Source organism: Sceloporus occidentalis, unplaced genomic scaffold (genome assembly GCF_023333645.1).
Source record: "Sceloporus occidentalis isolate IW3139 unplaced genomic scaffold, rSceOcc1.0.p SCAF_279, whole genome shotgun sequence".
NCBI classification, from domain to species: domain Eukaryota; kingdom Metazoa; phylum Chordata; class Lepidosauria; order Squamata; family Phrynosomatidae; genus Sceloporus; species Sceloporus occidentalis.
In genome coordinates, this window is record NW_028317259.1 from 371,745 (window position 1) to 443,248 (window position 71,504).

Genomic DNA, 71,504 nt, shown 5'->3' on the forward strand with positions numbered 1-71,504 from the left:
CGTTGGGCTAGGTTAGTACCTAGATAGGAAACCGCCTGGGAATACCAGGTGTTGTAGGTGAAATGATAAAATTGTATAGAAGTATTTATATCTCGTCTTAAATAACATTTGTTTCATGTATACTGACTAATGTTAGTCTGTTTTTCAAAAGAACGCTTTAGTAAGGTTAAAGATTGCGGTAATATATCTTTCTATATTGGTATAATAATTCTCAGGCATTCTTATTTGAAGAGAGCCAGTTTATAAAACAATTTGAATGTAAAAATGAACATTTTTGTTCCAATGTGTTGACAGTTTTAACGAAAAATCCAGAAAATGTCAAATAAATGCATCATCTCAGAATCAAAGAGATATGTGCGATAGATACTCTTGCCAAATTCTTTTTAAATGTAGTTAACTGTTTCATTAATAAACTGTCAGCTCTATTTTTTAATTGGGCATTTCTTTGATTGAGGCATGTATATATATATATATAATTTATACCAGCATTCTACAAACTTTAATAAGTGGTTAGTTTCGCTACTACTGCTAAAATAGACATTTATCGTTAGATTTGCACAAAATGTACAACATTTTCATTAAAATACCAATGCTGTGGATGTTGATATATATGATCACCTTTTTATTTTTGCGAGTCATGTTAATAATTCTTATTCTTGTTTTGTTTTTGTTTTTTGTGATAAAGCCACAGATTAAAATGTTGTCAATGGAAAGTCTTATGTGTCTGATAGAAAACAGGGCGGGAGAGGGGCTGATAATAAACAATGAGGCGCTGCAGATTCTAACCAACGAAACTCAGCCTCTGGTTGTTGTGGCGATTATTGGAAGATATCGAACCGGAAAATCATACCTTATGAATAATTTAGCAGGACGTAGGAGAGGTGGGTAATAAAACTAATGCTTCAAAGCCTCAAACTTTGAGAAGATCATGTACACATCATACTTTAAGCAGAGATTTATGGGGATCCATGTTTATAACTTAACTAAAGAAGGGCATCCTTCCCAGTCAGGGCTGTAAAGCTCTGGAATGCGCTGCCGGTGGTGGTGGTGATGACAATCACCATGGAGTCTGTTAAGAAGGAACCTGGTTCTTTATGGTTCTGTTTGTAGTTGTAAGTAAAATAAAGATATCGCCACCATTGTGTGACTCCATCTGCTCCTTGAAAGAGATTTATTCGCTCACATTGAACTAGCAGCAGGGACCAGAGGTCAGTTTGTGACATAAATGCCCTTGCGACATTTCTAGACTCTATGATTATGTCCTCAGGATTCGAGTTGGGATCTACCATCCAGTCTAAGACAAAGGGCATCTGGATGTGGTGTCTTCCCCATCCACGTAAACCTGGATATACTTTGCTGCTATTGGATACAGAGGGACTAGGAGATGTGGAGAAGGTATGGGGATGCAAGGCTTTTCCAACAAGTTTCCACTTTACCAATTAAATCAATTCAACAATGTTAAAATCCCCCCAAAAATCAATGATTCACACGTGTCCCAGCACATCATTTAATTTATTAATTTCATGGATAAAAAAATCAGTGATTAATTACTGTCCCATAAAAGACCAAAAAATTATTTTACAATCAATGTCCTAAAAATAAATAAATCAGTAATTAATGAAAACTATGATAGATCCATTGAAATCATAGATAATCTCTATTTAACATTTTATTTTCAGGGAGACAGTACGAATGACGCCTGGATCTTCTGTCTGACTGTTTTGCTGAGCAGTAATCTTGTGGTGAATAGTATGGGGACTATAGACCAACAAGCTTTGGAACAACTACAGTATCCTTTTATGAAAAAAGATGTCTTCAAGGGATGACAGATAGATGAATTTGTTTCTAATTGTGAACTTTTGAAGGGTTGTCTTGGTAATCTGTTGGCTATTCTGCATCAGAATTTGTTTATACACTATAGGACAACTGCCAAAAAGTTTTAGTAAGTTAGATCATTCATACTTAGTGTTTGCTTCTTCCTTAGCTTGTCTCAGTTATGTAACAGAGCTAACGAAGCGTATTCGTTTGAAATCGTCCTCGTGTGAAGAGGGTTCTTTTGAGTCTTTTGTGGAGGAGTCTATCGAGGAGTCTTTTGAGTTCAAAAGGTTTTTCCCGTCTTTTACGTGGTGCGTCCGAGACTTCTGTCTGAGATTGGAGCACCATGGAAGGGAAATAACAGAAGACGAGTATTTAATGAACTCCTTGAAGTACAAAGAGGGTATGAATGGATTAACGCATGTCAAAAATGGAAGGGTTCCACGTTTTGTTTTTGAGCATGCTGGTAAATACAGTTAAAAAAAAAATATTAGCAGGGAGAAGAATCCGATGTACAGCACCTCGTGTTAGTGAAGGGTCCTGGATAGTTGGAGCAACCCAACAGTGGTTTGAGTAGGTTGAAGGAAAACCTGTTCAATGAGAGGGACGAGGAATATAAGAACATGACAGCAGTTAAAACACAAGATAATATGAGCGTAAACTAAGGTTTTCACACCAGACTGGGCGAACAAGGCTTTTTATGTGTTCAGTTTTCATGTAGGTGGTAGGATGAGGAATAATGAGGTAACGAGGTAATGGGCAACCCTCACACTACTGATGGGCTCGTTCCAACCCCGTCCGACTTTCCTGATGATATGCACATGCTAGGGGAAAACTTACACTGTGGCTGTTGAGAAAGAGCATGGGTAGCTGCTGTTGGTCCTTAATGTAAGTCGGGGCCTGTGGCAGCTGTACATTTTTGCCCTGCCTTAAAGATGGCCCTGGGCCACAGGTCATATACCTCTTGGGTACAATGACATCGGAAGAATGGTAATAGTTACTGCATCTTTCCTCTCCCTCCATTTTTTATCTTGCGCTTTTCTTTTCTTGCTCAACAAACCATTTATTTTTGTCATTTCTCTGAAGAAATATCTTTTTGATTTTAGGTGACACAAGAACTGATAAGACTGTCAAGGATTACAACCTTCCTCGACAGTGCATCATAGAATACTTTCACTCACATAAATGTTTTGTTTTTGACCGTCCGGCTTCTACAAGATACCTTCATTGTCTGGAAGAGTTGGAGGACCGTCAACTGAATGAAGACTTTGTGATACAGAGTAAAAGGTTCTGTGACTATATGTTAAATGAAGGCAGGGTTAAAACTCTTCCTGGAGGACGTCTGGTCAACGGACGTCGTGAGTAACACTGAAACATCACATAATGTATCTGTTTCATAATTATCACCATTGTTAAAACTATCTTAGTTTTAATCAAGCTTTGTACGGTATCCACTGTAAGCACAAGGGTTATCTTGGGGTCTCCTTTACCTTCAAATACCCCTTTGCCCTTTTTTAAAGATACCCTTTTATAGTCATACTTGAGAAGAACAGACCAATATTAAGACTCGCTTTTTAATTGTGTGATAGTTGGAATTGTGATTGTAACTTGTAGCTAGCCGTCAATTATAACATTCTTCATATATATCATGTATCAGTATTAGGGAATCTTGCAGTCTCGTATGTGGAGGCAATACGGAGTGGCTTGGTGCCATGCATGGAGAATGCGGTGTTCGCTCTGGCACAAATTGAAAATTCTGGAGCCGTGACGGATGCCATGTCCAAGTATGAAACTGAGATGAATAAACGAGTAAAAGAATTCCCAACAGAGACACTGGAACAGTTTCATACTCTTCACTGGGAGTGTGAGAGGAAGGCACTAGAGGTGTTTTTGAAACGTTCCTTTAATGACGAAGATCGGAAATACCAAAATGAGTTTAAGGTCAGTTTTCAGACATAGCTTCCCGCACCCACTATCCTGTTCCCAGTGGGTTGGGAAGTTCTTAGATAAAAAAAATGCCCCTTGGTAGACATCTTTGGGGTGAGGGATATGTGGGGACATGATGCCCCACTGTGGGGTGGGATTACTTAATTTTGAATCCTCTCGTGGCACATGGGATGGGGATGAGGGGAGGCACAGCTGGGGATCTCTGCCTCCCACAGGGTTACTTAGATAATCAAACCCCAATTCCCATTAGCAGGGGGTGAGGGAAAGTGGCTACAAAAAAGCATATACTTCCCTTAGGTTTATTTATTAGTGGAGTAAGAGAATCCCTCTGGGTTAATAGAATCCCTTTATTGTTTTGAATTATTTATTTATTTTCATTATGCTTTAAAAAAAAACATATATAGCAAGGAGTGGGTGTAATTTGTGAGTTATGGTTGAGAACGAGCAAATTTACATTGACCTCTCAGGCCCTCACCTGTAACTTTTGTAAACTTCATAAACCCTGGCAAACAACTTGTAGATTAGTGAGTTTTTGAGTTGATCTGCTACAGTTAACACGGGAGGGCATGCGACTGGAGCTGTGTCTGGTCTTAATTCGACTGACCACTAGAATTCTTAGCAAGTAGACCTAAAGGTCTACTTTAGCCATCCCTAGTAGTGCCTCTAACCCTGCCTCATAAAACATAAATGTTATTTTTGCCGTTTGGACTGTTGAGAGGTACGGACATTGCCTTGAGAATGTCCCCAAAACAGAAATGTTTTGGAGGTCAATATTTTCTGTAACATTGATCCTGGGTGAAGCCACCTCAGGGAATTATTATTATCATTTATTGGTTTATATAGCAACATCGTATTCTAATAACTAAGTACTTTCCCTTTACAGAACCTACTAGATGAGAAAGCCAAGTACTTTTATGAATGCAATGAAAAGGCGTCTGAAGATCTGTGCAAATCCCTGCTTAACCAACTGAGTGTCACTATGGAGAAAAAAATAAAAGACGGCGACTACTTAAAACCAGGTGGACACAAGCAATATATGGATGACAAAGTCAGCATAATGGAAGCATACACTAATAAACCAGGCAAAGGGATAAAGGTAACTCACATATCCTAAAAGTCGCAATGTCTCATAAAAAGCAGGTTTACCCCAAACATACTTTGTAGGCCCTCAACACAAGCAGAATATCACAACCGTGCCCTCAGTTTCTCCCAGTAACTGTACATAGACATCGAATAACATACAAAGTGCCTTCAATAGCTCATGTTGAATATTATGTCCTTGTGAAAAGGTTAGATTAGAGGTTATTAACAATGGCGCTAGTAAGAAGGAGGTTTGATGGAGGAAAGAAAATAATATACGTATTTGTTTTAAAACAAAGACCCTTGAGGTGCTGCAGAAATTTCTGATCGAGAGGGAAAATGTTGAAGCTGCGATATTGATGGCAGATCAAACACTGACCGCGAAAGAAAAGAAAATTGCAGGTAAGCTAAATGATGGAGATTTAAGTAAAGATCATTGAGTTTAATGGGATTCAAGTACTTTCATATGCATTCATTTAACCCTTACCATTAGGGAGGACATCTCCTCTGTGGCTGCTTGAATTGTTGGCAAGAACATGGCAGAGCTTCATGTCCATATGTCTATATATATAGTTTTGTAGAGCACAAAAATGTTGGAGTGCCATGAATACAGAAACTTTCATTATAATGCCAAAATGTCTCAATGTCTTCCTGTGACAGAGGAACAGGCCAGGTCTGAGGCAGCAGAGAGGGAGAGACGGATGCTGGAAGACAACAACAAGCGTCTTGAGGCACAGCTGGAAGATCAGAAAAATAGTCTAGAGCAGCACAAGCAAATGCTAATGCGGAAAATGGAAGAGGATACGGCCCGGATGACCAAGGAGCATGAGTGGATGATTCAACAGAAGCTGAAGGTCTGATCCTTTTTGTAGCTGGTCCATTGAGCAACAGTACCCCAAAATGACAATCTGTCCCCTTGTTTTGCGGCAGGGAGGAGGAAAGCCCCCTGTACCTGCTGGTCTAGGCCTAGGCCAGAATACGTCACTGACCTCTCACCATAGTCATTGTTTGTACCGTAGGCAAACATATACTCTGCTCCTTGTAGAACCCTCAACTCCTACTATTCATACTATTCTTTCTATACGCACTATACATTTCTTTGATATTTTTCAGGAAAAAGAAGATTTAATGAATACAGGATTCCATGTGAAAATTGCAGAACTAGAACAACGGATTGCAAATCTCCAAAGGTGGCGCAGACAAGCTGTACGATGGAGAGGAAGACGAGGAAGACGAGGAAGACGATAATAAAGTTGGAAAAAATTATCTTGAACCCTGTGTCAATTAAAAATAGCTCATAGTCACATGCTATACAGAGCCGTGGAATATGATGATGATATATAAATCAATAAATAAGAATATTCAAGAGAAGAGGAGTGTTTTCTGACATTATTTAGTAGACTATTATAGTTGGTGTTAACCACATATTTTTACATTTATTTGTGTTTTCCTAAAACATGGGAGTAAGAAAGGTGAAAGAGAGATGTATTAAGAGAAACTAACAAACAGTGATCATCCTCACCTCATCTAGTCTGCACGTTTTTCCTGCTGTAAAAAAGTAATCAGTCGGAACCAGACTGAACTAGACATTGACAATGGCACAACATAACTCCTATCTCTCTCACACATTTACTAATGTTTTCTCACGCACTCTTCCAATATCCCCTACCTTTCCTCTGTCACTGTCCCTGTTTCTGCTCCTTCTCCCTCAAGGCTCTTCTTATTCTGTCGTTTTGGTCAGTTTGAAGGCCTTCTGGTGGGGCTTCAGTGCTGAGCGCTGGGATATGACATCAACTCCCAATGCACAGCATCAGTTGCTGGTGTGTACCTGGGGGAGGCAGTCTACCCCAGGTGCCGCTCATCAGGGGATACCGCCAGGCAGGCATTGCGTGTGCACCCATCCAGAGGTGGACTATACCTCTAACCATCTAAATCTAAAATTAATCAAGGGAGTGGCAGGCTGCTTCTCTGGGTCACTATGAGGAAACTCTGGGTCATAGGAGAAGCATTGCTGCATGCCCCACTCCTCACTCACTTCCCCTCCAACAATCATACCTGGGAACTCTCCGGGTTTGACCTGGAGATCTCCGGGTGAAGCACCTCTTCTCCGTTTCTCCGGGTCAGCACCTAAAACCCCCAGGTCGCGGGAGCGGGGTCTTGACACGCCGCGCTCCCCCCCATTTCCCCTTTAAATGTGGGTGTTTCTCGCGATGTCAGCGGGAACGACCACCGACATCAGCGGGAACGCCCCCCATGTCAGCGGGACCGCCCTGGCCGAGTCCGCAAGGGAAGTCTCCGGGTAGCCAGAGCTCAGAAGTTCTCAGGTATGCCAACAATGTTGCGTGTCCGGAGACATCTGCAGAACAGCCCACCAACTTCAAGGAGACCTCCTACTCGCATTCTTGCTCTAGGATTTTGTTCCCTGGCTGAAGATGTGTAGCTTTTACTTACATAGTTGGTGACCTCTAAAATAAAACAACATAATCCCTGGAACAGGTATGATGTAAGGAGCTGGAATTTCCAGCTTAACCTCCTCACACTACCAATAATTGTATGCTTTTAAATCAGGGAAATCATTTTCAATTAATAAAATTTCCCAAAAGGCTGCATCTAGCATTCCAGTCTTGATTTACTCTTTATATGAGGTTATTTGTCAGTCTTCTACAAGCTACGAGGCCGCTAGCACAAGATAGACGGCTCCAGGTGTAAAAATGGCTTTATTTTATCCAACTCCGGAGGTAAGAATTTTTTCTTGTATCGTATGCAAGTATAAATGGATAAATAGAGAGGGAACCTACTCACCAACCCACAGGGATGATTGTTTGCAAGCAAAATCCTATATATCTAATGAAGTCCTTTCCTCCATAGACTTTCATGAGTCAGATGGTCACACTGGGTGATTGAAACCATGGCTTTCTATTGTTTACAACAGTGCAGTACGATAACTAAATGGTATTTTTGTCTAGCATATTAGGTTAAGATAATAGACCAAAAACACATCCGCACAAGAAACAGGCATCCGTCTAAAATGATTTCATGCGTTGCTAGTGATAAAAATAGTTTAAAATAAATTAATTTAAAAAATGATCCAAGCGCCCTTTTAAATTCGTGTTATATTGTTTCCAGATCCCAGGCGGGTTCCCTACAGCACACGTCTGCCACCCAGCATATCCACCCCCTCTCGGATTTGATAATGTGGTTTGTATATTTCTTTTTCCCCGATATGTTACTCTTGAATTAAGTTTGTATCTGTTAGACAATACACCACGTTTTATTTATATAGCACTAACAGATTCCGTAGCGTTGTAGTTGTAACAATAGTGAGAAAGTGAAATTTAGCGGTGCTATAAAGAGAGGATTTTATAAATTTTTCATGACTGATGTACCATTCCTTGGATTTGTTTTTATTTTCTTTTTGTAATATGCCCAGCTATACCAGCAACTGACCGGCAACCTATAAGATTGTTGCTTTCATGCTAGATGTCCAAAATAAATGAACGGGGGGCGGAGTTCGCGCTCGAAGAAGATGGCTGCTTGAGCCGATAGCTCTGCCAACCGTTCAACCTTTCTTAAACTTCTTTTCGCTCTACCCCACTCATGGGGAAAACTTCTCGTACTGGGGGCACCCCCAGAGCTCCGGGAGCCCGGGACAGGTCGTCAAACCCGTCTGTGCGGCCTTACTTTCGTGAAATGCCGGATCCTGATTCCCGGGATTCGGAGACCAAGATGGCGCCTTCCCCAGCCAGCCAGGCCAGCGATCTCTCTGAGGGCGGCCCACTTGACCAAGATTTGGACTTACCTTCTCAGCCACCCGCTGACTCAGCGTGGCGCGACGTCCTCAAATCTCTGCCGACCAAAGCGGATCTGGTGGCGGTCATTGATTCCTCGCTGGACCATGCTCTTCACGGCGTTCGGGCCGACCTCGTGGTCATCAAACATGACCTGAAGCAGATCGGAGACCGGGTGGTGACATTGGAGGAGGGCCACTCGGCTACATGTGAGCGCATCGATCACCTATCCACTACCATTCACACACACACGGACTCACTGAACCACCTGAAGCGGCAAGTGGAGGATCTCGACAATCGAGGCCGACGTAACAACCTCCGAGTTCGGGGGTTACCCGAAACGATCCCACCGGAGCAGCTCCGTTCGTCTTTGCAGGCCCTGTTCAACTCACTGCTCCAGCTGCCAGACGACTCACCCATCATCTTTGACCGAGCTCACCGTGCTCTGCGACCGCGGGGCCCTCCGTCCGCGCCGCCGAGAGACGTGATCTGTTGCCTACACGAATATGGGACCAAGGAGGCGATCCTTAAGGCCTGTCGTGCGGCCGGCAGTGTGGAGCATGAAGGGGATAAGGTCTCTATATTTCAGGACCTCTCCCCAATTACCCTCCAGAAGCGGAGGATACTCCGTCCAGTGACTTCAGCTCTCCGGGAGGCAGGGATCCCCTATCAGTGGGGTTTCCCATTCATGCTTCTAGCACGTCGTAACGGTGTGGCATCCACCTTGAAACAACCCTCCGACTTACCATCGTTCCTGGAGGAGCTGGACCTGCCACCTATTGCAGTCCCCGATTGGGATGTCGCTTCTCCGACGCTGCAACCACTCTCCAATCCGGCGGACTCCTGGATCCCTCGCACCATCAGACGGAAGAGACACCGCCGCGCTCCATCGGACGCTGCTGCTACCGGATGATACTCCTCGGGGCTCTCGACGGTGCCTTACAGCAGTGGTCGTTGGTGAAGGAGGCCTGCGACCGGACGCGCTCCTACTAGATTGCGGTACCTGGGACGTTGCCTGGACTTACCGTCTGCCCGCTGTCTGCCGGACTTGTGATCCGGGACTCCTACGCTTCCGACCGGGTATCCCGTTCCGTTTTGTTTTGTTTTTTTTTTTTTTCTCGCTCGCGTTCTATTATTTTGATCGGCGCTTTCGTTTATTATGTTTCTTTTCATACACGTTGCGCATAGATACTTATTTGATTAGTTCGTCAGGGTTCTTCCCTATTTGCACCCATTATACCACACTCATACACACACGTTACTCACTTGGGGTGCTCTTTCCTCCACTTTATTGGTATGTCCTTTGCCATGGTTACCCACCTGTGCCTCTATGTCATGGGCCCACGATTTCAGGTTTTGGGCTTGTGTTTTGCACTACACCACCCTCTGAGCCCCGATTGCCTTAGTGTGCCATATCCAGTCCCAAGGGGTATGTTCCTCCTTTTCGGTTGGACGGCGCAGTAGCTGTTTTCCTCCTTTTTCTCCTTTTCTATCTCCTTTTCCCTGTTCTTTTCCCCTCCTTCCCCTTTCCCTATCATACCCCTCTTCGAGCGTTCCCCCCCCCTGAGCTCCCCTGTCCTCTGTGGACAGTGACCTAGGGACTCTGTGCAGTCCTGCTGCTCAATTGTACTTGACACTCTGTGTCGCTGATTTAGGCGGGTTGTAGACCTGTCTGAGACCTACGCACACACACTACACATTTCTCTGTTCTGTTAGTTTTTTCTTTGTTTCTTTTGTTTTTCTTTGTTTTGGATTGTCTGGGCTGACGAGGTTTTTTGTTTTTTTTCCCATATTCGACTACACGGTAGTTATTATGTCTTCTGCTCATTTACGCCTCACTACTCTCAATATGAGGGGCCTCAATAAACCAGAACAACGCTCCAAATTGTGCTCCTTTCTCAGGTCCTCTAAAACTCATATCGCTTTCATTCAGGAGACCCACTTTAGGAGGGGTACCGAACGACGGCTGTTGGGGCAGTGCTTTGCTCATTATTACTTTTCCAGTTCGTCCTCCTCTAAGACGAAGGGGGTAGCCCTTTTTATCCATAAGCTGGCCCGGTTCCAACCTCTAGAGGATTGGAGTGATGAGGAAGGGAGATGTATTTTTGTGAAGGGTTATGTGGGGGCGCAGAAAATTACCCTGGCGAACATCTATGCACCCAATCGGTTGCAGGGTAGGTTTCTCATTTCTATCCTTACTAAGCTGGCAGACTTCCAGGAGGGAATCACTATTCTAGGTGGGGACTTTAACATGGTCTTTGATCCTGCGGGAGACACGTCTTCGGGCAGGTCCCATATCCCATACTCCATGATCCGTAGAGTTCTCAAACATCTCAAATTGAATCAACTCATTGATGCATGGCGGGTCTTACTATTATGCTGGGGTCAGGTGAGGAAACCAGTATGCAGGGATAGGGGCGAAGTGTATAGCCGAATGTAGGTAAAGTCCAGTAACACGTACCAGAACCAGAGCAGCCGGATAGCAAGCGAGGTCTGGCAACAGGTATTAAGTCCAGCGTATCCAGGTAACAGGTGAGAGTAGTCAGGTATCAAGCAAGGTCCGGCAACAGGTATCAGGTGAGAGTAGTCAGGTATCAAGCAAGGTTCGGCAACAGGTATCAGGAGAGAGTAGTCAGGTATCAAGCAGGGTCCGGCAACAGGTATCAGGTAAGAATGGTCAAGTATCAAGCGAGGTTCGGCAACAGGTATCAGGAGAGAGTAGTCAGGTATCAAGCAGGGTCCGGCAACAGGTATCAGGTAAGAATGGTCAAGTATCAAGCAAGGTTCGGCAACAGGTATCAGGAGAGAGTAGTCAGGTATCAAGCAAGGTTCGGCAACAGGTATCAGGTAAGTAGACATCCAGGACAAGGTAATAGGGAGCTCAACCGTTAAAACAACCGAGCACTGAATGAGTGTCAGTGCTCGGCTTTTAAATGTGCCGCTTCCCAAGACCCCGCCTCCTGTCTTGCCGGTGTCCAATGGACATTCCGGCGTCTCCACAGGGGTATGAGAGAGGAAGGGGGGCGTGGCGTGCAGTACCACGCACGTCCTTCTCTCTGTGGCGGTTCGTTGTTACGAACCGCCGAGCACCGGTACCATGAGGCATCGGTGCCGCGTCGTCCCGCTGTATCCGGGGGATCGTGGGTGTCGGAGGACCGAGGAGGTAAGTATCGAGTACCCGCTAGTGGCGGGTACTCGGGGGACATGCTCCGTACGGGGCCGTGACAGGCTCCCCCCCTGAGGAGAGGTCTCCGGCCTCTCAAGGGACCAGGCTTGCGAGGGTGACGTAAATGGAACGAACGGATTAGGTCGTCAGCGTGTACCCCTCGGGCATCCTCCCATGAATTTTCGTCGTCATCGTACCCTTTCCATTGGATGAGGTATTGGAGACGTCCTCTGTGGTGTCTGGAGTCCAGGATCTGGGCTATTTCATATTCTTCGGTATCATCACAGTGAACAGGAGCAGGGGGATCGGGACGTCTCCCAGGAAAAGGATTGGCGTGCCACTGCTTCAATAACGAGACGTGGAAAACCGGGTGGATCCTCATTGTCGGAGGCAGACGTAGTTCGACTGTCACAGGAGAGAGGACACGAGTCACAACAAAGGGGCCGATGAACCGAGGTCCCAGTTTCCTCGAGGGACAACATAATTTGAGATGGGCGGTGGAGAGCCATGCTTTGTCACCTGGTTTGTATATGGGAGCCTGGGTGCGATGCTTGTCTGCTTGGGACTTGGATCTCTCTTGTGCCTTGGTGAGGGTGCGGTGTAACGTTTTATGCATGTTGATCATTCGTGTGATTCGTTCTGTCACCGAAGGAACCATACCGGAGATCGGTGAACCGGGGAGCATGGAGGGATGGAATCCATAATTGGAGAAGAAGGGAGACATTCGCGTTGAAGAATGAATATGGTTATTATATGCGAATTCCGCTATGGGTACCAGGTGGTACCAGTTGTCTTGCAGGTGGGTGGTGAAACAACGGAGGTACTGTTCAAGCGTCTGGTTGGTTCGCTCCGTTTGTCCGTTGCTTTGGGGATGAAACGAGGTGGACAATGATCGATGGATGTGGAGTTCTTCACAAAACGCCTTCCATACCCTGGACGTAAACTGCGTTCCCCTATCCGATACGATAGTTTCCGGTAGGCCGTGTAGACGAAACACGTCCCGAAGAAAAAGAGAGGCCGTTTCGTCCGCCGTGGGTAGTCGTGTTGCGGGGATGAAGTGAGCCATTTTGGTGTACCTGTCAACCACCACCATGAGGGTGGTGTGGTGGTTTGAGGGTGGCAGGTCTGTGATGAAATCCATAGATAAGTCCGTCCATGGCTTTGTGGGTATGGGAAGCGGGCACAGGAGACCAGCAGGTCTGGTACGCGTGCTCTTTGCCTTGGCGCAAACGGAACAAGAACGGATAAATTCAAGGACGTCGTCATGGAGGGTAGGCCACCAGAAGGTTCTCTTTATCAAGTCCGTGGTTTGGGTGGTGCCCCCATGTCCCGCTGCTGGTGTATCATGGTGATGTTTCAGGATCTGTAACCGTGCTGGAGGAGGGACGTAGATCTGGTTGTCATGGTAGTAGAACCCGTCATTCAGTCGTAGGTTCGGTGCATCAGCCGGTTTTGGATCGGAGGTATCAGGACGTAGCGCGTTCCAAAAAGAAGGAGTGGTAGCCAGAAAATGTCCGGATCTCAGCACTGTGTTATCATCCTGCTGCTGGAGTGTAGGGATGTCATGCATGCGGGAAAGCGAGTCTGCTTTGGTGTTACAAGAACCAGGCCTGTAGGTTATGTGCAGTCGAAACCGTGAGAAGAATAGAGACCATCTGGCGAGTCTGGGTTGTAACCGTTTGGCTGTTCTGTAGTATTCCATGTTTTTGTGATCTGTGTATACGGTTATGGGATGGAGCGTTCCTTCTAGGAGGTGTCTCCATTCTTCCAAGGCTGACTTCATGGCGAGCATTTCTTTTTCACCCACTCCATAATTCCTTTCAGCAGGGGTTAATGTTCGGGAATAAAAGGCGACGGGATGGAGCTGATTGTCTGTGTCGTCTCTTTGGGATAGGACGGCACCAATTGCGGTATCAGAGGCATCGACCTCAAGTGTGTATGGTTTTTGAGGGTTCGGGTGGATCAATATGGGGGCCGTGGTGAATTTGTCTTTCAGGAACGTGAAGGCTCTTTGTGCAGCTTCGGACCAGCAGAACTTTCTTTTGACTGATGTCAATGCGGTGATCGGTTGTATGACCTTTGAAAAGTTCCTAATGAATCTGCGATAGAAATTCGCGAAACCGACGAATCTCTGGATGCCTTTTCTGTCTGTAGGGACAGGCCACTGTAGTATCGTGTTGACTTTTTTTGGATCCATCTCCACTTGGTTGGGGGTTAAGATGAAACCCAGGAATTCAACTGTTTGGGTTTCAAAAACACACTTTTCGGGTTTGGCATATAAATCATTGCTCCTTAAGCGTTCCAATACCTTGGACACGTGTTCCCTGTGTGAGGATAACGAAGGTGAGTAGATCAGGATGTCGTCCAGGTATACTACAACGAAATGATCCAACATATCCCGGAATACATCATTCATAAAATGTTGGAAGGTTGCTGGGGCGTTACACAACCCATAAGGCATGACCAGGTATTCGAAGTGTCCGTACCTGGATCTGAAGGCAGTCTTCCATTCGTGGTCCTTCTTTATCCTCACCAGGTTGTACGCTCCTCTGAGGTCTATCTTGGTGAAGTAGGAGGCAGACCTGACACGTTCCATTAACTCAGGGATCAGAGGCAGAGGATAGCGATTTTTTATCGTTACGTTGTTCAACTCCCTGTAGTCTACGCAAGGACGTAAGCCACCGTCTTTCTTGGACACGAAAAATATGCCTGCTCCAGCAGGGGAGGTGGACGGTCTTATGAAACCTTTGGCCAGATTTTCATCAATGTAGTCCTTTAGCGTAACAAGTTCGGGATCGGACATGGGGTATAAGCGGCCAAACGGAATAGGAGCCCCTGGAAACAAGTCTATCGGGCAGTCGTATACCCTATGGGGCGGTAGCCGACTTGCTCCTTTCTTCTCGAACACGTCGGAGAAGCACTTGTAATGGTCTGGTATGGTAGGTATCGGTAGAGAGCTATAATCGTGGGCAACATTAACGGACATAGGCGGCTTACAGTGAAGAACACATTTATTAGACATGAAGCGCACAACACTCGTCTCCCAATCAATGACAGGATTATGTGTCCTCAGCCAGGGGAGTCCCAATAACACAGGAAAAACGGGAGAGGGCACCACATCGAATATCAAGTCCTCTACATGGTTAGGGTTGATGTGTACACGCAAAGGAACGGTCTCTGTAGTGATGGGACCGGATTTCAGTGGACTCCCGTCCACCAACCGTAACGAGAGGGGTGTTGTTTTGTTTCGTACGAATATACCGTACCGTTGGATGACGTCAGCATCCAGGATGTTGCTACTGGCTCCAGAGTCAATCATCGCTGAGAGTACTATAGACTCTCCCTTCCACTGAAACGTAACGGAAAGGGATAGGTGAGAGGCATAATAAGTAGACGTCACATGGTTATTTGAGGCTGATAGCGAGGGTTGCTTACCCTTGGGTGATCGTCTTTTGTTTCGGCACTCGTTGGCATAATGTCCCTTGGTGCCGCAGTACAGACACAACTCCAGAGCCCTGCGCCGTTCTTTTTCAGCTACGGACAGTGGGCCTCTGATGAGTCCCAGTTGCATAGGCTCCTCAGGGTTGTCTTTGGGTGTGGTTCTGTTTTGGGGTCGCACGCTAGGCCAAGAGGATGTAGGTGATGATTGGCGTTCCGCCCTTCTTTCCCGTAATCTCCTGTCTATTTGAATGGACAGTCTGGTGAAGTCCTCCAAAGAGGATGGTATGGCGGTGCGGGCTAATTCATCCCTTATGGGGTCCGATAGCCCCAACCGGAATTGGTCGTGCAAGGCAGATTCGTTCCACGTTGTCTCCAGGGATACACGTCGGAATTCTGCTATGTATTCCTCCACGGGTCTTCTACCCTGTCGTAACGCCCTTATTGCGCTTGTAGCGGAGGTGGTACGAAATGGCTCGTCGTATAAGGCGTCCATGGCCTGACGAAACGAAGCCCATGTCTCAAGAACTGGGCTGTTGTTGTGGAGCAGGTGATGGGCCCAGAGTTGGGGTTCGTCCGACAGCAAGGAGATGACCGTTTGGATTTTTACATAGTCCGAAGGATAGGACCTGGGTTTCAGGTTGAATAATATCTGACATGAAGTTATGAAGGTCTTGTATTTTTTGCGGTCCCCGGAATATTTATCAGGCATGGCTACCTGTGGTTCTGGAGCGGTTGCCCCCTGTAATACCAAGGGACTTGGTGGTATTTGTTGTTGCAAAAGGTTCTGACCGGTTTGGACCTCTTGTAACGATTGGGTGAGCGCTGCCATCTGCTGTGAGAGAGCAGCAACAGTCTCCGCTAACCCCGCGGTTTCCATAAAGGCTCGGTTGTTATATTATGCTGGGGTCAGGTGAGGAAACCAGTATGCAGGGATAGGGGCGAAGTGTATAGCCGAATGTAGGTAAAGTCCAGTAACACGTACCAGAACCAGAGCAGCCGGATAGCAAGCGAGGTCTGGCAACAGGTATTAAGTCCAGCGTATCCAGGTAACAGGTGAGAGTAGTCAGGTATCAAGCAAGGTCCGGCAACAGGTATCAGGTGAGAGTAGTCAGGTATCAAGCAAGGTTCGGCAACAGGTATCAGGAGAGAGTAGTCAGGTATCAAGCAGGGTCCGGCAACAGGTATCAGGTAAGAATGGTCAAGTATCAAGCGAGGTTCGGCAACAGGTATCAGGAGAGAGTAGTCAGGTATCAAGCAGGGTCCGGCAACAGGTATCAGGTAAGAATGGTCAAGTATCAAGCAAGGTTCGGCAACAGGTATCAGGAGAGAGTAGTCAGGTATCAAGCAAGGTTCGGCAACAGGTATCAGGTAAGTAGACATCCAGGACAAGGTAATAGGGAGCTCAACCGTTAAAACAACCGAGCACTGAATGAGTGTCAGTGCTCGGCTTTTAAATGTGCCGCTTCCCAAGACCCCGCCTCCTGTCTTGCCGGTGTCCAATGGACATTCCGGCGTCTCCACAGGGGTATGAGAGAGGAAGGGGGGCGTGGCGTGCAGTACCACGCACGTCCTTCTCTCTGTGGCGGTTCGTTGTTACGAACCGCCGAGCACCGGTACCATGAGGCATCGGTGCCGCGTCGTCCCGCTGTATCCGGGGGATCGTGGGTGTCGGAGGACCGAGGAGGTAAGTATCGAGTACCCGCTAGTGGCGGGTACTCGGGGGACATGCTCCGTACGGGGCCGTGACACTTACATCCGGATGACAGGGACTATACTCATTTTTCATCGCCGCATGTTGTTTATTCCAGAATTGACACCAAAATAAATGAACATACTGATTATATTTCTTTTTTCTCCGAGATGTTATTCTTGAGTTAAGTTTGTATCTGTTAGACAATACACAATAAGAGGTTATTTTCAAGAAAACATTTTTTTTTCTGTTTTACGTCAACAAGTTAGTAGCTGGGCAACCCAACCCAATCTAGAATCAGTCTAGAATCATAAAGAAGTATATTTCCACACTAGAAACAGCCCCAGTCTGCTAAAAAATCGGGCCAGATTAACCGATGGGTATATGGCGCTATTGGTCGGGGCCCTCGGCCTGTAGAGCGGTAGGGAGGCCTGTCCTGTAGTAGACCTAGACCTTAATCTAGAGCTCACTGCCTATTTACCACACAGCGCTCTGCCATTTTCTCCCTGTGACCTGACAGGAGAAGTGGGAGGGCTTTAGGGCACACACTGTGCTCTGATTGGCTGTTCAGCCTATTTCCCTTTCCCAGGCTTCACTATCCTCTCTTTACTTTCCCTCCATTTTGTTTCTGTGCTTGTGTGCCCAGTCACACAAAGAAACTTTATTCTATTACCTCCAGGCTACCTCAGAACAGTTTTAGCCCCTTGTTTTCCCGCCCTGGTGCTGTAGAGTATATGTAATATTATGCTAGATATGCAGAGTCCCTCAGCACCAGGGTGACCACATCAGCCATGTTTTCCAGGACTTCCATAAGTCTACACATCATTAGTATTTATAGGAAAAAAGACCAAATACATGTATTTTATATTGTCTTCAATAAATGAAATTGTTTGCTTCAGTGATGCACTCACATTTGAGTAAAATAGAAGGCACTTTAGAACGATGCGTCAGCTCTGATATCTCAGGATGATGAGATTTATATTCCCCAAACCTTTTTTAAAATTTTAAGAATCTAAATCTCTTATATTATGCGATTGTCCTCAAATGAATAGGACAGGCTTGACCAGGCCTCATGTGCTAATAGTCCTTGTAATAATAGTAATAATAATAATAGTAAGACAAAATATTATTAAAAATAATAATAATATTCCGTTTTATTTGTAGCGTTCTTAAGATGAGCCTGTTCGCTATTTACTTCTTCCGTTTAGATGGGTTTCATTTAACCAACTACAGTCTAGCCTAAGCTCATCTTAAATTTAGACTTATCAATAATAAATAAAATAATCTGATAATTGAATATAGTTTAATTTGCTTTTTTGAATTTTTTTTTTTGTACCTCTTTGCCTCAAGCAGCTTGGCGATAATAATGCAAAAGACATCACGCTCATTGTCCTTAATCTTTAAAATTGACCGTCAAAACCAAGTTTATATTGTGTTTTTATTGTGTTTCAGCCACCACCGCTTTTACCTCAAAATGGTCCCACAAATTATCCTTTCAAGATGTCGGTGAGTGAGAAGAAGAAAACTGAACTGAACTCTTTCATGATTCGTTATTCATGAACGATTCTCGTTCTTATTTAGCGAATTCAAAGGTTCAATCATTTAAAAATATCAGACTTTTAACTAATTATACAATACTGTCACTGTCAACTAAAATGGGATTGTTGTTACTTTAACAGGTAAATTTTAACTTTGGAGAGGAAACTGATGGAAAATCACAAACAAAAGAAACGCAAACTACTTCATCCGGGACCGATCCGGAAAATGATACAAACAAGAGTAAAATGAAGCAAAGAGTCAAGAAGATTGTACAACGTGTTGCCATTGCGGGACTTTCGATGATTTTTTAATTAACACTAACTAGAAATGTCGCCTAATGTAGATTTATGTGCCAGGTTTTGGGCTTGGAATTCTAGATGTTCAGTGCCGTTTTGTTGGCTTAGACAATTGCCTCTTCTAGAGAACTATACACATCGTTTGTAGGTCCTTTTCTTTGAACAATAACGTTCCTTGTATCCAACAAGAAACAGAAGTCTATCCCGCCATTGGAAACTTCCGCCTCCGTCCCCTCTCTCAAAAAAACGGAAGTCGTAACGGAGAACAAAATCCTCTAAGACCTCACATTGAGACAGCTACGAAAAATGCTCTGAAAGCGCTATGTATAATATGTGGAATAGGCAAAAAAGATCTGAGAACCAACTTAGCTGGTCCTACCACATCTGGACTACAAATTGCCTTTAAGTGGGCATACCACCTGTCCCTCTAACTACATGGAATCCAGAATAAAGCAGTTGGAATCATCTCCGGCGCTGTATATATATATGTGAACCATTACATTTAATGGAGATGTCCACCTTCTGCGCTTCCATCCAGAGCTCATCTTAAGTCCTCAAAACGAGGAGGTCGAGATCACCCTCCCTCGACCTTTGACAAGTCATTCCCCTCCTGAACCCCTCTTACCTTATCAAGACATTCCACCCCACTACTCTATTTCTTATTTCGAGTTCCTTTAAGCATATGGAAGCTTGGCCTACCCTGTTTATACACTATATACCATTTATATATATGCTATGTTGTATAGATTGACAATGTTATTAGAGTCATCAGGAAGACCCTATACAATACTGGCTGTGCCTATTATGAATAGAAAGCAAAGGTAATGGATGGGACTCAGAATAACATTAATTTCTAATAAATAAATTGCAATCAATAGTTTCATGGTTTTGGTGTATTTTTTATATTTAGGCAAACATAGAACAGAGACTATTGACCCCCCAAAATATGTAAACTTTCAGTAGCCAAGTAGTAGTAGTAAATACAATATAAACACATTGACCATGCGGTTCTGCTACACAAAAAGTGTGAAAGACTCCAGAAGACATTTAAAACCAATATTTATTAATTATACATTTGAAAGGGCGCGCTACTGTTGCCAATAAAACAAGTGCGTTGAAAAGTAGGACGAAACTCACAAACTGACAAAAAAAGGATCATATGTGTGTTGTATATGAATGATTATATACATGTTAAAATCTCTTAAACCAAAAAATATGCTCTTGTCAAAACACTCAAAAGAAAATAAAACATGAAAATAATTCAGATATTTTGTATTTAATTGATTCTTGGAGCCGAGTTAGTTTAACTATTTGCTGTTTTATGATGTTTTAATATTTAAGGGAACTTTGACCCACTTCGTTTTTAGTAGACTTGTGCAATCGTATTCGGGAGAACATGAAAACGAACACGAACGTTGTGTTTTCCTTGTTTAAACCGAATAAAAAACAAATATGGCGGCGGAGAAAACTTACATGAAGCTGAAGAAGCACAACACGAAGAAACCAATATTCATATATATACTAGGCTAGCCTATTAGTTAAGACAAAATCAGTAAATATCTCCTAGCTAATCTCCCTGGTCCCTTCCTCCCCATAAAGTCACTGCCTTTAGCCTATTTTAAGTATTCCCTTAAGCAGCTGTCCTTCATTGGTTGATGTCAGAGGAGCCCCCTGCCGGCGACCAATAGAGTTGCTTTTACGGACCTTTAAATCCTGGCGCTAAAGCCATTGGTCTCCCCAGGCCAAGTTGTTCCGAGGTGTACCTTGCCCTGCCATTTGCCAGGGGGACTCACATGCCTGTTCCTCCGAGGGCAAGTTGCTCAGAGCGGTTGTCTCTATCTCCCCCCCCCCCGCAGGCCAACAGCAAGTTTAATTTTGTTTTGTCCCCCACTCCCTGCACAAGCCAAACTGCTCAGAACCCTACCTCCCTCCCTCTGCAGGCCGAGTTGCTCGGAAACGGTTGTTGTATCCCTACGAGACAATATCACATGTATGTTGAAGCAGAAAACATGACTATTGTGCCCCAATCACCTTGGTGTAATACAGCATTGTTATTATTATTATTAATATGATTAATATTATTATTATGTTATAGCAGCGATTCATTCCACAGAACAATGATGTATTCTAGAGTGAGACAAATGAGGAGCATTTGGAGAATTCAGAGAAATGACCTATAAACATGATCAACTGGATTAAAACCGGATCTACTGTCTACTTTTGCTTTCACTTTCCATTATAACTGGAAAGTATGGTATTACATGTCAGTGGACAGGGCGAACCCCGTATTACAGCATTAATGAAATCCTGAAACACCTACAGCTACTAATTACATTCATAAACAAATAGGAATCCCCTGTATCAAGAAGCAGATTACAGACGTACTGGCATAACCAAATGCTTCGTGGTTTATGGATACTTTTCATGGATTTAATAGGAGTGACACGACCTACGCATCATATGCAAAACATGTTTACAACACAAGATGATTATGTGACCCCAAAAAGTTGATACATCAAGGAATGGGTGGAAAGATGCCATGGGAAGATACCCCTGGAGCCAGAGGCCCAATGGACTTTGTGACCAGGAACTCGGTGCCCAGCTAGAAGAATATTTTATAGATACATTTAATATATATATATATATTGAGTTACGTCTAACTATGAATCAAGGTTGTGGGTTGAGTGTTTCCCAAATTTTTTAACAGCTTTCCAAATTGAATTGACAAATATACTCTATGTTTTGATTTTGGTAGTTGTTTTGGTATGGAAAGAAAAATATGGAATATTATCTTAGTTTATCCCCAAGACTGAACCTTTTTAGTACAAACTTTAGAAAGGAATTGCTATATCAATTCCACCATAAGCTTATCATACCATATCAACCATAAAATATCATAAATGGCTACACGGCACCCCCCCTATCGGGATACAGGTAGGAGGTCCCGCTCATGTAAGTGGGCGGTCCCGCTGATATAAAGTGTGCGTTACCGTAATATTTTTAATGGGGAGGTGGGCGGGGCGTGATGCAACAGCGCTCCCGCGCCCCTGAGTTTCCCCTTAGTGACCTGGAGAAGCGAGTCTCCCCGAAAACTACTACAATCAATGAACAAAACCCCAATAACAAAACCATAACATAAAAATGCAAGAGTATAACAATGAAAAAAAAGGGAAAAAAATAAAAATGTGAATTAAAAACATTAAATTTAGGATATTTAAACAAAAATGATACAAGAAAACCATAAAAATAATAAAACATAGTTTATTTTAACAAAAAAATAAAGTTAGTTTTCACATGATAAAAAATAAAAATGGACCTGTTCTAAAACCGGCATTTATTTATTTATAACGTTTCCACGAGGACTGGTACTTGAGGCATTTGGGTAACACGTTTGGCGAGTGACTATATAGAATCTTCACGATGGGCCGTTAAAGGGTTAATAATTCAACAGCAGCAGGGTCAGGTCATTTAGAAAGTTCCCGGGTACGCTGCTGTTAACCGTGAGCTCAAGCGATCAAATTATTACCTGCTTAAGTTAATTAGACGCTTGCTAAAGGTATTTTGAAAGTTGCCGGAATGTGAATTGATTATAAGGCTTGACAATCTACCAATTATCAGAATTTTATATAAATAGGGTACGGAGGAGCACCAGCGTTATTGGATGCATTATTATATACATCGTCCTCCTACCATGTTCTCTTACACCAATACTTCATATGCGGTAAGAACACCGGTCATCTTTTTTTTGCTCTTTTAGAAATGTTCCTAGACAGTTAAGGTAGACTTATGTTTCAAAATGTGTATTTTTTTTATTACTATTTGTTCTAAATATTTCAGTCCTACCCGTCTTGCCTGTATAAGCGATATGGGGAGTTTCTTGACGTACGTTAAAGGTGCTGTTCCCTCTTGCTCCTACTTCTAATCGTGCTTGCTGAAATTTTCTTTTTGGAAAGTAGAAAATGGCAAATTTGCTTAATATATTAATATTTAGTGAATTAGCACCTTTAATAGTCATATAGGAACCATGTTTAGTGCTGATAGGATCCTATGTGACGTTCAACTTGGAGGTCCACCAAATAGAGTTTCACAAATGTAATATATACAGATACTAATATTTTTAGACAGATTATTACCTCTTTTTGTCCTTTAATACGTCGGCCCCATCTAGTCTGCCGCTTCTCTCCTGATGTAGAGATGTTATTCTTAATTGCGTCTTCACAATTTACTTTCTAACAATACATATTTTATTTTGTTTTCAGATGCCGGGAGGTTATCCTGGTACATATTTCCAAAGTCAGGTTTCTCAACCAATTGCATTCGATATGGTTTGTATTTTTCTTATTCATAATTACATGTTTTCGGAACTTGCCCTCCAAATATTTGTTTTCAAAAAATCTTGAGTTCGAGTACTTTATGTACATAATATATTCATAAATAATATAATAAAATAAAATTATATATATATATATATATATATATATATATATATATGTTTAGTTTGGTTAAGATAAAATATGGAATCCTATAAATGTGGGAGACATAGAGTTTCTTAATTTCTCAAAAAAAAAAGCCTTCTTGGTTATAATTAGACTTAAAAAATGAGTAAAAATTTTAAATAAAGTAGATATAACATAATAAAATATTCATATTAATTTATGTTAAGATTATTTTACGTTTTATTTCTTTAAGATTTTCAACCCTACCTACTCACCGTATCCTTTGACATATGTACCCAGTGGATTGGTTACGGTTAGTATTTCTCCGTCCTACAAACAAAACGTGGCGTGATTGAGCGGGGTTATAATTAATACATGCCTACCTGCCTACTATAGTGAAAGTGTGCTTTCCGTTCAGTGTTCTGGCTTTTATATTATATTTTTTATTATATTATTTTATTATATTATAAAATATATATATAAATATACCAAATAAAAAAAAAAAAATATAAATTATAATAAAAAATAATAAAAAAAACACATATTTGCAGAAAATACAGAAAGTGCCCCTTTCTGGGCAAATACTATATAGAAACAGGATCGGCCCCATTCAGCCCCATCTAGTCACCCGTTTCTCCTGCTGTAAAGCCTTAAACCTCGTTGGTCTTAGAATCAGGAGCCATATGCCTATCCCATGCATGTTTAATCCCCTCAAAGTATCTATTATTTGATCGAAATTTGCAGTGTGCTAAATATGTACTGATTCATAAAAATGTAAGATGTTATATACTAATTTTTTCCCATTTATGTTCTCTATAATTCTGTAGCCCGAAACAATTTCCTATGTACAGTCAACAGGCTTCTCGTATCAGGTGAGTCTCAGAGATCATTCGGACTTTGTGTACAATATGAACAAAGAAGAAGAGATTATTACGACTGGAGCAATACTTTTAAAACAAGATCATATTTACATATTAGATTAACTACCTAAGGAAAAATTAAATTTAATATATATATTTTTTTTCTACAGCCACTTGATTATATTCCGAACCCTGACGCTCTTCCTGTCTATACCCCGGTGAGAAGACTAATTCCTTATGTTACGCGGTTGCTATAATAATTCGAAAACATTGTATATTAATCACAAATTAGCTAATTTCTACAAAATATATGCATCTTACTTTGTTACTATGAGGCTTTTAACCATCTCCTGATTGGAGGTAGTCATTGTAGAGCAGGAGAACCTACTCAACGACGAGGTCTTTTCACAGCTTTACACAACCTTGTAATACGCTACAATCTGATACCTCTTGTTTTCGAAGACTTGCCCACGTTTAGATCCCATTAAAATTAATTAATTCCTGATCTCCCGAACCTAATGTTCCTTCGATGCAAGGGACCGTATCTATAAAATGAAAACAGCCTGGGAGGTAATGCTCTTCCTGCACTTTGTCTTCAACTCTATTCTAGAATTAAATGCAATTGTGTTTAAATTCAGCATCAAGCTCCTTATCCTATGAATGGCTTCATCAATCCTGGAGCACTGCCCAGCGCTACTCAAGTAAGTAAAACATATAATAATATTATTATTATTTTGAGAATGAATAATTAAAAGGTGATTAAAAAATGGCAGACTGGATCAATATCCAGTCTGGAGTCAATATTATACTCTCCACTCCACACAATATTATACTCTCCACTCCACACAATATTATACTCTCCACTCCACACAATATTATACTCTCCACTCCATTTTATGGCCTTCCTATAACTTCCATACCTTCCCATGGACATGACAGATCCATACCTGGGAACTCTCTGGGTTTGACGCAGAGTCTCCGGGTGAGACAAAGCTTTACAGAGTCTTCGAGTCTCTTTCCTTTTTCTCCAAGCAGGATAGTGGAGTTTGGCTATGCCCACTATCACAGCCCATTTATCTGGGGCTCCAGGTAACCTCACCTGGGGAGTTCCAATGTATGGACAAAGCTCATCATTTTCTATATAGATCACCCTTATTCCAGTCATTAAATACCAAACAAACTAGAATTTCACAATTTCATTTTAAAACCTTATTCTTGATCTTCCAAACCCAACTTTCCTTCCATGCAATGGACCATATCTATAAAATGAAAAAGGGAAATGCTCTTCCTGCTCTTTGTCTTCAACTCTATTCTAGAATTAAAATGCAATTGTGTTTAAATTCAGCATCAAGCTCCTTACCCTGTGAATGGCTTCATCGATTCTGGTGCACTGCCCAGTGCTACTCCAGTAAGTAAAACTTATAATAATATTATTAAAAAGTGATTCGAAAAGAATAGATGAGCCAGTTGGTATGTTTGCATCCATGCAGTGTAGGTGAACCCTGTACAATTTGGTTGACCAAAAAAAGTAAATAATATACTCTCCACTCAACAAGAGTTCCCTGTAACATATATACCTCCCCATGGACATGAAGGAGCCTTACCTAGGGGATCTCTGGGGTTTCACCAGGAGTCTCCGGGTGAATCTCTGCTTCCCAGAGTCTCCAAGTTTTGGCCATGCCTTCTCTCACACTGACTCCTTTCCACTACTCCTAGCTGTATTTAAGGCTATCTGGGGGGCTATCCCTAACCCCACATCACTATGAAGCCCCTCCACCAGAGGACGAAGAGCTCCAGGCACCCTCTCCTGGACATATGGATGAGAGTCCCTAGCTCTCCCTTATACCAATTCTGGAAATGACTTAAAAGAGACCAACCAAACCGTCCAGAATGTTATCATTGACAACATAAAACTTTACTTTTAACGGGCTCAATGATTGGCCGATAAAAACTTCTAGAATGTTTGAACCCGTAACATTCTTAGAGATGGGAAGAAAGAGCGTTTTATTCGCTAGATGAGCTTACAGGTATTTCGAAGTAAAACGTATCATCCTACTTAACCAGAAGGTAACTTCATTTGCTTAAAATAAGTTTTGCATTCAAACCCTAAAAAGTATTTTTCCACAAAGATTTTACCTTTTTTAATTCACAGTTGACGTAACATTAATTAACTTTATTTTTATCTCTCTTTTTGGTTTTATTAAGCCCCAGACCCCACAAACAAGCAGGACGACGTCCGCAGGAAAACGATTTTTCAAATGTGCCAAGAAATACTTGCCAGATCTTGCGATATTTGCGACTCGACTCGTTGTAGTTGCCATTACTGGCGATGACTACATCCTCCAGTTCCTGTTTGGATAGAATAATTAAAAAATTATTTTATAACCAGATAGAATCTTTAAGAAATCATTATTATTATAATCAGAATATAATTTTTTAGCCACAATCATTACCTGTTGTAAGGTCTGATCATCTCATGGTACAAATCATTTTTCAGTAAATAAAATTTCTGAGGCATTTTAATTCCTCGTACATTCTCATAATGGGGGTTCGCAATGCATAAAATTCCACATAATCGTGGATAAGTGGAAAAGCCTCCTGGCAGAAGTGGTAGAGGGTAATACAGCGGGGGTATTAAACATGCATGGGATAGACATACAGCTCCTGAATCTAAGACGAAACCAACGACTGATCTTTACAGCAGGAGAAACGGGCGACTAGACGGGGGGGCCGAATGGGTGCCAATCTGCCGGCAGGTTCTATGTTTCTTGGTAAAAATAGCATTCTAGAGCAAGAACACTAGAAAGGGGTATTACGAGTATCCATTCGGATCAAGCGATGTGCTGTGTTGGGGCTAGAAATAGTTTGGCCAAGGTCCATGAGGGGGTCCAGCAAAGGGGTTGACAGAGATAACAATTCATAATAAGGTGATAACCCACCACCAACTCTTTGTCATGCTTTACCCCCCCACAGAGCTATAAAGAGCCATTATTTATAATTAAACAAGGAAAACGGATATAGCCATGGAGTGTTTAGTCCAAGGTGATACCTCTCATTGAGCCAACGTTAAAAAAAGATTGCACCATAAATGCTCTCACCCCCAGACCCCATGAACGAGGCAGACAATTCCTAACGCTTCTTCATCATCAACGTGGCGTTCATGGAGGGTCGCTTATTTAAAACAGACAGGGACGTGGGATGCCCAGTGTTGGTAAACCATGAATATCTACTGAAAAGGGGTTTAAATGAACTGGAACTGAATTGTCGTTAAATGGTTTCATCAATGTATGCAGAACAGGTATTGAGTTTTGAGTTTGTTGAATGATTGGCCACAACGTTTTAAACGGATTCAACTTTCCTGGACCGAAAGATTAATGGGCACATTCAGCAGCACCCTCTAGTGGCCGACTGGTGAATCGCGGCTACCTCAAAAATGTAAGTCCCTTGCTTCATAGACTTTCATTAGTCAGAGTGTCCAGCTGGGTGATTAAGACTGAGCCATTCTATTGTTGCCCATGGGCAGCATGATAAAAAGTCACTGTGTTTTTCTAATAGATAACTGAGCGAGAACTCATACAAATGGCAAGTATCCAAAATATTACGGGGTCAAAAGCGAAATCTACAACTGGTTTGAGGAAACACCTTGATGTTTCTGAAAACCTTTTTAATCTGATTTTTGTATTAAAGTCGGTTCTCATTCCTTATATATCTGTTTTGAATTTCAGTTTTTGGTTAAAATAAAAAATGCAACACGTGAAAAAAAACAAAGAAAAAATGGGGGTTTTTTAAAAAAAATAAAAAAGTGCCATTTTTTGGAAGTCAGTTTCTACTCATGGAATGCGATATTTAATATGAATTAAGAAAAATGTACAGTACAACCTATATGTTGTGTATTGTGCAATTAAAAAAGAGTTTCGAAATAAGAGATATTTTTAATGTTTAATGATTTAAAATTTGTTGTTTTCTTGCACCAATTCTAGAACGAGTTAACATGTCTTGCGTCTGTTGTTCTTGGTTAACAGGTCCCTTTGTCTATGGAAAAAAAAAAGAAAGCTTCTGAATAAAATAAAAAAGGTTATCTAAATCAAAATAAAATCTTGTAAAATTCCAGATAAATTTTAATGTCTTTTCCATATGACTTGGGGGTTGTTAGATTTTTTTAATTTTTTTTCTTAACTCCACACACCCCCACCCAAGAGTTAAGATAATGTCCATTATATAAATATTTATTTCTTAGGGTGATTTTTTTTTGCTTTTGTTACATTTAATAACTAGCAAAACAAAGTAATTAATGATAACCAAACACATCTTACGCTCCAGAAAGATGGTCTATGTATTCCAAAAATGGTTCAACAGAATGGCGGCCCCTTTGGCTACTTTTCCACATACTCCAGGTAACACAAGAGATGCTGCGTTTGCGAGAAGGCTGACTCCATTCATTACTATATCTATCATTCCCGTCTCGGCTTTCTTTTTTTCCAGATCCTCAATCTGCATGTCTAACATGCCCGCCTTGTCCTTGAAACCTTGACTCATCCAAATATCCTTTTCCTAGACACGTAATAGTAAAGAGTAAAGACAGAGATTAAAGGCGCCAACAAAGTCTTAAAGATCAGCGAAGAAAAATAACCGGTAGCCTGATAAAATGTTACAAAGTATTGTCCCATGGTTAGAGAATATGTATGGCTGGATATGTATAAGGTCAACGGGGCCACATTTATTTAACTGGCTCAGGCACAGCTCCACTTACTATAATTCAGACTCGACACTTGGTCAACTTTTGAAGGAACTTGGTGGGGATAACCTGGGATATCATAAAAGTCCCGTTTAGCCCCAGCCATCTTCCCAGTGAAACTCATTGAGTTCAGGGTTCCATAAAACATAATAATTATGGTTAAGAGTTTTCATTCACTTGAAAGTCTTGTTTCTTCTAGTATTGAGTGTCCTTGTTTCAATATACCTTCTGTTTCTGGTCAATCACCCACTCAAATTCTCTTTTCATTTCTGATCTCTCATTCTCCAGTTTTTTCATCAGCATCTGGATTTGAGCCTCAAGATTCTTCTTTTGCTCCTCTTGTATTTGTTGTAAACGCTCTCTTCCCTCAGTTTCCAACTGCAGTTTGTACACGAGAGCCTCATTCCTCATCTTTTCCACTGGAGAGAAAAAAAGACAAACACTCAAGACTGTTGTCACAAACCTTTTGAGGACCTTATGAACACTTGTTCCTCTCTATCACCCCCCCTGTGCATTTACCTTCAGGGGTAGAGCCCCTCACTTGTTCTATTACACATCTTGGAGACTTAAAGCCTTATGTTTTTGGCAAGTTCTCCAATTCTCCACCAAGTGCTTAAACTGATGGGGAACGAGAGCACGTAGACATCTAACCCTCTGGAACTTAGGAGAAGTGACACCTACATTGGAGGTGGAATTCATAGAGTTCCAGTTGACTTACACCTACATCATGTTAACCCGAGTATTATCTATCGGGTTTTGAAATGCAGCTTTACCCCTTGAGTATCTGCTATTGACTCATCAGCTGAATCACTTACTTTCTAATCTCACTTACATTCTCTTTCCTTGTCAATTTTAGACAAACAGCTGTCCGTACTCAGGATATATTTTTCAATGCTGTCCATGTTCTTCAGAAATTCTTCTAAGACCTCTTTGGCCTGCATTTTGGAACACAAAGAACATCTTCGATTCTTTGAAGGAGTCCTTACTCCCTCTTAGCGCTCCTTAGAAGAACCTGGGGAGACCTCCAAAAAGGGCTATGAAATGTTGGAGATACACGACGGCCTTCAGGGCTCTATGGCAGGCCTTAAGTTTAAGGGTGCAGGTTTAAGTTTAAGCATTTGTATGGATTTTAAAAGGGATTCATCTTCACTCTCACATGCATAAATGTATGTTTCTTGTCTTGGGATTTTGAAGTTCTAACCAAGCTGTGTGGATGGCAGCCTTCCCACCACTGTGCCACCACATTAATGGTGTCCAATCAAGGCCATAAAGTGCAGCGGAGTCTCTGTGAATTTAATGTCTTACCGTAACGACTCTATGAGAAGCAATACAACTATGTCAGGACCGGCTGATCCAGGGTGTTAGGATTTGGTGGCAAACAATACAGTGTATGGCCAGTGTACACACCTTTACTCCTTTTGCGGGGATGTTCTCATAGTTGTTCAGTATTCTCTGCTTCTCAGCAACAAACTCTTTATGTCCCCCAGGCTTAGAGAAGTCGCCATTCTTTACTCTTTGCTCTAGACTAGCACCGAGTTCCTCAATAATATCTTTGCACTTTTTGATGGAAGCTTCTTCATTAATACTAAGGAATTCATGAAATTTCTGACTTAGGTCAATCTGTTAAGAAAAAAAAAACAACAAAACCCCCACAACTTTTAGAGAGGGCCAAGTAAAGTCATAAGAGCACCGTTATCATCAGTCTTTTTCCTAGAAAAACCTTTTTATTGAACAAATACTTGTTATTGTTTACATGCTGTAGATTTGCACAAACATATATACCTTCTATGTAAACATATATGGCTTCTATCCTGTCCAGTCCCGAGAAAAGTTTATATCCCTTTTCACAGCAACTTTTTTCTTAAAAGGGCTAGTTTACAATAAAAATGTGTTCCATGTAAAAATTCTTACCTTGTTGATATGCCATTTTGGCGAAAGCAGACCCAAAAACAAGAGGACATAATGGACAACCTCTCTGGAGCTTAAAGTTTAACTCACCATGAGCTTTTTCTGATATTCTTGCTCATCATCCTTGAAAGACCTCTTTAGGAAGGCTTCCACAGCCATGTTTTCACAATCACTGTGAAGCTTCAAGAAGTCTTTTTGCTCCATGGGAAACACAATGTCTCCCTGGCTCATTTTATCCATGTAGATGGACAGACCTTCCTTAGTAGCTGCTGTATTTTCGACTGTTGCCAGAGACAGAACTGCATTCTCCATGCAGGGAATGGAGCCATTCTTTATGGATTCCACGTAAGAGGTGGCAAGAGACCCCAGCACTAGGACATAAAAGACAGGCAAAAGGGTAGAGTTACCCTAGAGTTACCCTACTGCTATAAAGTGCACATCGGCAGACACTTTATGAGGTCACTCACTCCTTCCTGTAACACTATGTCCTCCTTGCAAGCTTTTGACTTTGCTCGTCTCGTAGACAAATTCACAAAATTGCTTGGCCTTCTGTAGAAAGCTGGGAGATAGCTGAGACTCGGTCAACTCCTCCAGACGTTGCAGGTCTGTTCCATACGCGGGACTCTCAAACACAAAACACTTGTGCGCGTGGAAATAATGGAGGATGCATTCCCGGGGAAGATTGTATTCTGCTATACTTTTTGAAGATCCTGAAAAGTGAATATACATAAAAATATTGATACAGAGATTAATAACTAATTTCTGTTATGAACATCCAGGTAAATTATACGTGACGCGATCACGTGATCTGTAAGCGCAAACTGTTGCACTCCAAGCAATGGAAGAACTTTAAGTAGATGTAAAATTTTAATAATTCCCATTGAACTTTCAGCTTAATGTAAGAAAAAGAACAGCTGGTAACAATTTCAATGCAAACAATGGAGATTTATGGAATGATCTAAAATTCCAGACATTGGCATAGTAGTTAATCAACATAAATTATCCCCAAGCATCAGTACCTTTTTTGAGTCTCAGGGAACGGCGAAGATACTCATCTTCAGTGATTAGTTTGTTATCCTGTTCCAGCTTCAAAGAGAAGTCCCGGACGCACCATATGAAATTAGGGAAGAACGTCTTAAAATCTGCGGATTCGTCTTCCTCTTCATTTGTTGCTGACGATCTCACCTTTATCAGCTCTGTGAGTTCCGTCACATAACTAGGAGAGCTTAAGGAACAGCGAAGAATGCGGCTGACAGATAGACATCAATAGAAATAAAGTTTGCCCACTTTGAGGACCAGTTCCAACGATTCCCACTGAATTTATTAGAAAATATTAAAAAATGCTCTCAAATTCCTAAAGAATTGAGTTTTCTCTAAAGTACAACACGCAGTGTAGTTGCGCAACTGCACACACAGCTACAAGATTAGTAGAAATTCTGCTCCTCTATCTCTATATGAAGGGTTTTCTTGTGCTGTGGAATTGGATACATGGTTACCTTTTATCAGATACTTTAGCTACAATTCCAAAGACAAATATTCTTGATGTTCTACACAATAAATCCGGGGTCATCCCGGGTCATCCCGGAGTTACATTATATAAAGTCAAGTGTGGAAGTGGATTCCCAATGGACAGAAATAGTAACGTAGCATTCTAACCCGTTGCTCTAAAGTAATCGATGAATAGACAAAGTGAAAGATACTGTAGCTTATCCAGACTGTCTTGATCAATCGTGCCAACACTGTTATACACTAGGGTGCTGCTTAAGAGAATGGCAAGAGAGAAGATCCAGGCATCATTCTTACTGTCCCCCTAAAACGAAAGCAGATTTTGTAACACAAGGCAATGTTATTAGGTGACCATACCACCACTAACAAGATGATCGTGTATCAAATTTCCCATTATTCTGGACTTTCAGTATATTCTAATTGTAATAAAATAATTATCTTTATAGGCAATGACGATTACTCGTTACTGAAGGGCGATGGCCATGGTTTGAATACTCAAAGTGAGCAAATGAGTACCTAGATAAGATGATATCAGCGAGGATCCTTGGGATTGTTCACATATATTGGTCTTTGAAGGATCTTTAAAGTCATGTAGGGTGAGACAGAGCCTCACAAAATGAGACAGGGGAACTCGGCACGAGAGGACTGTTACTGGTGAAGGTGGAAACAGGGAAAGGATAAATGGAAGTTGGAGATAGACTGCTTAGAACATGTGGGGCGTGAGCTGGGTTACCTTGGTTAAGCTATCAGCAAAGGATCTTGATCTTTTATTTTAGAACCTGAAAGCTACTTGGAGCCATTGAAGTGGCGCCATATACATAGAGTTCTGAGAAAGAAAAGTCAATGGCATTTAGGTAATGGTGGAACAGCATGGACAACCCATTAGTAAAAATTAAACTTTACTTACCTTTTCCACATCCCCCAATCCCTCTGTATCCAGCAGCACAAGGGTATGGTTGGGTTTTGTTGGGTGAGGAATACACCACATCCAGATGCCTTTAGTCTTGGCCTGAACTGTCGCCCCGAGAGCAAATCCTATAGAGAGTGTTTTAGAAACAAAATAACCGTGTAATGGGAGAAAACCTGTTCGGAAATGAAATTAATTGATTCACAGACCAAAGACACTAACCGCATGCATGGGTGGGGGAAAAGAGGCTAATTATCCAAGAAATGGGCTTCAGAAGGGTTCTCACCCTGTGCATGGCTCTAGGGGAATAATATCGAGAACTTACTTTTTTTATAACATTTCATTAATGTAAATATTTGTAAAAAAATTGAAAACGTAGCCCTCCAAAAAAAGAATAAGAATAATAATGAAAACTTCTAAAAAGGAACTGAAAAGTCCAGAAATATCTGTTTAATTATCTATATTGAATATCCTTGTTTAGGGTATTACATACTAACCACTACATTTCCCAGCCAATTTATTCATTAGATAGGATTTTCCGGTTCTGTATCTTCCAACAATCGCTACGACGACAACAGGCTGCGAGATGGAATTAAGAATCTGTATAGCTTCGTCATTGATGACTAGAGTGTCTTTATCCTGGTTCTTTATCAGGCACACCGGATCTGGCATGTGGACTTCCCCCATGGTGGACCTAGGAGTTGAGGGAACGGGCTTTGTCAGATTTTGTTGGCATGGCTTAGAAGTTACTGTATGTGAAATAAGCACTTTCCATGATATGGACCTTCCATGACATAAGACATACATATGACAAGGCTCGCAAACAGGTCTCCATGAGGGGCTACTAGGCAAGCCTCCATCTGGTAGCTGTCTGATCCAAACTCACAGCAACCCAGAACAAGTTGGACACAATTTAGCAACACAAGCTCAGCCTATAAGAAGTCAAAGCGACGGAGAACTGGTCAAACTTTCCATAAACTATGCAGACTAGCCCAACTCAACAGGACTCGACAAAACCAAAAATTACTTGATGAGGTGTAAAGAGAAGCAGCGGTAGCTCTCTGAAGGAAACGGAATCTTTACATAAAATGAACAAAGGGTTGGGTGGGGTAGAGCTTGCGGCAAGATGGTGGCTTGCAGAAGCTGGAGATGTTACGGGAAATGCTAGAAGGGGAGATTGTGGTTAGACTGTACCGGCGACTAGATGTGATGTTTCTGGAGTGGATACAAGTTCTAATAATTTATAATTAGGATAAGCTATAGGCTGGTTTAAAAGGAGTATACATGGAGAAACGTGCTATATTATTAATTTCAGCGGAACAAGTAGAGAACACAATAGAAATGCAGATATAGAGAGAAGGAATGGTTTGTATAAATAAATTATACCCCCATAAGGCTATAAAAGTTATTCCCCTACCGTGACTGTTTCTCCTATCCAAGGTCCCCTCCCTGCCGTCCTCCTCTCCCCTCTGTGCTCTCCCTCCTTTCTTCGTCTTGTATTTCGATAGTTACCGTTTAAGCAGCTTCTTAATGCTTGATTTTTATGAGAGCTCTTTCGGGTAGATGTGTTGCCTTTCTGTGTTTCTGACGATTCCTCCCAGTGATGCGGTCCAATAACTCAGAATGAAAGTGAAACTTTTCGTACTTTCACTTTTTCTTTTATTGCACCCAGTACTCTGCTCTGCTATCAAAGTTGTTTACTTAAAGCTACTGTCCCGCTTAGAACATTAATTTCACTCTGTAGCATGTTAACCCCTTAAGGACAATGGGCGCTCCTGTTACAGGGTCACCGTACCCAAGGCTGGGTACCCCTGTTTAAGGACTGAGGAATCACCAGTCAGTCCCTCATATGGATCGCACTCAGCTATCCACGGATCATCCAGACCACCATTCGTAGTAAACCAAGAAGAACTCTCTTTATTACAAACACAGAGAACTTTATACAATCTCAATGCAATGTGTACCGAACCCAACCCCCAATCCCATCAGCCACATCCCATCACAAATCCCATCAGTATACAGGGGATGTATCAGGTGAGGGGATTACAGAATACAATGGGTTCCCCCACCTGTGTTATCCCCCCTGTAGTGCGGGTGCCGTCTGGGCAGACAGGGCTGTGTTGGCTGATTAAGAGCCCCAGCCAGATTATAGGATCGTCTCTTTGAAGGCTGGGGCTGAATCCACATCAGTCTCTGGGCCGGTTACACAATAAACACAATATAATATATTACCGGGTCACGGTATACGGAACCGGACACAAAAGCGCTCCGTGACCCGGCTAAACTTCATATGACACATGAGCCAGCTAGCCTGGCCCTGTCACAGCTCCCTAAACCCATTGAAAACAATGCATTTTGAGCCCATACCTGTACGGGCTTTGTCATTAAGGGGTTAAGCAAATAAACCGTAGCATATCTGTCATTTTATTTGTTAATTTGAAGGTTTAAAGACCTCAAAACAACACAGAATGTCTCCAGAAGCCTTTTTTCCTTTTCAGTTTCTATGTAGCCAATCAGTGAGCAGCTTTGGGGGAGAGAGTGTAACCCATTCAATGCCGGAGTGCAATATGTTTGGGCATGTGTGTGTTTTAACCCCCTTATTGTGAGTGCGTGAGCATCTGTCTGCGCTGTGCGGTGTAAGTATGATGAGTTGTGTTCTTGTTGTGTGTCTGTGGCCGTCACAAAACTCACAAAATAAGAAATGCAGACACGAAATGTTACTATTGCTGGCGTTTATTGTTTTTAAAGGCTTGAAATGAATTTATTACTGAGTAGAATGACAGGAGACATAAAGAACCATCGCCCAACCCCATATTCTGAAATCCCATAAGGAGGGGGGTAATCGCAGGCTGTAAGTGTGACGGTAGCGGTGGAACGGCCGAGCTCTGTCCCCGTCAGTCAGCGCGAAGACAACGTTTGTATGAAGTCTTTTACTCAACACATCTGAAGAGGTCTCCTTCCTGGTTTAGGAGCCACAGTTTCCCTTGGTCATAAGTGACATGCTTAAGAGGTCCATAGATAGGCCCGAGAATCCAGGACGTCTTGAGAGGATTTGTTGCAGAGATCCCCGCTCTGTAAAAATTACAATATTTCAAGTATAACCAACTGTACAAATCTCCCAGCCCTCGGTTCCCCATTAGGTTCAAATAATGATTGTTCTCCTTCTCCATGACAGGCAATCTCCAAGACTTATGCAACGTTCTTCAAGTTGTCAAATACAAAAAAAAAGAGGACTGTATTTGTAGATTCAACACATAGACTTCGTTATACATTATGAAGGGCCAACCCCACCAAGCCTCGCCTGCAAGGAGGACTGAGCTTGCCTTACGTAGTCAAATCCGAGGCGTGGCGTTAGTGGAATACTTTATGGACTCAATTATTAACGTCACACGACCATACTCTTTGGACAGTCTTATTCCAATTTGCAAGCAGTGGTGAATCCAGAAGCTCTCTCCTAATAACACTATAGACTGTGCCACCGAATCCCACCGATCTGAAGAGCGTTGTAAGGACGGTGCCACCATATCCAAACACTCTGCAGAGCATTGTATGGACCGCAGTAAGGACGGAGCTGCGGAGTGGGTGGCCGGTGGGACTAAAGGTAAATATGGTCTTGGTTACCGTGTTCTATAAGCAATACAGAATGACAAAAGACTTTGGAAATAAAATAATTAATAAGCCAACTAGAAGACCCTTGGAACAATAAAATTCACAGACTTCTGAGATTTACCAATGTAATCATGAATGTTCTTCTTGGCCATCTTGTAAGAGATACATTAGAACCAAGACAAATTTCTGGTGAGGCTGATAAATGAGACATGATTAAGATATTGAGTTAGGTTCATGAAACTCAACGAGGTCAAGACCACCACCAAACGTGAATGGCTCCATCTTCTGCATGTATGGTCAGAAAATTCCATGTTGGATTGGGAGGACAGTTGTGCTAGGATGCGCCTCCATTGATATATGTGGGGGTTCTGTTTGGAAGCTACATTGAAGGGAGACTATTCCAATCCCACATGGAGGCAATTAATTTAAACTTTTACTTTTTTTAAAAAAACATCCATGATTACGAAGCCATTTAGAACCTTGGCGCAACTTCCAACTTCAGATGAGATTACTACTGGGTGACTCCATGAGCTCCCTTTCAATTCAGGGGTAATCATTTAAAAGATCATACTTTAATATCTAATACTTAGATATCCCCCCCCCCCCCCGGAAGAGGCAGAATTTGGGAAAGATCAAGCTGCCCAGAACACAGACAGAAGTTGACTTCAAAAGACAAAAAAGATGAACCTCAACATTCTTTTAATAAAAGCATTAGCACTGAGACATTGGCTACACAAGAATTTTATTAAATGCACGCAATTCCTTATGAAAATTCTTCTGAGTTCTTCAGAGTGTTGGAAGCACGGAACCGTCGATGGTACATTTGAAGATGTCCTCTTTTTCAGTGACAAGCCACAAACTCCCCTGATCGTAAGCGACGTGTTTAAACGCGCCACAGAAATCCAGTTGAGTCCACGAGGTCCCAGTCGGTGTTGCTGCAGAAATTCCCTCTCTGCCATAAAAGAAACGACAGTGTTGGGTTATTAACAAAGTCTTCGTGATCTCACAGGTAGGTCAATGCGGCCTACACGCTATACCGGTGTGATATTTAGTGAGCTAATGGTGATGAACACGCGAAGAACCGTTACTCAGACACTGACCTTTTGTATACATTGCCTGCTGAGTTCACCCCGTACACGGAGCCATCTGTGCCGACTTCCACCATGATCAGACTGCCGTCGACCTGTTTCCAGTAGCTGCCACGGCAGGCTGATGGACTGACGCCATAGCGGTAATAAATTTGGTTGATCCTGTTGACGCCCCAGCAGCCCAAAGGACCGCAGCTGTAATATTTCAGACTCCCGTCGATGAAGAGGAAGGGCAAGGAAGCAGACCTGGAAATGGTGTGTTCTTGATTCAAGCAGTAAATCGAATCCAAGCCATTCACGCCGGCCAGGTACTTCTCACCACCGGCGTCTATCTGCTTCAGGAGTCCTGCAAGGGAAGATCGGGATCATGATATCTAAATACTTGTAATCCAAATAATTTATCCTCTGCGGAGTATAACTTCCTCGCTAATAGTGTCATTAGTTAGTGTGTCCTCTTCTAAAGAAAAGGTTGCTTCTTTCCTTGAACCCCCTCCTCTCAAAACAAGACCTAAAGTCAGCATGATTCTTGTTCTCCATACAGACGTTCTTCCCACTAGACAAATATTTTATAATCATTTAAAAAAAAACACCACCCGCGTCTGCACTGGGTGATTACTTATTGAATTTTAGCAACTCATTAAACCCAAACGAATAGAACTCATTAGAAGATTCCACATATTATGGTTAATAAAATACCCATAGTAAAACCTCAAATGAATGCGTCCGGCCACCCCAACACTTCTCTATATCATTTTGGGTATTTTTTTTATCCCAGTTGTAGTCTTTTTACCCATCTTATCTGAGCCCTGATCTACTAAACAAACACCCCGACTCCTTATCATACAGCCTGCGGGGAACAATAGAACGGCTCAGTCATTCTAGAGTGCTGGGGGGGTTATTACTTTATACAGCAAGGGGGGTATATTACTGTATACAGCGCTGGGGGGGTTATTACTTTATACAGCAAGGGGGGTATATTACTGTATACAGCTCTGGGGGTTATATTACTGTATACAGTGCTGGGGGGTTATATTACTGTATACAGCGCTGGGGGTTATTACTGTATACAGCACTGGGGGGTTATATTACTGTATACAGCGCTGGGGGTTATATTACTGTATACAGTGCTGGGGGGTATATTACTGTATACAGCGCTGAGGGTTATATTACTGTATACAGCGCTGGGGGGGTTATATTACTGTATACAGCGCTGGGGGTTATATTACTGTATACAGCGCTGGGGGTTATATTACTGTATACAGCGCTGGGGGGGTTATATTACTGTATACAGCGCTGGGGGTTATATTACTGTATACAGCGCTGGGGGTTATATTACTGTATACAGCGCTGGGGGTTATATTACTGTATACAGCGCTGGGGGGTTATATTACTGTATACAGCGCTGGGGGGGGTTATATTACTGTATACAGCGCTGGGGGTTATATTACTGTATACAGTGCTGGGGGTTATATTACTGTATACAGCGCTGGGGGTTATATTACTGTATACAGCACTGGGGGGTTATATTACTGTATACAGCGCTGGGGGTTATATTACTGTATACAGCGCTGGGGGTTATATTACTGTATGCAGCGCTGGGGGGTTATATTACTGTATACAGCGCTGGGGGTTATATTACTGTATACAGCGCTGGGGGGTTATATTACTGTATACAGCGCTGGGGGTTATATTACTGTATACAGCGCTGGGGGTTATATTACTGTATACAGCGCGGGGGGTTATATTACTGTATACAGCGCTGGGGGTTATATTACTGTATACAGCGCTGGGGGTTATATTACTGTATACAGCGCTGGGGGTTATATTACTGTACACAGCGCTGGGGGTTATATTACTGTATACAGCGCTGGGGGTTATATTACTGTATACAGCGCTGGGGGTTATATTACTGTATACAGCGCTGGGGGGTTATATTACTGTATACAGCGCTGGGGGTTATATTACTGTATACAGCGCTGGGGGTTATATTACTGTATACAGCGCTGGGGGGTTATATTACTGTATACAGCGCTGGGGGTTATATTACTGTATACAGTGCTGGGGGGTTATATTACTGTATACAGTGCTGGGGGGTATATTACTGTATACAGCGCTGGGGGTTATATTACTGTATACAGCACTGGGGGGTTATATTACTGTATACAGCGCTGGGGGTTATATTACTGTATACAGCGCTGGGGGTTATATTACTGTATACAGCACTGGGGGTTATTACTGTATACAGCGCTGGGGGGTTATATTACTGTATACAGCGCTGGGGGTTATATTACTGTATACAGCGCTGGGGGTTATATTACTGTATACAGCGCGGGGGGTTATATTACTGTATACAGCGCTGGGGGGGTTATATTACTGTATACAGCGCTGGGGGTTATATTACTGTATACAGCGCTGGGGGTTATATTACTGTATACAGCGCTGGGGGTTATATTACTGTATACAGCGCTGGGGGGTTATTACTGTATACAGCGCTGGGGGTTATATTACTGTATACAGCGCTGGGGGTTATATTACTGTATACAGCACTGGGGGGTTATATTACTGTATACAGCGCTGGGGGTTATATTACTGTATACAGCGCTGGGGGTTATTACTGTATACAGCGCTGGGGGGTTATATTACTGTATACAGTGCTGGGGGTTATATTACTGTATACAGCACTGGGGGGTTATATTACTGTATACAGCGCTGGGGGTTATATTACTGTATACAGTGCTGGGGGTTATTACTGTATACAGCGCTGGGGGTTATATTACTGTATACAGCGCTGGGGGTTATATTACTGTATACAGCGCTGGGGGGTTATTACTGTATACAGCGCTGGGGGTTATTAGTTACTGTATACAGCGCTGGGGGTTATTCTCAAACAGAATATATATTTGTTTTCCACGGCACTTTCAGATTAAGAAAGAAGTCACAGATCCCGTAAAGCCCGGTGCCTCCATACATCGGACCCCATAGCGGCTCCTGTTACCTGTTACTTGCACCCAGTTGTTGTCCTGCAGCTTATAGATAAAAGTTTGTCTGTTGACGCCCCAGACGCCGGCGGGTCCCACGCTCACATGAATGAGTTTTCCGGGGATCAGGACCCAGTTATTCCCACTCCAGCGGTAAATGTCATCCTTTTCATTGACGCCATAAACTTCCCCATTACCGGCATCTATCTGCTTCAGCTTCCCAGGCATCACCGTGCACTGCAGTACTGCGGGAATAAATGGCGATAATGGGAGCAACACATATATGAGTAACGGGACAAAGCTATGCACGACACATCATAAGACAGTAAGTTCCTGGGTGCTTGTGCGTTATTGTGATGAGAAGATACAGTAGATAAAAGAAATTGGAGAAAATTAATAAAAACATATACATTTTGGTGCAAAACACAAGAAAATAAGGAAACACTCCACAGACATCTGAATAGTTTCTATGGCTTCAGATGTAAATCTTTGCACCGTGATATCTTAAGTTTCTCCATAACAGATATGGGCAAAAAAACAAAACAAAAAAAAAAAAACAAAGAAAATGAAAGGAGAAAAATTAAGAAAACAACAAAAAAAGATCAAGTTTTTTTGGGGAAAAAGAGTAACACAAGCTTAATAATATATTACGATTTACTTTGAAAGTTACTGTTGCATCAAGGGTTTGTTTTTTTTTTAATAAGAATGGATAAAAGCGATACTAAACATTAATTACATAAAAAATAATTAAATTAATTAAATGAATATCTATATAGATAAATGAAAGATTCTTCCTTATTGAATACCCAGCCGATAAACTGCTCGGTAGCGTTGACTTACCTGCAGAGACTCCTGTGCCCAGGAAGGCCAAACAAAGGAAAAGCTTCATCATCTGGAGGTTAAACAAAAATAATGTGTAAAGGTGGACTGGAACGACTTATATATACAGCAGCTGTCTGGGACGCCTCCTTTCCAGAGATAACATGCCTGGGGCGAGAAGGATTTAACGTACACCCAGTAATGGATAACATATTACGAGAAACCAGAAACCCGCTCGCTGCTACAGTAGGCGTCGTGACAGAAGCATCAAACAAAAGCGATGGAAAACCCAAAAAAAAGTATAATAAACTATTATTTTTTTTTATAAAGTTTCATCCAAATTCCAAAATATTTATGAATTATGTGACAGGGTCACTGGGGGCCAGTTAGTTGAGGGCAGGTATATAAGTCTGCGCATGGAAAGCACACTGTTCATCAGCTTCTAGGGTAAATACCTGATTAACATTGCCCGGCCCTATTTAGTCTAATGAGAGTTTTTCTGCTGACCACCGGTCCTACCATACAGAAGGACTGTTAAGGACAATTAAGTGGGCTACGGAGACCCTGGTCACCGACCATGCCCCCTTGCACTTAATGTCCACCAGTTGGGACAAGAACCCGAGGATCATGAGATGGTTTACTCCATGGCAATGCTGACGCTGATTTTCTCAGTAGGGCTGTTGACCACCGACCCAGAGGGTCTACGTGAAATGTAGCCTAAGGTGGACAAGTATTTGGCTGTTTATACTTGGCTGTTATATAGGTGTATTTTTGTGCGTGTGTGACTGGGAACCGGCCTAGCTGGCCAGTACTGTTAGGTAGGAATTATCCCTGTTTAGTTAGTTTCCTAAAAATTTTTTTCTTTGCGATTGGTTTGGTCTACATCTTTTAAGAGGAAAGAGTAGCCTGAATGTCTGAAGACAACAGACATGATATGAACTTTTGTAAATTCACATACTACAAAGCAGCAACATGGCTGTTCCTCCAATCCCCCAAAAATAGCAAAGAAGCACTTTTTGACATGCAACGTTATGGCTGTTGATGGTTTCATGGTGGCATCCCAACAACTTCTACTGGCCTTTATCGCTCCGTTCCTCCTTGACGAAGTGCAAAAAGTCTATCATGATCTAGATTAGCAGGAGGCAGCGGCAAATTACCCCCGACTAAAGGCTGAAATCCTGGCCCAGATGGGTGTGACAACCAATGTAAGGGCTCAACGCTTCTATAAGTGGCAGTTTACAGAAGAAAAGGCTCCCCGATGTTGATGGTTTCATGACAGCATCTCGACACCTTCTACCAAATGTTATCCGTCGATCGTCATTCATTTTTGATTACAGAGTTTGCTTTAAGTGCCTTTTGTCTCCAGACCACTTACTGGGCTTGGACTTTGGTCTTCAACATTCTTCGTTTGGTGTTCCATCTTATTATTCCTCCTCCGATTTATAATTGTATAATGTAATAATAATAGTATTTCATGACTTTTTTTTAACCTTTTGTATCATGGGTATGCCACCCAACAGGTCTAACACATTTTTGTGCAGTTTGTGTTATCCTAATGAGTCATTGGATAATCTCTTGAGCCAACAACATATACAAACTACAGGGTGAAAGAATGCTTATGCACGCACTTTCTTCATTTATTTCTGTTGGAAAGAAAGATCCTACGTTTTGTACTTTAAGAAACATACTGTATATACAAATAAGCGAAGTTCTTCATTGAGGACCACCAAGAAGACACCCAAACCCGATACATAATATAAAACTTAGATAATATAAGTGGGAGAATTTGGGGTTTAGAATTCCCAAAAGCTTGAATAATTTGATTAGAAGAAAATAAATAACAAACGGGCAACCAATGGTGAAGGTGAAGTTGTTCTTAAGGCGATCAGTCTGCCACCATAGGCCATCTGATGTTGTAGTCTATTTGCCCCTTGTCCCTTCTTCCCCGTTGTACATAAGAGGGGTATTGCTACAAGATTGAGGACTGGGGCTTCAATAGATTAAACGGTACACACCCTATACAAACACCATACACACACCAAACACACAGTAATCACACCAGTCGCACACCCCTCACACACACTAACCCTCTTGTGCACACAAAATATCAATTCCATGGAGTTTAGTGTTTGATTAGGGTCCTCTCTATAGATGCGTCCATTTTTTTAACTCTTCTAAAACATTAACCCAAACTTGCCTGCTTTGTTTATCACTGTTTACTCGGAATACTCAGAGAGCTAGTAGATAACCACCATAGACAAAATTCTAAACAGGACGCTCCAGGCATCATATAATAGCTTAGAGGTCCCGTTACATTTTCATGTAGTCCCTCCTTAGTCCCCTCTGTAGTCAGCCGAATAAATCTCCTATTTATTTCAAGGGGAGCGCTTTCCTGCCACTGATTGGCTGTTTCAAGCAGCCAATCAGTGGAGCAAAACTCCGTCCCACAGAGGTTGCAGGAAGCTCTGCAGCTGCAGCTTCTCCCTAAGATATTATTTCTCTTTTTTTTTGTGTGAAATGGATGCATTTGGAAGTACTTTCACTAGCATTTATTGTTCAGGCGGGCTGCCTTGGACCCTCGAGTGTCCCTTTAATATATTTATCCGTGTCTTATTAAGTCCCCTTTCATACAACGACTTCATCTTTTATGACAAATTACAACCTGACTATTTTCGCAGAAGTCTTACTCATTGGATTCTCAGGTATGCTCCGTTTCTTTGTAACACCCCGGTGTTTTTCTTTTTCTTGTGTACACAGGAGAACCGTACAAGTCGTACAACAAAAGAAAGAGGGCTTTGGCCGGCTAAACAAACACTATAAAATAACAATAAAAATATGGCACATTACTGAAGGCGTGTGATCTGCATCTTAAGATAAGAAGGTCGGGGGGGTAATGGTGTGTGTGTGTGGGGGGGGTACCACTTGGATTTCATTAACCTGTTTAATGCCAAACGGGGCTTTTAGACTATAAAAAAAATAGACTTTTTGAGAAAACGCAGATAACATCCCCAAATCATACACTATAATAAGGTATTCAACTCCCGTTGCACCAATCCACAAGATGATCACTGATCACTCAAATACATGTAAACGTCATAAAAACGACTAATCCAACTAATAGAATGTCATTATTTAATTTTTAACCCCTTAATGACAAAGCACGTACATGTACGGGCTCAAAATGCATTGTTTTCATTGTCCTTAAGGGGTTAATGACTGCTTAATGGTAAAGCCCTGATATAAAGCACAGCCTTTAAAGCATTTAAATGTATTTTCAGAAATTTTATTATTTTTCTATGAAAAATATATTTGGTATATATAATTTTCATACTAGACAGTTATAAGACAATGCACTGTATTTCTGTTAAAATGTGTTCCTCCTTTTCTGGTGCCAAACATGCTCAAAACGATGATGCTATAAAAAGGGTTAATCTTCTTTTCACTCTCCTCGCAACTAATTCAATAGTTTCGATCCCCCTTTTTTTTATTTGATTTAGCAGATTTTGAGCCTCAGGGCTTCTCTAGCTGAATGTCCGAGACACGCATGGCTCCTACGTCTTCATAAGTGGCCTGAAGACCACGCGAGATGTCCTCGTACATTGAACAGTCCTCCAAATTCAGTCCCTGGAAGTAAGAGAAGAAACACATTGGTAACTTTATAGAAGGATCACAGCAGGGAGCCCCCTATTCTCAGGGTTGTCACTTTGGAGACCCTCACCTCATAGAGATTCTCTCCTTCATCATGCTTCAGAGACAATGCCTTCAAGTTTTCCCACCGCTTCTGTTTTGGGATGAAGTAAGACGATAGTTATGACATCATGACTACAATTAGCAACAATAAACACAAGACGGCATTACGCCTTTTTCCTCAAAATGTCGGGAGAAATCTCGGGGGGAGGAAAAGTTCGGGGGGAGGAAAAATTCAGGGAGAGGGAATGAAAAAAAAAGCTTTGGGGAGAAAGGAAATTCTTGCTTACTCTACCACATGCTTCGGGACATTATTTGACCATAATCCACCCAGGTACCTTGTATAACAGAAGCATTCCAGGTATGACGGCACAAAGCAGCAGCATTACACCTTCCGCTGTGATAAGTCTGTTTTTTGTGATTTCATCCATTTTAAAGAAGAAGTAAGAGGTCGGTTCTGAAATAAGAAAAAAAAAATCATTTTGAGTTCAGGGTAAGCCCAACATCTCATACTAAGATACATGAAGAGCAGACGCGGCCAAGCTCATTATCACTTCAATCAAGACTACTACGGAACTTCTGGCAACCTGGCCAAAAAGTGTCCCCTTTTACCCCTCGAGTAACATATTCTCTCCTCCTCTTATTCTCAGCCCTCTCCATTAACCTTCTTACGTTCTTTTTATCTCTCGGGCCCTCTCTCTAAGACCTATATCTCAAACTCTAATGTTCTTTTAATCCTTTTCACCTCATGCAGTCTTCATCATCCTCACAAGCTCTCCCCATTAATCTTTTCTCCTCTCATTCCATTCAGTTCATTCAGCACTCGCCTTCTCTCACACTTTTGCACCGATCTTTCTATTTACCCCGCTATCTTCCTATTTCTCTTTAAACATCCCCACCACCAGATTTCTCTTTTACCCAAGTAATTTTCCCATTTCTGTTTGATTTGCCTTTTTTTTTAAATATATCTCATCCGGAGAAATGACTAAAGAATGTCGCAACATAGTTGCTCATCATAATACTCAACAGATACTTACAGCTCACCCTACTCGTACATTTTAGTATTGACCAAGAAAGTTTGTACATTACCAAAGCCTTGTGATAATGGATATTTTGTCACATTCTATCAAGAACTTCTAGATTATTTCATACTGGGCTGAAATGCCACTAGATTTGTATTGCTTTAGATTATCAAACTGGCCTAGAAAGTTGCCAGTCTGCCCAGGTCACCTTCAGCCAAGTCAAACCCTCACCAGATACCACCTTCTACTTGATTTCTCCATGATACAGGCTTCGGACTTTTGTACTGTACTCACCTCTCACCCTTAGGTATGTTCCACAGGACCTGTAGGACTTTCCATTGAGAGTCACGGTGCAAACATACAGTCCGCTGTCGTTCTTCTCTGCGTGTTTGACGTGTAATGACAGGGTTCTGCGGTCTATCGTCATTCTGTCCATGTATGTCATGTTGTCGTAAATGTAGACTTCATTATTTGACGCACTTCCATTTTTTTGGATCTGAATCCAGGTGACCGTGAGCTTCTCTGATGGCTTCATTGAAAAGTTACAATGAAGTTCAGCATCTTCTCCAATGATCAGAGAATGAGAAGGATGGACCCACAGCATCTCATAAGCCCAACATAGTTGCCCTGTGGGGGGAGGGGGGGGGATGAGATGGCAGATACAATGTTTAAATAACAACTGTTTGACCAATGTGTGTTTTTGGAGGCCTACAAGGTTTTCATATGACACTAAACCTAAAACTCTGCTGCCGAACCCTGCCAAAGCTACATATGAAATGGTCGGACATGCTAAAAATGAGTGAAAAATCATTGGACTTTAGCAAAGTTATTACTAAACCTCGCTTTTATGGCTACAGAACCCCTATTTAATGTAGTGTCATAGACAAGTATTCTGGAGACCTCTGAGGTCCAGAAAGCTCATGCAATATTACATTTTACATCTTCAAATAAAGACTCCGAGTATAGAAAAGAAAGCAGAAGGTATTATCTATACCTTAGCATTTATGCTAATCCATACTTTGTTAACATTCCTTCAAATTGAACCCTAAGGAACTATTAGATGGCCATAAAGGAATGTGACGGGGGTGGAAAATACATTAATTAAATTATTATAAATACCTGGTAGCTCCTAACATCAAACCAGAGATGTACTTATTGTAGGTATTGTCTGTCTAACAGAATACAAACTCGTTAGAGCCGAAGACAAAATGTTAACGAGATCTGTTATTATTATTCATATCTCCCCCATAGAGCTTACAGTCTTTTTAGGAGGGGCAGATACAATGTTTCTTCTGTCTCTCCGTCTGCTTGCAGATGGAAATGGATACTGGGTGGGTAAATGTGGCAGACGAGGACACAAATTGTATTGTCAGTAAGAAGGATACAGCTATCAAACCAGATTATAGTGGAATTAGACCGTTCCGCTTATAATCGGTGTATTTCTTTGTATGAAGCCTCTCTAGGGATTTAGTTTTTGCAAAATATGTCACAGATGGTGCCAGTTCCTCTTTCTGTTACTGAGAATAGAGGCGAAAAAACAACATATACCGATAAATATATCACCTTCCACTTCAAAGGACAGTTACAAAAACCCAGCTAGTCTGATCATCTTGGAGGTAACAAACGACACGAGAGAACAAAATATTAAAGTTCTTGAAGAGCTGTAGGGGAGGAAACAATTGGTAATAGAACATTTTTATTTAACCTACCAGTTACCAAGTACATATTTAGCTTGACCTAGGTTTACATCACATGGGCATTGCAGCGACAAAACCCAGGATCTAGCCTACAATCTACACTAGAAAGTAGGTCCAGGAGAAACATTAAAAAACATTTTCGCCTGGCACAAAGCAAGAACTGGAACTTTATTGTGAACCAACCCATTTAACTTTGAGTTACAAAGTTTCAACCTACCCAATGTTCTTCTTTTAGAAAAGCCACGTTGACCCAGCATAACGCATAGCTGGGAGAAATGTCATCGATGTACCTATATGTACATATATTGCTGGAAATATATCATTAAACATTAACAATCAGCAGGTCCTTCAAAAGCACAGCAAGGGGACAAAAGTAGATGGTGGTCTGCTGGACCACATAATAACTATGACTGGGTCAGTTGAACCACTATAGATGGTAGGAGCCCTCTTCATGTGTCTCTGTTTCCCCTGAGTGTACACTCACCCGAGATAAGCAAGGTTTGGATGACAATGTGAGCCTTTGCAGGAATGAGTTGCATGATACTTCCCAGTTGGGATCTCCACCAGGACCTTTAATTTAGCAGAGCTTCTTCTGGACCCCTGAACCTCTTCTACCGAAAACCATCTGCTGTTTGTCTATATTTATGGCCTGGGTGGGGTGTAGTAGATGTGAAGGGAGATACACATCACTGCTTCGTGGAACAAGTCAAGATCGAAACAAAACATAAAAAAAAAAGTACAGTCTCCAACTGGGTGAAGCTGCAATCTGGAAGCTGGTCAGCAGGTGTCAGTATAGAGTTACGGTGCGGATAACATAAGAGAACCAAGACTTTCCCATCATAGTGTGAATATTTGAAGAATGGCAACAAAGGAGCCAATAGAGAGACCTTTTATTATAACATCATTTGATGAGCAGCAATGTTTCGAGCCAAAGGTCAAGCAAAAACTGTACTTGAAACAGAGCTTGGTTGTATAGCTCCAACTCTAGCTATAAAACGATTAAAACATTATAATCTCCTAGGGAGATCCAGGACGCATCAAGTTATCAATTACACCTAATCGAAGGTAAAATTAGCCAAAAGTTGTAAAAATAAGATGGAAATGTTTTCGTTTCAAAATTAGTTTAACTTTGCTTGTTTAACTCTTTAACTTTAATTACATTAAATACATGTAAACTGGGTCAATGTTTGATCCTGCCAGATGTTGTCATATGTGACATTTAGGGATCAACGTGACCGCATTTCACCCATTATCCAAAAGTGTCCAGATGTTCACAAGAAGGAGCCTTATGTGCCAAGCGTCCGCCTTCCCGGATGATACAAATATGCAAAGCACTTTTGAGGTTCTGCACTGGCCTTCCCTGACCATGGATACTAATCAGCTTATTAGCGGTAGAAAATTATTAAAAATGGTCAAAGTAAGATACATCATTTTAGTGAAAACGTATAAATTGAACGTCTTTTACCAACTATATATATTTTTTTTTTAAGGACATGTATGACTACCCCCCTCCATGACTATCCCCCTCGGACTCCTCATCATCAAACATGTTTAAGTACTCTGTACTTTCACGAATATGGTTTCCTCTTCACTCCGGCGCCTATAGCTCCTGAAAGCCAGTAGAGGTCGCAAAACAATCTTGTTTGGAGCGCTCATGCTTTGGAATGCCGCCAGTTGGCAAGGAACTCCTGTTCTGGGTAGAGCACCTCCTTCCAGAAGATGTTCCTAGAGGTGTGAAATGAAGATAGTGTAGATGGAGGTTGTGACGTGTCTTAGACTGGTCAGGGTCACCACATCATGTGTTGATGACTTCCACAAGTGCCGCCATGCTGTATAACCCATTCCCTGCTGTTTCTATACACATTATATGGGCTTTTAGGGCTGTAGAACCCTGCGATCCCCTCATACCCAGCAAACATTCTGACCTCCTAGAATAGATGAGCATCAGGGGGGGAAAGAGGGGCAAAGGGATTTGGGCACCATCAGGAACTGACCAGTTACGGTCTACATCCAGGGAATTCTTTTGAAACGCCGCTGTCCTCGAACCAGTGCTTGTATTATTAATATGAAACGGAATTACAGAAGTTTGCTCGTTGTGTTTTGATAAAGACAAACAAAAGCACGGCCCATTGTATCAGGGGTATTGTCGAATCGGAAGTTAAACAATTGATAGAGGTTATTTGAAGCCTCCTTGCTATGATTCAATTTCCTTTTGTTTCACCGAAGCCGCTGCAGCGTTGGCTTCAAAGCTCCGCGCCGCTCTAAACACAATGATGATATTGTTTAAAGCGACACTCCAGCCGCCGGGCGCGCTTTAATGCATGTGAGCGCTGAGAGGTCCCTTTAAATTTGGGGGTTGTGGTCGACTCCGCGGTTCTATTCATCAGAAGTTCTCTGTATATAAAAGTTACATTTTTATAGATATTTACTATGTTACTCGCCCGCCCATATTCCATTTTTATTACATTTTTGGAATTTCTCAATTCCAAAAGCACCTGGACTCTCGTCTGTCTTCTGGCTGACGGTCCCATCCCTTCTCTCTTAACTTACTCTTCTCCCCTACTCACTTTATTGGGGAATAAAATCTCGGTAGCCTCAGGCCATGCTTATCTCCGTGTTCCTCCGATGCAGTGAGACGGGGGCCATCATCGTGCAGCACCCTGGAGGAGACAAACTGGTTTTAAAGAGATAAAAAAACGCGTCCAAACACGTAGGTTTCCAGACAGAGGAACCTTTCAGGAACATAACCCGTCACACTAAATCATATGGACTCCTATGGCGTTAACCTGTCCAGTGATAGATGGACCCGCTACAATGATCCTTTTCTTGGAGCCCGATGTGCTTCCTTGTTGTTGTGTGAAGGTAAGGGAGTCTATTCACTAAATGGAGTCTTCCTATGTACCAAGGTAAATAACAAAGTTGTATTTATCATGAAAAAATTTTGGTGGTCTGACCCAGAGCTGTGCCGCAGCCGACCCTCTTTATGGCGGGGCGTTGGGATATCGTCGTGGTGCTCCACTTTTTAAGGATGGGTGGCACAGTCCTCCATTGTGTATATTCTCCAGTTCCCCCCCCCTTGGACCTGCCACCCCAGGCCACCTAGAGTACGCCATTGGGTAAGATCTCCATAAAAAAAAAACCCGCATGAAACGTTTCTGCTGATTGGGTACATTGCATCAAAAGGTCAAAGACGCTATGACAAGAGCAATGGTGTACATTGAACTGGGTGGGGCTATCACTTAGCCACACCCACTCTTCGCTCCCAGTTCTGGCAAAAAAAAATATTGCTTTAGGTAACTGTCATGAATATTGGGAATTCCTTTTATGTCATCAATGTAATAAATGGTGTTTTTTGAAAAAAAGTAATAAAAAAAATAAGGTACCTTAACTTTATAACAACAGGTCCAGATTTTTTCAATATTTCTGGAAGAATTTAATAAGTGGATTTAAGAGGTGGGGGGGCTCTGAACACATTTATTTTTGTACGTGTTTCAGGTTTTTGGCTCCCCCCCCCCCCCCATTATGTTGAGATACATTGTATGAAAGATTCCACATTACGGGGCATCTGCGTAATCCCTTCCAATAACAGTTTTTCTGGATGCCTCTCAGACACTCAGAATAATGTGGGTTTTGATACCTTGCCAGGGGTAAAAATACTCGCCCCTCAGCAGAAAAACATCACCCCGCCGCGCAGGTTAGTGTTCATATAAATTATGTTATTAACTTAATATGTTAACATTAAGTGAAGATTGTGTTTTGGGTCAATTTAGTATTATTTTAATATTATTTTTTGCTTTGTGTCCAGTGAAAAGGTCCTTACAGCTCGTCAGCTCCAGCGCCAGCTCGGGGAACGCTGTTCAGACGTCCATGTGCATGGGTGAATTGATTTCAATGGGAGTGCTTTCCTGCCACTGATTGGCTACATCAAGCAGCCAATCATTGGCTAGAATTTGTACCCCAAAGGATGAAAGCTGCAGTTTCTTTTTTGGAAGAATACATATTAAAGTACTCACAGAAGGTCGGGGTTACTCACAGAGTACTTTAATTTGCATTTTTCTTTAGTGGGGGCGTCAGTGACATTAAACTGTCCCTTTAAATCACACCGTAAGTGAGAAAACTGTGTTTTTATTGTATTTTATTTTTTTTCTGTTTTCTAGCTGCTAGCAAGACGCTATCGATACATGTTGCTTTTTTGGTCGGTCGCCCCCAAAAGCGCCAGCATATTCCATGGGACGGTACAAATCACAGACAAAGCATGCGGAGGCAAGTTGAAACACAAAGAAGCGCTGGGTGTTGAAAGCTCCGTTCCTTTATCTTTGGGAATATTTCTGGGAGCAGATTCCTCTGGGTAACACATGAGGTCTTCTATTTTGGCTGACGCTAAAAATAACCATGTGAAATTGTTCTTAAATGAAGCACATACCGCCCCCCCCCCATTCCATACCGACTAAGCCCTGGAGGGGGAAATTCTGGGAGACGTTCTACCTACTCGATAGAACGTCTGTCTGACTTTATTATTATTATAATTATTATTTATATAGTGCCATCGTATTCCGCAGCGCTGCAGGATATAACAAGTAGAGCATCGTATAACAATGTGGACTAATCTACCACTTCTGCCGGGAGGCTGTTCCATTTATCTACCACCCACTCAGTACAATACAACTTCCTTGCGTTCCATCTTAGCCTCTGATTTCTCTCCTGTACTTTGTTAAATCCCTTTCTGTATTTAAATGTTTCTATTCCATCCCCTCTCTCTTTTCTCTCCTCCATGCTGTACATATTGAGATCCCTTGTCCCCAAAATCAAACATATAAAAAAAGAATCGCTCGAAAGTAGGACCTGCATGGCTTCCTTTTGCCCTGTAACTGCCCCCCCACTCCTCTTACCTTCACCTCTACCGTCTCATCACTATTTTGCCCCATCTTCCCATATCTCTCCACACTCTCTCCTTGTCTCATTTTCCTCCCTCGATACATTTGTTGCCGTCCCTTTGTCTTTCCGTCACTCCCCATGTGCCTTTCCCTCTCAGCGTGTTCAGTTGCAGCCTTCGTTTCCGTTTTTCTGTTTTCAGGCTTCGAGGCGTCCCAAGGGGTTCTAGAAATAAACCCTCTTTTTATCAGCAAAGCCTGGGACTAAAGCTAGTCATACGTAACGACGCGCGGACCTCGCCATTCAAACAAAGAGGTCAGGCGTATTCGCTAAGCTGCATGTTACACAGGGGTTTAACTAACGTGCTTACGAATGCAGCAAAAACTAGTTAACCTTTTCAGGTCCAGGGGGGTGAGAAAAAAAACAATAGATGAAGGCGGAACAAAGCTTTCGGAACTTTTCCGAAATATGGAGTCTCATAGCTCAAAGAGCATTAAGATAACTCACCCAACTTTCCTCTAATGTCTCTGCTTTGGGTAGACATGCCAAGTTAGGGTCTACAATGTGGCCTCAGTAGGAACCTCTGATGTCACCAGCCAGCCCATTTCTGGACCCCACCATTACACCCCCCCCAGGTCTGGGGTTCCCTGTTTGCCCCTGGGACCTACGCCCTAACTCATTAACTTAAAGTTGGCTTTGAGTGGCAGGTCCACTTTAGAACATGTTCCTTGCTTGAGGCCAAGCCCTGCGACCTGAAAGGGAGTCAGCAATGCGTGCATGTCCAAAGGTGATTAGTGTGGGTTTCTAGAATAAATCTCTTCCTTCCTTTTACTGGTGTTTTCATTGTGATTTTCTGCAGAGCTGGCAGGACCAGTGGAATTTGCAGTGCCCGTTTATTAAAATCGGCCTGTGTAACATGATATCTGTTGGAAGAATGGACGCAAGTGAACCAGTTCATGTCTGAGGACTGCTAACTACAGCCCATTCCACGTCGCGTATCTACCATAATCACACTTTGGAAGCCTCAACAACAATCACATCAGAAAAATAACCTCATTGATATATATCTTTTCTTAGAATGACTTTTGTGATGCCCCATACCTTGCCACAGATGTGTGTCTAGCTTGGTGGGTCAACCATAGAAACTAAGAAGACTTTACTACCAATCATTCCAAGTTTAGAACTTCCAAAATTGGTTATTTGGAAAATCACTATTCTTTATCTTGTAGACACTCCTAAGCGTCGTCTACAAAGTAAAGTTGCAGAAAAGTAATGTCCTCCTCCTGAAAGCCACAGAATGTCAACCTTTTTGCTATCCACGTGAGTCGAGCCTTGTATATTATTTTTGCTGGCAGAGAGAGTTGTCTAGCGGCTGGGGGTTAGCGAGTAATTGTGTGTCATAGATGTATACATTGGGAGACCGCGTAACTTAGACTATATCCAGACCATGTGGATGATGTAATTAATCATTTTGTTTGGGAAACTGGTCTCATGTATATTTTATGGCACAAACCTAAAGTTCTTAAAGGGTCCTTTGTCTAAGCACCTACAATACAGATGTAGCTAACGCTATCCAGATCTAAGGCTCTTACCTTGACTACAGGACCAACCCTAATGCACTCTAAGCCAACAGTAAGGATCATTCATTCAATACCCTAAGGTTTCTGCCGCGACAGGATAAGATGTTTAGCTTCATCATCTTTCCCTTAGACTATAAAAACAACCAGGCCCTTCATTTTATTTAATATATAAATTATAACTTGTGGCCCATTCTGCAAAAACTATAGAATCTTTAGGGTTTCTGCTCACTATCATGAATAAGTAAAAAATATTTTCCTGCCACTTATCCTCCACAGAGATAGGTGGCGCTGGAGAGCAAGTAGCTTTTTTTAAGGGTTCAAAATTATCTAAGGAGCTTTGTTATAATGTTACATCAATATGTGTTTCCTTAACAAATATTGACATTCCATAGCTGTGCCTAAGCTGTCTACATCCTTACCTTGAAAGGTATCAACCGGCAAAGTTGAAGGACCAAACAGGCCCTCTGATATTTGCACCAACATAGAAAGCACTCTAAAGGTCTTTCTTAAGCATGGTGTCTAATGCTTACACCTAAAATAGGATAAACTTGACAATACTATTGCATTTAATCCTTGTTGTGCATGGTAAAAAAAGAATTGTTGCACGGTCTGAGAAGAGCAGCCATTTGGGTCAACTTGGGTCAAGTTGATATAGACAGGTTGCTCCATTTCAGCCAACTCAATGGAGTTGACAAGAACGATTTAATTCAACTCAACACAGAACCCTAAGAACCAGAGTATCAAGCTGAGGTAAGAAGTGAAAATAAGGCTACTAAAATCCTACGGGATTACTTATAGCTTTATTTTAATGCAATCTGAAGGGTTTTGGAACATTTCGAGTATCTTCTTCATCTAAAGAAGAGACCCTGAGGTCCTGAACGTTTATGAGACTCCACACCTGTTTCTAGATTACCCCAATGAAAGACATAACCTCCGACTAAAGATTCCATATTTCGTCAATTCATTCCATTTCTGGACCAATGAGGTTACGTCTATTGTCCTTAGTAAAATTGTTTATAGCAAGATATTCGAAAAACTACATTTAAGGATTGGAATGCCTCTTTAATGTTTACTGGCATTTCCCGTAGTTGTCTTTTATGAAAGTAAGAGTTTCACCATGTGCAGGTTTCACATACGCTCGCTTGCTGCTAATAATATCACCAACCTTGATGAATAACTGCTCACTGGTAACTGTGGTGGCCATTCCAGATATTTAATAGCCAACTGAATCTAGGATCTAGAACCGTCACTTTACCTAAGATTCTATGATTTTCAATATGTTCAAATCTGGCAGTGGTGAGATCTTTTAGCATTCTGCATAATGACCGTATTGCAGGACCACCATGGTCGCTTTGGGTTTCTTCTTCTTCGCTAAGGTCCTCGTCATGATCATCAACTTCTGCCGGCCTATTCAACTTAGTATACAGCTCAATGGAAGCCTGGAGTGATGCCTGCAGCTCCGTAATAATGGGAATCACCCCCGAACATGCCAAAAATGGCTGCCCCGACAACTTTTCACGCACGGCATTTCATCTTGAAATTCCAATTTCCTGCGCCGTAAGCACCCGTGGAGCGTGCTGCGCTCGTCCTTCGGCACAGAGAACCATAGCAGATAATGCGCTATTAATTGCAATATCTTCTTCTAGAATTCTTCTTCCCATGTCATAGGTGCTGTTCCATCGAGCAGCAACATCAATCTTAGCTTAGCGGACTATGCCTAAAAAAATGACTTATCGATGGACCTAACTTCTTTGAAAGCTTGTGAAACGATGAGCCGGAAACAGCGCCCCACGCATCTATGTTTTTCCGAGAGACCCAGGAGTCGGATTGCTTTAAGAACTTTGGAGCCGTGGTCCGTTGTGAGCGAAGTGACCTTCTCCAATGGAATTCGAAATTCTGCGAGCGTTAAGGAGATCGGCTCGACTAGATCCTCGGCAGAGTGTCTCTCCAGGAAAGATTTGGCGCCCAAGCAGAAGTCTTTTCTAACGTGGTCAGGATGTTGGAGAACATGGCACGTCAACGCCAAATCGTTGGCTTGGGATGTCCACGTTTCAAAGCATAAAGAAAGATAAACTGCTTTTTCCAACCCCCCAAAAACCCCACTTTAAATATCTGCATAAATTCTGCATAAGTTCCGAACGACGAACGTCTTGAGCTATCATAAGAGCGAGGGCATCATCCAGCTCCTGCTTTTATTTTACCGATATCAACTTCTTCTTCTTAAGACCGTTTAAAGAAGATTTTTGATTGGTTTCCAATTCAGATCTGGTTGCTGTAATAGGTCTTTTGTACGCATGATAAGCCTTCAGGAAATGAACATACGCCAAACGATGAGCACGTTGAATATGCCTCAGCAAATTACTTGTTGTTGACCCTTTGACCTTTATTATGGTCTTTTTGCCGATGCAGCACCTGCACCTGTATTCAAGGCAGGAACCGCGGTAGTCATTTTTGGCACCGCTGCTTTTATTACATTTCTCATAATAATCATAAATGGGGTGCCGGTGAAAATACCCGTGCTCTACGTTATGCAAACTAGAGCCCTGCGCGGGACGCTTTTTTAATCCCGCTCCCGCTGATTTTTCGCCCAATCCTGCCCGCTCCCGCAATGTGGGTGTTCCACTCCCACCCGCTCCCGAAACACATTTGTGGCCAATCCCGCCTGCTCAAGGCCACCTCCTTACCTGAACTACAGATTTCCCGCGCAGTCCCGCAAGGCTGCCCTTGAGTTGTTCCCTCACAGCGTCTCTTCTCTTGCTCCGCCCAGGAACAAGGCGGAGTCACGGGAAGTGACGTCACATCACCTGACTCCGTTTTGTTCCTGGGTGGAACAAGCTAGGAGACACTGTAAGGGAGCAGCGAGAAGGCAGCCTTGCGGGATTGCGCAGGATTACCGGGACCCGCAGGTACAGCGCCTGACCGCCCGCTCCCGCCCGCAGCCCCAGCAAGACCACCCGCGCCCGCAAGTTTTTTGGCGGGTCCCGCCTCCCAGTGCAGTCCTCTAATACAAACCACCACTAGAAGTTCTTGGATCCAAGTGTTGGACATCAAGACCTGGGTTACCAACGACTTCCCAATTCCTTTTCGGTGTCACATTGCTGGCTGCAAGTGTACGGCACTTTAATTTGGCCCTCGTTAAGGTTGCACTCTGCCTGGCCGTGCCTTCTCCATTGCTGCTCGATGCCTTCTTTGGAGTCTAATCCTGCAGAATATCCATATCCACTGAACAAATAAAAATGAGAATGAAACAGTGTTACTTAAAGGGGTCCAATGAAAAATATACTTTTCTCGCTGAGTATAACACCCAGCACTGTAAACAGTAATAACCCCAGCGCTGTATACAGTAATATAACCCCCAGCGCTGTATACAGTAATATAACCCCCCAGCACTGTATACAGTAATATAACCCCCAGCGCTGTATACAGTAATAACCCCCCAGCGCTGTATACAGTAATATAACCCCCAGCGCTGTATACAGTAATATAACCCCCAGCGCTGTATACAGTAATATAACCCCCAGCGCTGTATACAGTAATATAACCCCCCAGCACTGTATACAGTAATATAACCCCCAGCGCTGTATACAGTAATATAACCCCCAGCACTGTATACAGTAATATAACCCCCAGCGCTGTATGCAGTAATATAACCCCCAGTGCTGTATACAGTAATATAACCCCCCAGTGCTGTATACAGTAATATAACCCCCCAGCGCTGTATACAGTAATATACCACCCCAGTGCTGTATACAGTAATATAACCCCCCAGCGCTGTATACAGTAATATAACCCCCAGTGCTGTATACAGTAATATACCACCCCAGCGCTGTATACAGTAATAACCCCCATAGCTGTATATAGTAATATAACCCCAGTGTTGTATACAGTAATAACCCCCAGAGCTGTATACAGTAATAACCCCAGTGCTGTATATAGTAATAACCCCCCCAGAGCTGTATACAGTAATAACCCCAGTGCTGTATACAGTAATATAACCCCCCAGTGCTGTATACAGTAAGAACCCCCAGAGCTGTATACAGTAATAACCCCAGTGCTGTATACAGTAATATAACCCCCAGAGCTGTATACAGTAATATAACCCCCAGCGCTGTATACAGTAATATAACCCCAGCGCTGTATACAGTAATATAACCCCCAGAGCTGTATACAGTAATATAACCCCCAGCGCTGTATACAGTAATATAACCCCCAGCGCTGTATACAGTAATAACCCCAGTGCTTGTCTCGCTGATGGAATCCGGTCCCGTGAAGCCCCAGCTTTTTTGGGTAGACGATGTAGATTGTGTTTTTGGGTTCCTACCTCCTTTTGAAGACTCCGTTGGCTCCCCTCTTCAAAGGGGGACCAAGAAGACCTGGCCCAGATTTGGCCAGGGAAGGATGGGGTTGCATTTCCCTTCTGGGAGTGGGGTCAAAAGATGGAGATTTGGGGTTTTTTATGACACTTTCGTCACTTTTGATTCACTGTCCAGTTTACTTGAAAAACTTCCAGGACTAAATGAACATTTGAAGAATATCACGCGTTATTGGACAGTGCTGATAAAATGCAGATAGTCACCCGTTTTGTGAGGTGCCCCCTTACTTTTTAATATAAAACCTGTACCTTTTATGCACTTTCTTCCATAACTTTATGTTTCTCTACCCCACCTCCTCGCCTTGAATTTATTTTCACCCCCTTTCCTCTCTCCGATTGCAAATTTTTTCACCCAAAACTCGTCAGCATGCCCCCTTCTCTTTGGCACTTTGTTTTTATGGTTCAGAGCCAATGGCCGCTACGCCGGGGCAGGTACCAACGGCGATCACCAGAGATCTCTTTGCAGGAGATCAGAGGGAAAACCTTCACCTCATGGAGGCTTCAAACCAACAGGGCGCCGGATCCTGGGCACCCTGCGCGGCACGGCAACGCCAAGAGCCCCAGCAAAGGGACAAAAGCCACGAGGAGCGCGCCCGGCTCTGCGCGTGGATGGCACAATGTCATCGGTGTGGAATTTCAGCAGGGTTGGCACGGGTCGGCAACCTGATCCCTTTTCATGGACAACCTGGCCAGGGTGGTGCTTTATCCGCAGCCCAGCCAGAGGTTGGCGTTTGCTCCTCAGACCCTCGGTGAGAGGAGCAGAGAACCCAAAGTGAGCGAAGGCCCCAAAACTGGGTCACCTGCTACGCTCTGCTTTAATAAACCGACCCGGGGCGGCCGACGCGATTGGCTCGGCTCTGGCTTGTCCCTCCCATCGGGTGATGAGGCAAGCCAAGCTGAGGAGTTGGCTCGAGCCCTTCGCTGGCTTGCCCGGTGGGTAGCTGTTAACCTCTTAAATGCCGTGCTACCCTATAGGGGGATGCGGGGAGGGTTAATTCATTGCGTTCACAAGCTCCAGGCCTATACGGTCCCTCCCTGCGTTTGTCAGGCCTGTCTGGCTGGTTCTTGGAGTCTATATACCTGCCTCCCCCCTCTCTCTCTCTCTCTCTCTCTCTCTCTCTGTCTGCCTGCCTGCCTCTCTTATCCACCCCTCCCCCCCCATCTCACTTGCTCCCTCCTCTTCTCACTTTCTCACCACTTCCCCTCCCCCAGTCCCACCTCCCAAAACACTCAGCCCTTCCTGTACTACCCCCCTTCTCTTTTTTCTGTTCAAGTCTGGAGTTTAGTGACAACTGCAGTTATAGTCCTGGGTCCCTCCTTACCCCGATCCCCACCATCCACCCCATGCACGGAGGACTGGTGTGAGCTTCTGGGGAGCCCGGTGTGAAGGCAGGAGGTAAGAGGGGTCTTATGGGGGGATGTGGGAGTAATAGGGACACCCTGTATATCCTGCCCTCCTATGCCCCCCCCCTTGCTTTGCTAATTAGTGTAACTTTTTGTTTGTAAATAAAGACCTTGTTGAGGAAAAATATTTTTGTTTGACACAAAGCCTGCCGGCGACGAAAGGACAACTGCAGACTAGCAGCTTTTGTTGGTTCATAACTCTCATCGCCCTTAGCCAATGGCATGGCAGCTGTCGGCTGACAGTGATGGGAGCTGGTGTCTGACAGCAGCTGGGGCCTCACCCCTCTGCGCCTGGCGGACGGGACGTGCCAGCGGCCGGCAGGTGTGGGGTGTGTAATCGCAGGGCCGGATCCTGGACAGGGCAACCTAGGTGTCCGTTTGGGGTCTGCGGCCGCACATATATAAGTTGCATTGTTATGGAAAGTGATTGAGCGGGGGCCCTAAATTGCCTAGGACCCCATTATTATTATTATTGTTTTATATAGCGCTATCATAATCTGTAGCGCCGTACAATGGGTAGACAGGACATAACAAGTATAGAGTGTTATTCCGGCTCTGGTGTATACTTAGTGCTTACCTAGAAGTTATGTTGGGGGCTTTTCTGCCCCGTGCTCTGTGCCCCCAATGAACGATTGCCCCCTGTGGCTTGGCCCTCTGCATTGACACTTTTCTTTTGCCCCTTCTTATTGCCCCACTGTCCCCGCTGTGTCTAGTTTAACCTCCTAACGCTGATACTATCACTGGCCTTTTTGCTTTTAACCCTTGCCAGTGCTGCCTGTCGCCATACTCGGGAACTTACCAAATTAGCTGGCCCTGAGGCTCTTGAAATTTTAACCCTTTAATAGTACATAATAAAGGTTCTATGTAGCAACTCACCAAATGGCTCTGATACCCATCGTCATGGAGGCCTTGACTTGTCATTATTTAAAGATACACTTAATGGAGTCACCTGCATTCAAGCAGGGATATCAACCATAACATACTGGGAGCAAAAGCACCAACTGAGAGTCTTATATATGATCACAGCAGGGAGAATAGGAAGGAGTCGGCTCCAGACTGTGACACCCCGAGAATCTGCCCCTGCACCCAGAGATTGGGGCAAAAACCCAGAGACTCAAGCTAAAACCCTGCCAGTAACCAGTTCTTCATTATCATCTTATTTATTTTGCTGTTATAGACTTTTGCCGCACCAAAACAATCCATGGATCCATCTCTCGCGACGCTACCCTTCTTTCCTGCCCTCTGTCACTGCCCTCATTTCTGTTTCTTCTTGCCCTCCTGATACCACTTCCGACATAACCGCCATCAACTGCCACCAACATCGGTGAGCAAACTGAAAGGGGATCTCCCACCATTTGTGTTCTCGTTCTGTCATCTGTCCCAATCTACCAGACAAACACCCTGACTCCTTATCAGACCGCCTGGTGGGAAACAATGGAATGGCTCAGTCTTAATCACCCAGTCAGGCTCTGACTCATGAAAGTCTGTGGAGGAACGAAAGCAGAATGACCTAAATCAGATGACCTGGTACCTCTTCTTCTAGAAAACCCCTTCTTGCTCTCCACATGCCCCCATTGCTGCTCCTCCAGGGTTACTCTCTTGCCACCTCTTGTTACTGTCTCTCCACGCCACCATTGCCCCAACCTCTGTCTCTCCACACCTCCTCCTGTCTCCTTACAGCCTCTCTCCCTTCTCACCAAGGAGAAGTCTGTGTCCCTTTGACCTTCTGTCCCCGGCCCCCATCCTTTTCCTGTTCCTTGTGTGTCCCTTGGATCCCAGCTGGATCCCATTGTCCTAAACAGACTGCAGCCTCTCATTAACTCTTTCAAACAGTTGCCTGTAAGTGGGGTCAGAAGGTTTACTCTTGAACTTGAATGCTTTCAGACACTCAAGTAAAAAAAAATAGCCCCCCCCCAATGTCACAACTAACGTATGCCTTTATCTAAAGTTATCGTATGTCAACTTATAGCAGAACCAACATTCTGGGGTTTTCCTTTTTTTTTTTTGGAGAAAACACTCTGTCTCGCAGAGGTTAAGACCTAATTCCTTATTTTTCGGAATTCTCATCTGCGAGATATTCGTTGTGCCGACTTCGCATCCATAAAGTTGTCTAAAACGGTTTAAAGTGATTACATTGTAGCAATAACAATTTTAGGAGCCCCTTAGGCAGCCCAATCATAACCGAGTGGCCAATAAGAAACATTCTCTATTTGATGGTCCCTCGAAGCAGCCAATCAGTTGTTCCAAAAAGTTGAAACCCATGATGCATTGCAAAACATCTCATGAGATATTTGGGCCAAGACTGGGGCATGGTCCCTCAAAGTTTTCTGGTGGCACCTTACTACTTGGTGGCTTTAGAAGACCTAAGCCTACTGGCTCAAAACACAAACATAGCATTGGCCGGCCCGTCTAGTCACCTGTTTTTGGTCTTGTCTTAGCGTATGGCTGTCCTGAATCTATCTGGATCCTGCTATGACCTTCCTTGCTCCTAAATCATATCTAGACCCTGTGTATGGTGGGTGTTTACGTAGCAGGAACCGTATCTCCCCGTGACGCCCACCTCCAGCTGGTCTGTGGAAGTTGGCTTTTCACGTTCGCATGCCAAGAACTTCGACAAACAATTCCAGCAATGTGCATTCTTACAGCATGGAGACGGCAGACGCTTTATCCCTCTGTTATTAAAAAAAGAAAAAAAATATATATTCAGATTGGTTTCGTGGCGGACAAGTGAACACGTGGCTTGATAAAGAGACTTTGTGTATGTTAGATGGACCTTGTGGTCATCCAACCGTAAGATTAAATTAAAACAAAAGACGAGGTCTGCCTGAAGAGCAATTATGGAAAAAGGCAGAACAGTTGTTTCGTTAGTTGCTATGGTGATGCTTCAAAGTTGATACTTTGTGGAACATTGGTTGCTTGTCGTGTTGGCTTGAATTTTGTTGTTTTTGGTCTCAAGAATAAAAATGCTTGTATGACATAATCTGATGGTCAAGGTTTTTATTTTTATTTTATTAAGATTAAAAGTGGAGTGTAAGCTTATGGGCCGAGCCCTCTTTCCCGAATGTATCGGTTCGTCTTGGTCGGTTCTAGTTTTGTCAGACCCTTTGAATGTGCGGACTGTAAGAAGCGCCATATAAATAATAATAATAATAAAGCTGCCTGGCTAAGCCAACTGGAACGCTCTTCAATTAATGAAAGGCTGAGTTCTGCCAGGTCTCATGGAAGTTGTCCATCAAGTCGGTCATCGAGTCTCTTGGTGGGTGGAGTGGCTTATGCGAGATGAAGCCCATCTGTCACCTGCGTTGGCCATTGAATGTTGGGTTCTCTGTCAACCGGTTGATCGACTAGATTTTGTTCAACTCTACTACCAGCTTGAGTCAGATTTTGGGTTGCCATACTTTTTTATAGAGGTTCTTCCAGTTGGCAGTTGAGTCGACTTAAGTTGAACCAACTTCTACTGTGGTCCTGTTCCCTTTACGAAATAGGTGAAGTTACTCAACTTCAGTATTCTGCACGTTTTTTTTTTCTTTCTTCAGCCCCTGGTGGAGTCGCAGTTAAAATCGTGATTAAACAGAGTCCTCTCTGATCGTCGGCCGTCCTATTTTCCACATTCAGGGAGGAATTATTTTTCCTCCGGGACGCGGACAGCAGAGGCAGTGACCGCTAATGCATGGAGGAGGTGGTATGGGAACCTGTCCGCGTGCTGCGCATGTCGTGGTGCACACCTACACTGCTGTTCTCATTTGTGTGTTTTGCACAGCTGTATCTGACATGAATGGGCACAGTTTCTTGGTGCATTTGCCCGACACCCACTCTTTTCTTCTGGACATTTGCCGTTTAACCACTTAATTCCCACGATGTCTATCACGGAAGCTGTGATGAACATATAGATTCTCTCTTTGGATTTTTTCAAGTGACCCCCACTCAGTGCTGAATGGTTTCATTCATTTACAATTTTTTTTTTGTTATTTCAAAAAAATTATATATAAAAAAATATATATATTTTATATATATAAATATGTTTTTTTTTCTGGTCCATTTGTAAGTAGATATGTAAGGGCTTTGTGTCAAAACTTGACATGATTGAAATTGTCTTTTGTGCTTTTGAACTTAAACATGAAGATCTATCACATAAATTAGAGGGAAGCCGTACACCGAAAGAATAAAACAAACACCCTTTAATTACCCGTTCGCATTTATAGCCTAATATTTAACCTCTCGTTATTTGTGACCCTGCCCAACCATTTCCTGCTTGTTGTTAGTCGATCTGACACTGTATCTGTCATCTTATTTAAGCATTAAATCAGCGAATGTCTTTTTTTTCGGGGGGGGGGGGGGTAACCTTGTTTGAAAGTTTGCATAAAGCAACAATGAGACTATCTAACAGGAAATGTGATCGTGATCAAGATTAAGTCATCTACTTAGTATGCTTGCATTTCGCTGAGTGGTAGAAGTAAATTGGTTAAAAAAGGCTTGTAATTTTTTTTTAGGGCTTTTTACCAAAAAAAAAAATTGGTTAAAACCTGATTAGTTAAATCTACCTTTTTTAAATAAAAATAAAAAAAATGTTTTTGTTTTTTTTTTCATTTAAAGAATATTACTAAAAGTATGTGAACCCCTCTGGGTTCCAACCTTGTGCTCAACGCTATGTATAAAGTCTCAGCCGGATGTCTATGGGACATTGGACATTCCTTGTGTCCTTGTCTACCTAGAGTTCCTAAAGTTCATGGGAAAACTTTGCGCTTGAGTCCAGAGCATGATCTTTGAGAGATGCCCGTTGGTACCTAATTGTGTTTGTTTTTGAATTTTGCTTGTTAATCCCTATAAAAAAAAGGATTTTTACAAAAAAAAGAGTTGCACCGCGTGATGGCGCAGAGGTCTGCTTCTAGGTCTTCTCGTTGGACCGAAGATGCCAAAGAGGCTGTGATAAGACGAGAGAGACCTCCAATTATTATAACCATTGTTATTATTTTTTATTGTTTTATATAGCGCCGTCATATGTAGCGCTGTACAATGGGTAGACAGGACATAGCAACTTGACTTACTGAAACAACAGGCAGGGAGGGCCCGGCTCAAACAAGCTTACAATCAATAAATAAGTGGCTACTTTCGTAAACGTAAAACGCGTCGGAACCCAAGTCCGTTCCAGCCTGATCCCACATTGGGCATCTCCTGACATGACCCTGACATGCAACATAAGTGGATATTGAGGTAGAGACCAGGAGAGGAGAAGGGGTTAAATAAATAACAGAAAGTGAAAGTTTGTTATCTCTGTTTACCCATTCAGTGTATTGTTATCTCATTTTGTTATACTGTTGGTGTTTAAAACACGGACTCCAAATTGTTTTGGGTCTTCCTCAAAGTTGGGTTGGCTGCCATTTTAATTGATGGCCCGTTCTTTGTTTTGGGGGACTCATCTCTCCTAACCTGTTCTCACCTATTCGGGTCTTTATCTTGCTATTTGGCTGTAAACAATCCATTGTCCGCATCTATTGGGAAACAGATAAGTGATACGTTGTATATTTTTATCACAACGAGAACTTTGACCTCCTATGAAAAAGCCCTCAAGACGTTCTTCAGAAAGGAGCAGACTTTGTGGAATGTGTTTTCGGAACGATGCAGACACCGGGCTGGATATCTGTAGATAAAGATTATTACATAAGAAAATATTTTAACGCTTCTGTACCCTACGCAGCATCTACGTTCTCAAAACATTTTGACGCGTTGGGAACTCCTACAAAATTTGTGGTTGTTTTTGTAACATTTTTGAAAAACCTGATGATTATAAACTTTTTTTGCCCCCTTACATTCTATTGGTTTTCTTTCGACACAGCTCTTTGTATCGATGAGGCTGGGCCGTAATCCCCTAATAATATGGGGTCTGAGGACGAGACCCCTGAGGTCCTGAGAGCTTATGTGACTTCAGATCGTCTTGTATGTTGGTCCCCCAAAAAAAGTATTGGGCTAAAAAAAACATGAATATTGATAGAAATCTATGGGGTAAAGCAATCAACTCAGGACTTGCAAAGTTCTGCTGTAAAGCAATCAACTCAGGAACATTTCCGAGGAGGAGGTGGCACCTAAATATTAAATGGTGGGGATCTCCACGGATACAAATAAATCGGAAAGGAAAGCTTTCTCACGGTTACCCGTTTTAATTGTGCTCTGAGCTCTCACATGGTCTCAAGTGACCTTAAATGAAAATGCACATGATGTCATATGTGTCTTGGGTTCATTGTTCCTGTTAGTGTTTGTTCGTTGAAGGTCCCAGGACCAATGAACCAATGTAGACACCGTGTTTGGAATTGTGATTATCAGGGAAGATTCATAAAATACATCGTCTAAGTTACATAAACACAGTAAGTAGCTGATGGGAAGAAAGTCATCTTCTTCATCATGACCACTGGGCAGAGATCCTGCTCATTAAGGATAACGCTCTGGAGATGTTCTTCAAGCCTTGAAGTTCTTCAAGATAGGAGAGACATTCTCTCCTATCAACACCAAACACTGAAAAGTAGCCGTTTCAGTATGAGGTATGTTCTTGGGGTAAGCTGAGGTTACGTCCTGCCTGGATGGTAGGAAGAAGTCATAATAATGGACAGCGCTAGTGTTATTATTTTGAAGAACGTCAATGTTGTTGTGGTAAGACGCTTGAGGAGATGTCTGTCTCATTGCGTTAGTTTGTGATGTCTTATAGACGGTTATTTATAAGAGGTAGAATCTCGTAAACTTTCAAGACCCCACTCTTTGACTCGCTCTTTGACTTTAATAATCCTTGAGTGACCTCTAAGTCCTGAAGAGCTTATGTGGCTGTAGATCTTACATGAAGAGTATAGGCCCACTAAGTAGGTATCGCAAATGTATTCGGACAACGTTCTCTGGGGCCAATATGGTAATACCAAATCCCACCTCAATACGTTGAGGATTCCATGGATTTGCTGTGTGTTCCGAAGGCTGCTAATGAACCCAGAGCTTGTTGATGTATAGCCTGATCCTGAAGCATAGCTGGGTCTTTGTCCAGGAGACGAGGCAGACTGGTGTTGGGTTTCCTCCAGACCATGCGCTCACTCCTCTACCTCGGGAACAGTGGCGGTCTGTGGCGTGGAGCTTCTGTGGGACACAGAATGGTTGTTTTGTGAGCTGGCTGCTTGTCGGCTATGATGCAAGGCTGGGTGTTCCTCTTTCCAGCAGTCGCGGGTGGGTTGGCAGTTTGAGAATCTTAAATTACCTTTTTCCCTTTCCTCCCCAGCCACTGAGAGGGTTTTGTGCTCCTACAGACTGTGTATTCATGATGGGGGTAAGACCAGGAGGGGCCCTTGGGCTGTAAAATAACATACACAGAGGTGAGGGTGCTCCCGTGCGACTCGCTGTCCCTGTGTGCTAACAAAATAGCAGTCTGTATAGACATTTGTGTCTGCAAGGCCACCCTGCTCTAGATGTATGTACCTGTTCATCTACGAGTGGCCCTTCCGGACTGTATCTATGGGTCTGGGTATCTTTTAAAGAGCAGAATCGATAGATCATGAGGCCCTGTAGTTTTAGATGTCATGTAAGGATGTTTTACTTTAGTGAGAGGGTGGTGGATAAGTTGAGCCGCCTCCCAGCAGAGGTGGTAGAGGGTAATACAGTGAGGGTATTAAACATGCATGGGATAGACATACGGCTCCTGAATCTGAGACGACACCAACGACCGATTAAGGTTTGAGTCTTCACAGCAGGAGAAACGGGCGACTAGACGGGGGCCGGATGGGGCCGATCTGCCGGCAGGGTCAGTGTTTCTATGAGTGCAGCTGTGTCGGTTTAATCTGGACTGTGCATATAATGTACCCCCCGCTTTATTAGTGTCTCTTTTGTAGTGGTATGTGCACCAGTATGTCTATGCACCCCCCACTCTATGCATATACATGGGGACGGAAAAAGTAGCCCGTCCCGCTCCTGTGTGCATGCGGTTAATTGCGTGTGTGCGTATGTAAATGAAGGTCACAAACACACATTCATTAGCTGAAGGAGGAACTTACCACCAAATATCTGTGTGCTTTTACACATGCCAGGGCACATGTTTCCAGTGCATGGATTCGCGCGTGTGGGTGGAATGTGTACATTATATCCCTGCCTTTCCCTTTGGTATGTTCTGTATACCAACTGGTGAGGGGGGGGGGGGGGTCTCTCATACCAAAGTCATAGTAGAGCTTTGTGCTATAAAATGGGATTCCCTGAAGTCTTTAGCTTTAGTAATTACCTCTCTTTACTGAGTGGGTAGTACATAAGTGGAACAGCCTCCCAGCAGAAGTGGTAGGGGGGGTAATACAGCGAGGGAATGTAAACATGCCCCTGAATCTATGATGAGACCAACGACTATTTGTACAGTATAAATGTCTTACTATTATTTTGTTATTTATTGTTAGAAGTGATCATGGGCTTAGGTTTCTGTTTAGTTTATTATTATTGTTATTTATTATTATTATTGTTATTTTATTATTATTGTTATTTATTATTATTATTGTTATTTTATTATTATTATTATTGTTATTTATTATTATTATTGTTATTTTATTATTATTATTATTGTTATAGTATTCTAATAATTCTACTAATAAAATTATAAAAATGATATATAATTCTAAAAATAAAAAAATAATTCTAATAAGTAACAACAGTTACAATGTTTCCATTTTGTATACGGATAAGAACAATAAGAAAATAAATATATGATGTTTAAAAACAAAGTAGCGAAGTTAAGTTTCTGAGTTTTTTTACTCGATGATCCGCCACTGGGCTGTGAGGCTCGGGGGCGGGGGGGGGGGGGCTTGTACTCGCTGTGTCTTCAGATACCACCAAGAACAGCTCTGAGGATGTGTCTGCGGTACAGATACCGATATATATATATATATAATATATTGTATATATAATATAGATATATATATAGCGCCTGCTTATCTCCCCCGCACAGCAGCGCTTCTATCTGTAGCCGCCATGACTTCCTTTTAAAGGAACGCAGCCTTTTCTTAGTAAAAGTTCAAATCTATTTAATAATAGGGTTGATAAATTCATTGTACTGCGCTGCGGAATATGCTGGCGTCATATAAAACCATAAATAATATTCATAACAATAACCCAAAAAAATTAAATATTTTATTTTCTATTTTAACCAGGACGGAGTTTTTTTATTGGCTGTCTTCAAGTTCCCTGCCCGGAAAGAATAACTTTTTTTTATGTTAAAACCCGTTTCTGCCTATTTCTAAGTTTGTTATATTTCTGGACGTCACTTTTCTGTAAATTTCAGTAGCCGGGGGAGGGGTTGTTATGTTTTTAAAGTTATTCCGGTGCAACCCGAAAAGGAACATTCCGTTGGTTGCCATGGTAATTGCAGAGTTTTTATTTACCAAAATTCTTTTAACCCTGCAACATCCAGAAGCTGGCATGCTGGGAATTGAAGTCGGCAGCCAAGTGATTGCTTTGTAGAGTGCAAGCTCTTGAGCCAAAGTAATCTCCCCCTGTGTATGTGAGGTTGGCACTACTGTATTAATGATGGGAGTGAGTCAGTCATGGGGGGGTTCCGGCAGGGCAAATATCTGCCCCGCAGCTGCTCCCCTCTCAGCAGGAAATTGAGCTTTCGTAAGGCTGATGTAAGTGTTTTCGCATATTTTTAATTCTCACTCCCTAAAACATGATGAATTTCTTTTGACGTAAGCCTCGTGCAATATAATCAGGCGTTATAGCAAAATATTTCATGTTACCCAGTAAATCGGGCAAAGAAAAGACCGCCGAGTCCTTTGCTTATTTTTCTGCGGGATTACGTAAGGAATGTACAATTCTAATTTTAGTCCCACATTATCCCCAGCAAGCAGCAAATACATTTCACACCTTGTGTGTTTCCTGGTTACTATCTGGTGTCTCCATTCTGTTTTCACCATATAGGAAATTTTACTGCCAGCAGTAGCATTTATTTACTCAGAGGGGGTAGATAAGTGGAACACCCTCCCAGCAGAGGTGGTAGAGGGTAATATAGTGAGGGTATTAAACATGCATGGGACAGACATACGGCTCCTGAATCTAAGACGAGACCAACGACTGATTAAGGTTTGAGTCTTTACAGCAGGAGAAAAGGGCAGGGTAGATATGGGGCCGAATGGGGCCGATCTGCCGGAAGGTTCTATTGTTTTTGTATGTTTTCTAAACAAACCTTGGCTTTTGTTTCCAGTGGCTTCTCAAGGCTTCTTTAGGCCACTTACTGAACCTCGAGTGCACGTTTGTGTTGAGATAAAAAAAAATCTGGTATTTTGTTTTCTTTTCTTTTTGAAAAACTCTTAATCACCCAACCGGACTCTCAGATTTATGAAAGGCTATGGAGGAACTGACTTCATTAGCATCGCCGTAAAGCATCAGCTCCGTGTGGTGTCACCCAAAATATCACATGACTGACAGCAACGGCAGCTCCAGGTCTGCAAATAAAGGGAGTTTTATTGGAACAAAATGACATTAAACCAGGTTTTTGTCACCGACCGACATTACTGTATACAGCGCTGGGGGGGTTATATTACTGTATACAGCGCTGGGGGTTATATTACTGTATACAGCGCTGGGGGTTATATTACTGTATACAGCGCTGGGGGGGTTATATTACTGTATACAGCGCTGGGGGGTTATATTACTGTATACAGTGCTGGGGGTTATATTACTGTATACAGCGCGGGGGGTTATATTACTGTATACAGCGCTGGGGGTTATATTACTGTATACAGTGCTGGGGGGTTATATTACTGTATACAGCGCTGGGGGTTATATTACTGTATACAGCGCTGGGGGTTATATTACTGTATACAGTGCTGGGGGTTATATTACTGTATACAGCGCTGGGGGTTATATTACTGTATACAGCTCTGGGGGGTTATATTACTGTATACAGCTCTGGGGGGTTATATTACTGTATACAGCTCTGGGGGGTTATATTACTGTATACAGTGCTGGGGGTTATATTACTGTATACAGTGCTGGGGGTTATATTACTGTATACAGCGCTGGGGGTTATATTACTGTATACAGCGCTGGGGGGTTATATTACTGTATACAGTGCTGGGGGTTATATTACTGTATACATCGCTGGGGGTTATATTACTGTATACAGCGCTGGGGGTTATATTACTGTATACAGCGCTGGGGGGTTATATTACTGTATACAGAAAGTCAGTAAGTTTATTGTTAAATACGATTTACGCTAAAGTAAAGTCGGAGCGCGGGGGTAACATGTTCCGCTTTCCAGAA

General features: G+C 42.6%; 5 protein-coding genes across 5 annotated transcripts in view; 2 read left to right on the forward strand and 3 right to left on the reverse strand.

Annotated features, from left to right (window-relative positions):
* The first annotated feature begins 697 nt into the window (after positions 1 to 697).
* Positions 698 to 5,702, forward strand: LOC149275575 (guanylate-binding protein 1-like). The gene is made up of 9 exons (XM_089504561.1): positions 698 to 881; positions 1,268 to 1,395; positions 1,680 to 1,789; positions 1,995 to 2,218; positions 2,922 to 3,173; positions 3,473 to 3,756; positions 4,646 to 4,858; positions 5,142 to 5,244; positions 5,503 to 5,702. The coding sequence occupies exons 1-9, from the start codon at positions 698 to 700 to the stop codon at positions 5,700 to 5,702; spliced, it is 1,698 nt and encodes a 565-aa protein (XP_089360687.1).
* An 11,409-nt stretch (positions 5,703 to 17,111) lies between these two features.
* Positions 17,112 to 37,251, reverse strand: LOC149275576 (guanylate-binding protein 1-like). The gene is made up of 13 exons (XM_089504562.1): positions 37,236 to 37,251; positions 33,612 to 33,791; positions 33,115 to 33,242; positions 32,402 to 32,511; positions 31,721 to 31,917; positions 31,169 to 31,411; positions 30,792 to 31,072; positions 30,201 to 30,413; positions 29,626 to 29,728; positions 29,019 to 29,212; positions 28,502 to 28,609; positions 26,333 to 26,407; positions 17,112 to 17,123 (listed from the first exon to the last, which is right to left on the reverse strand). The coding sequence occupies exons 1-13, from the start codon at positions 37,249 to 37,251 to the stop codon at positions 17,112 to 17,114; spliced, it is 1,860 nt and encodes a 619-aa protein (XP_089360688.1).
* Positions 37,252 to 37,509: 258 nt separating this feature from the next.
* On the reverse strand, positions 37,510 to 41,681 carry LOC149275577 (fish-egg lectin-like). Its single transcript, XM_089504563.1, has 4 exons — positions 41,630 to 41,681; positions 40,807 to 41,034; positions 37,824 to 38,157; positions 37,510 to 37,675 (listed from the first exon to the last, which is right to left on the reverse strand). The coding sequence occupies exons 1-4, from the start codon at positions 41,679 to 41,681 to the stop codon at positions 37,510 to 37,512; spliced, it is 780 nt and encodes a 259-aa protein (XP_089360689.1).
* A 3,437-nt stretch (positions 41,682 to 45,118) lies between these two features.
* On the reverse strand, positions 45,119 to 46,762 carry CD79A (CD79a molecule). Its single transcript, XM_089504564.1, has 4 exons — positions 46,612 to 46,762; positions 45,634 to 45,752; positions 45,327 to 45,389; positions 45,119 to 45,232 (listed from the first exon to the last, which is right to left on the reverse strand). Exons 1-4 carry the CDS (start codon positions 46,760 to 46,762, stop codon positions 45,119 to 45,121), a joined length of 447 nt encoding a protein of 148 aa, XP_089360690.1.
* Positions 46,763 to 59,249: 12,487 nt separating this feature from the next.
* Positions 59,250 to 71,504, forward strand: part of LOC149275579 (rho guanine nucleotide exchange factor 1-like) — a 32,012-nt gene continuing 19,757 nt past the window's right edge. The window contains exons 1-2 of the mRNA XM_089504566.1: positions 59,250 to 59,587; positions 61,420 to 61,566. Coding sequence (XP_089360692.1) covers positions 59,250 to 59,587; positions 61,420 to 61,566 — 485 coding nt within the window. The remainder of the gene's footprint in view (positions 59,588 to 61,419; positions 61,567 to 71,504) is intronic.

Bases quoted from the DNA above. Each gene is read 5' to 3' on its own strand.
- LOC149275577 (XM_089504563.1), bottom strand. From the start codon at position 41,681: ATGATGAAGCTTTTCCTTTGTTTGGCCTTCCTGGGCACAGGAGTCTCT. The intron at 41,035-41,629 runs GTAAGTCAACGC...TTATTCCCGCAG, and splicing joins GGGCACAGGAGTCTCTGCAG to TACTGCAGTGCACGGTGATG. The intron at 37,676-37,823 runs GTCAGTGTCTGA...CTTTTATGGCAG, and splicing joins GCAGGCAATGTATACAAAAG to AGAGGGAATTTCTGCAGCAA.
- LOC149275575 (XM_089504561.1), top strand. From the start codon at position 698: ATGTTGTCAATGGAAAGTCTTATGTGTCTGATAGAAAACAGGGCGGGA. The intron at 3,174-3,472 runs GTGAGTAACACT...ATCATGTATCAG, and splicing joins ACGTCTGGTCAACGGACGTC to TATTAGGGAATCTTGCAGTC. The intron at 4,859-5,141 runs GTAACTCACATA...TTTAAAACAAAG, and splicing joins AACCAGGCAAAGGGATAAAG to ACCCTTGAGGTGCTGCAGAA.
- LOC149275576 (XM_089504562.1), bottom strand. The intron at 30,414-30,791 runs GTGAGTTAAACT...TTTTCTTAACAG, and splicing joins AATATCAGAAAAAGCTCATG to ATTGACCTAAGTCAGAAATT. The intron at 29,213-29,625 runs GTAAGTGAGATT...TTTTCTCTCCAG, and splicing joins AATTGACAAGGAAAGAGAAT to TGGAAAAGATGAGGAATGAG.
- CD79A (XM_089504564.1), bottom strand. From the start codon at position 46,762: ATGACATACATGGACAGAATGACGATAGACCGCAGAACCCTGTCATTA. The intron at 45,390-45,633 runs GTACCTGGGTGG...ATCCCAAAACAG, and splicing joins GAATGCTTCTGTTATACAAG to AAGCGGTGGGAAAACTTGAA. The intron at 45,233-45,326 runs GTGAGGGTCTCC...TCTTACTTCCAG, and splicing joins AAGGAGAGAATCTCTATGAG to GGACTGAATTTGGAGGACTG.